We start from the raw sequence: 54,286 nt of genomic DNA, 5'->3' as shown, positions 1-54,286 counted from the left end.
GTTAGACACAAAAAAGGTAAAAACACTGAAATACACACTGGAACTGGCGAATTCTCTTACCCATTTGCTTACTATGTGGGTCAAATAAAAATAATGTGTTTGTTACTGCCTGGCTGTCACTCTGGGGAAATACGCGCACGCACAAAGATTTACGCGTGCATGTGAAGGGGGGCCCTTCAAGCTTCAGTGCCCAGGGGCCCTCAGATGTGTTAATCCGGCCCTGGGTCGGGTAGTAGTAAATTGGGACCTTATATTGTATGTATCCACAACACCTCTCCCTCTCTAGCCACCCTCCCATGCACCGTTCAATCCACTGCCTCCCCATCGTTTTTTTATTTTATTTTCCAACTGTTCAAAAGCGATATAATGCGAGTTCAATGCTTTCTAATTAAAAACCTTTTCCGCAAGTGTTTCCATACACTATTTGCGCATTTCCCTTTTTTCGAAAAAACCTAAATCCGCAACCTCCAAGCGAAAAAGTGTTTTTGCGAAAAATGGAGACTTATTCGCATTTTGATGTGTTTCCATCCAGGAGATTTTGCGCAAGAGCCTTAATGCGCAAAAAAACGGCTTTATGGAAACGCACCTACAGTCAGGGTATTTCCAAAGTGTTTAATTGGAGTGGTACCTCGCTGCACCTAGGGTGGGCCTGGTGCCAGAAATTGACTGTTCACTCTGCCAATATCTGGCCAACGACAGCGTGTAGTGGAGCCTACAATCGTTCAGACCTTAAAACGGTTGAACTCAACAAAGTGATATAAACTGTAACAGGATTATGGTTTACGGACTGCAGATTCCGCTCACGTTGTTGCCCACTTGCCCTTTCTGTGTGTTGCCATTTTCAGTAGTATACAGACCTTTAGAATATTCACGTTGCAGCCACTGTCTGTACACTGTGCTGTTTGTATACTGTACATAGCAATTAGTCTATTAAGTAGAAAGTTAAACTGTAAAGGAAGTTGGATATATACAGTATAGTTTATGCAATACTATATAGATTGTTTATTTTGCCTAATTTGTATTGATATTTATTGTTCCCTTTAGTATAATTTAATTGTTATTTGATATTTTACCATCCATACTAATACACTTCAAGTACAAGAAATGAATTGACTAGAAGATACAAGCTGTATGTGAAGATGAATGCATGTCAGCTCACATTTTCCCACGAAAAATGTAGGTAACGTGCAAAAGAACGGATACTACAAATATCTGAATATTAGCCCATATATCCCATTATTACAAAAATACTGGAAGGATGCGGATGCGTTCAACTTTTATTTCCGCAGCAATCCACAAGATGGCGTGAGAGGATTGTATACAAGCTTCTTGGCCTGCCAGGATCAAGAAGAGTTTGTCATTGGCCATGAGATCTTGAGGGAATTTAAAAAGGACATACAGTATAATCAGTAGTAGACAAAGTACTCAACACCAGTACTTGAGTCAAAGTATAGAAACTAAGTAAAATGTGTACTTGCTTTTAAAGATAATTACGTATTCAAATGTGCAAAAAAGAAACAATAGTTCAAATAGCAGCTCTACAAGATCGGCTATTTTCACTAATTGAAGTCAAAAGTACAACTTTGGCTTCGATATGCAGTGGAGTGAATCCAAAGATACAAATTGGCTACTCAAGTAAAGTACAGATACTAATGCCAATACTATAGTGGTATTCATATTCAAATAAATGTACTGTCCCCCACTGGAAGAGGCTACAATTCTGTCTAAGAACGACACACACACAATGTGTTTAGGATGAAAATATAAAACTCACATGTTCTCTTTATTTACTGTATATAGATAGATGTACACCACTGGAGATTTGGATAAAAGCACACAGAAAAAGCTAAACGTATGTCGAATCTCAACACATATGTCCGCCCGGAGCTGCAAAAAAAATTAATGAAAATGTCAGGTTACAAATCGATTAAAAATTTAAAAATAAAAACTATCCAAATTCTATGCGGTTTCTAAATGCAAAAAGTCACATGTGTTGAAATCTTTATCATACCATCTATCTGCAGAAATCTGTACACGGGGGTATTTTTGTAGAAAATATGGAAATCTACCATTTAATAATAGATATAACATAAAATAATAGTACATAATATGTACAATATTAGATGAAGCCATTTAGTACAAGACAGTATACTAAAGGACACTTGCAATACAGTCATTCTTACAAAAGAAAAAAGTAAAGAAAAAAAGCTTATGTAAAATGAAAGAGCTCCAAAGAAGCTACAGTATTATTAAAGCCATTAAATGAAGAACAGACTTTAATGAGACTCTCTGATGACAGCCTTGTAAATGTGACAACAGCAGCACATCACCAGTCCCAGAGGATGGAGAAAACACTGAGGATCGAAGGGAATTATCGTTTTGCTTTCATCAAATCAGTGAATGAGTCGCTGTTATGGGCTGTGGGTTTTGGTATGTATATATATTTCTTTTTTAAAAACTTAAATTAACGGTTAAATGTTATTCTTAAGACAAATGACAATAGAGTAAAATTTTAAAATAAAAAACAAAGGAAGAAGGAAACCAATGAGATTTGCATGGGATTATTTACAATTTGCACATTCAGTGGAGAGACACTGACTTGAGAAGCTTCTTGCAGGCAACAACAAAAATAATTAACACAACAGAGGGGGAAAACCTTGCAAGCATCCAGTAGGACTTTCAGACGTCCAAAGAACAACCACTCTGTAACTGGCGGGGTTTTGCTGGGATGACTTGGGGAGGGGGGCTTGGGGGGCATACGGCCACAGCGTGCAGGTCTGATGGGAGGGAGGGTGTTAAGCTTAGCATACTCCATGACACGACGGTGTCACGTGCCAAAAAGGTGCCGATCTACAAGCTAAGAAATCGGCACTATTTTGGGTGAGCAACAGTCATCCTATGGCGTATATACATTGGGCTTCCTGACATTGCGGGACATGAATGTAAAGAACAGATAGAGGGTCGAGGATGTACAAGGGGATGCGTTGAGAGATCGATTGCCTCTCTTATAGAGACTAGGGCTGCGTCCGAAGATTCCATACCAACATACCATTTAGTGTCAAATTATGGGAGACTCAATAAAATGCAGTCCAAATGTGGGTAATATTACAGTGCGTTGGACACTGGACAACACTGGTGTTAATGTCCCACAATGCAATGCGGTAGCCGTGACATACATGCCATGCAGCGACCAAATCTCTGGCATAAAACCAATGGCATGTCCACCAGACCTTTAACTAGTCATGAAATGGGAACATGTGTGTAGTGCTTCTGCATTGACACAAGATGGGGCACTTTCCTAACATTCTGTATGCTCTTATCAGTATGTCTGAAATTAAAAGTATTAAAAATGGCATACCGATTAGTATGTAGCATGTGATTTTGGACGCAGTGTAGCTCTTTAAACGTATCATAGGCACACAGCAGGGGGGGCGGAGCTGTCCTCCCCGCTTTCACACCACAACTGACAGCATCGAGAATTTCCAAATCTTTTACTCGTTTAGTTGCGTTCTCTTCAAGTTTCACCAGGAAGTGCTTCTTTGCTGAAGTGGTCAGAGGGCGTGGGTTAAAGTCCTCTCATTCTCTTACAAATCTTGCTTTGTTGGGTTCCAACAAGGCCATGAGCTGCGGTCAAAGCAGCTCGGATGCACTTTGCTAGTTTAACGAGGTGAGCATACCCACTAACGAGGAGCTCCATTGGATGGGGTGTCTCCATTTGGAAACCAATGTTGGATTTTAAACAGGAGCTGCTCTTCTCTTTAACCCTCTGCTGAGCCAATCCACCCCCCCCCCCCCCCCCCCTCCATTGTACAGTTAAAAAGGCACTGTGAACTGAAAGGCTTGTGTACAACTTCTTCAAAAGCAAAACATAACTCACCACTTAAGCCATCTAATATCTTAACTAGCTAGTAGGAAAGGAGTTCTATGCTTGAGAAGAGGAGATGGTAGTCACCGGAACCTGCCTCCTCCTTGCTGGGCTCAATGTGCCACTGAGCCAGGCAGTCAGTGAGGAGGTTAACACTGAACCTAGGTACGGCGACTCTCTCGTAGGTATGACACACTGAGCTTGAGTGTGTATTAGCATGACTTGAATGGCAGCATGTACACCGAGTGACCAGATTTATGACTCAAACGGAGTGAAAATGTGAATGTCTTATTTGACAAATACCCTCTGATATTTAACCACTCAACACCAGTGAAGCAGGGGAGATTCACAAGGAACTATTTAAGCCCCCCCCCCTCTTCCCCCGACAGAGACACACACGCACACACACACACCAACTTATTGCCCAGAGTAGGCTATTGAACAGATCAAAACATTAAACGTTAAATATGAAATCATACAAGCGCCATTTAAAAACTAAAGGTGATTGACAGAAAAAGTAAAAGTTGGTACCAAGCCACGGTTCTCCGTTTGAATCTAGAACACCTGGACCTCCATCAGACCATCAATACTGGATGTCAGACACCTCGGTCCTGATCAAAACTTCCAGTGGTTCTCAAAGTGAGGTCCAAGGGAACCTCGGGGGGATCCTTCGAGGGGGTTCCAAATGGACCCTTACGGGTCTGTAACTCTTAAGTGTGTACAAATGGAACCAAATTAACCCGTTACGGGTCCATTTGGTTCCCTTTGTACACAGTTATGGGAGCGTGAAATGAAAACATTTGAGACCCACTGTTAGATCTACGACTCTTCAGCAGATAAGGGAGATGACAAAGAAACAGATCGCTTGTCAATAACAGCAACCAAGATGCAAGTAGTGTGCTGCTCTCCCAGCTGAGCCAACATGACAGTTCGTAATATTCATATCTAGACTTTACAAACAGGAACTTCATATTCAACCGGTTGCCCTGTGTCACTTTGACCCATATTCAATCAAGATAAATCTCTCAAGTACAATCAGGGAATATTCTTTGGCTATAGTCTACGTACAGAGTTTAGTTACCCGTGTTTCAAACCTGTGTTTCAAAGAAAGCGGTCAGCTATGTTGACCCTTCACACAAGGTTTTGTTTTGTTTTTTAACACCCCAATTAACTTTAATAAAAATAAAAAGTTTTACATTTTTAAATTCGCTTGAATGGCTACTGCCGGCTTTATCCCCGACTAATAAAGCGGTTAGTTAAACAATTAAAACTATAATTATACTTCAGTTAGTTGCAACTTAGCAATTTTATTGGCTGAACGGTAATAAGTGCCAATGTTTCATGATACATCACTCGGAACACTGAGTGAACTGTACCAACAAAAAAAGTGTCTAAAATCACTAATGGTGAATTGGTGGTGTATATAATATATTTTTGAAATAGTTTAAAAATATATAATTGTCTATAATTACATATTATAGGTAATATACATATATCAGATTGAAAGTAAATAAATCTGTGGTTTTTATAAAAAATTAACCAATTCATTTTTTTAACAAGAGCTCGTGACTAAATAATTACATTTGATTGATGGCATTGGAACCCTTTTTTTCCTATTTCCTGAAAAGTAACAGTTTCCACCTGACTGACGAAATAAAATTGTAATGCTGTGCAAAACAAGCATTTCAAAAGAGCTTGCGTGTTCAGAATAAATAAGGTTTACTTTCCATTCCGTTTTCAATTAGAACCAAATGTCATCTGCATTTCAACAGGCTAACTTTCTGCAGGGGAATGTAACCTGTGGTGCTTTGGTCAGTAGCTTGCTGCACTTTTACGAAACGGTAGTCGGTTAAATATCTAGTCACATTTTGTACAGCCCGGGGTCTTGTCATTGTAGTGAATGATACAACATAGCTGAATTTAAACCACTTTTTTAAATGTCACGAATGTGACGTTTGTTTTTTAAAACCACTTAAACTCTAATTGGTCGAAAAGGATTCCCAAAGGTTATAAACTAGGCCTTCTCCCGTTTTCATTGTACACAAAATATCTTAGCTGAAAAAGGTAATCTACAACAGTGGTTCTCAAAGCGGGGTCCAGGGACTCTCTCTGGGTTCCGTGAGGGGGTTCTAAATGGACCCTTTCAAATCTGTAACTCTGACAGCATACACCGTCAAAATGTAATAGTTTGAGAAACACTGATCTACAAGTTCGCCATGAGCTGGTAAGACCAGCTATTATGTCAAATGTTAGAGCCAGAAGAGGGATGCTATAGGGTTCAAGTGGTTCTAGCTAAACGTAAGGTTTAATTTGGGCGACATCTGTGAAAGAGGAGGCAGGAGAGAGACGACTCACATCGGGGACAGTAAACAGAAGACCTGAGAGATGACTACACCCCAACAACATGAATGACAAGAGAGATAGAGAGAGAGAGACTGAGACAGACAAAACAGAAGAATACTACTCTTTGAGGGGTTTTAAGGGTAAAGGGCGTAGTTCTGGTCATGCAACAGTCCAGAACTACTGACATCATTACTGGACTATGACTACTGTGTGTGTGTGTGTGTGTGTGTGTGTGTGTGTGTGTGTGTGTGTGTGTGTGTGTGTGTGTGTGTGTGCGTGCGTGCGTGCGTGCGTTTCAACAGTGTTACATCTAAACCAGGCTTCTCTGATCTCCAGTAGAGAAATGTGGTTCTGTATTGTAGTCGGGTCGGTTCGGTTCGGTTCAGTCGAGTTCGGTTTGGTTGCCGTTGTGTGTGCAAGCGAGGTGCTGTAGTTGTATTGTTGTGCTGGCCCCTGTTTGTGTTGCGTGTGGATACTTGCTGGTGTGTTAGTGAGTGTGCATGTGTGTGTGTGTGTTAGTGTGCGTCTGTGGTGATCATGTCCTCGGCTCTCCGGTGAGTCTCCAGCGCTTTGACCGTGGTCATGTCGGCGGGAAGCTCCGACTTCCTCCTCATTAACGGAGGACATTTGCGCGGGTCCCTCTGGAGCTGAGGGAGAGAGAAACGGCGTTGATTTAGTTTTAGTCATGGTCTTTTGAATAAAATTCTGTTATACATGTTTTACTTTTAGTCTAGTTTTAGTTGACTAAATATAAATGATTATAGGATTATAGTCAGGCTGATTTTCACTTAGCAGCATGCAGAAGGAAAAAAACACTATCCTACAGTAACATGTGTTGCTTCTTCCTCTACGGTTTTCTTCAGCATGCCGACATCGTCCAGCAGCAGTCCGTCTGTCTCTATGTCCATGGGACTGCCCAGGCCCGTCGAGTCCACGTACACCACAAACTGGACAGACAAGGGGACAGCATGAGACAGGGGTCACATGAGGAACACAACCAGTCTAGACCAGAGTCAAGAGATGTACTGGCAAAAACACACTATTCAGGTTTGAAGATGCAGATGTGAGCGCTCTCTCTCTCTCTCTCTCACCTGTGGGTTTGTCTTGGCCAGATGCTCAATCTTCAGCCAAGCGTCTTCCCTCTCCTTCCACTTGGCTTTCTCCCTAGAACACAACACGCAAACCAAATCATATAAAATGCCCCCCATTACTTTCTGCTGATTTTATTTAACACTTTCAAATTCAGATGAAAAAAACGAATAAATAAATAAAATAATTAAAAACAAATGTTCCCATGCCGTTTAAAAAAATAATAATTTAAGATTTGATCTCGTGTTTACTCACTTGCTCTTCTCTGCTCTGAACTGCTGTGTGCAGTCATCAAACAACTTCTGGTTCATCTCCATGAACAGCTTCAGAGCGTTGTAGATCAACCCGTGGATAGTCCTGCAAAGAATCACACACACACACACACACACACACACACACACACACACACACACACACACACACACACACACACACACACAGGGTTTGAAAACAGTCATTTTTTAAACCACTTAACCCTAATAAAATTATTTAAACCAGGAACACTAAACTCAACATTTGTCAAACCATTGCTAAACCCTGAGTATATTTGGCCCAATGTTATGGGAAGAAACTGCCACCTCTCCCCCTCTCATGACTTGCATGAGGGGAAGAAACTGCCACCTCTCCCCCTCTCATGACTTGCATGAGAGGGGAAGAAACTGCCACCTCTCCCCCTCTCATGACTTGCATGAGAGGGGAAGAAACTGCCACCTCTCCCCCTCTCATGACTTGCATGAGAGGGGAAGAAACTGCCACCTCTCCCCCTCTCATGACTTGCATGAGAGGGGAAGAAACTGCCACGTCTCCCCCTCTCATGACTTGCATGAGAGGGGAAGAAACTGCCACCTCTCCCCCTCTCATGACTTGCATGAGAGGGGGAGAGTTGATGGGGTTAGCAGACAATTTGAGGGTCCAATGTCGTTAAGGTTTTGTCTGAAGCGCCTTTTAACACTTCTGGTGCCGCCAAATCTTTCAGAATAAAGGCAATAAAGGCCATGGAGATGAGGGAGATTTTATTCTTTCCCCCAAAAAACAGGGGTGTGGGCAAGGAAACAAACCTACCTCCTATGATCTAACTGAGGATCATGAAGCTACCAAAGGACCCACCCACCTCAGACATCAGCAACATTATGAAAATCTCAAATGTAATTGTTCGTTAGTGTTCTAGGGTTATAAAAATAGCTAATGTTGTAAATTTGTAGATTTAGAAAACTAGACCTGTGACCACCTGGCACCGGCCTACTCTACTCTACTCTGCAACAATGAAAATAGGGAATGCATACCCCACCCTGTTATGCAATAACCGTTATACCTGTTGCCATAGCACCCGTTTTAACCATCTGTCTGTGTCCCTTTTGTGTCCATTGATTGATTGATTGATTGAATACTTTATTAGCAGTGTCCAGAAAAAAAGCACAGGGAAGGACAGTTCAATACAAGGTCTGCTAAGAGTGTTTAAACCCACGAATGCACTATGGCTTGTTTCCATTTCGGTCCTTATGTACTCAATTCATCAAAACAATTAATGACAGACAAAACTAGAAATGCACTCTGTCGAGGTGCCAGCAGAGCACACAAGTACTGCTACTAACTAATGTCTATTAAAACTGCTGTACTGCTATAAATCATATAAACATTTGAAGTCTAGGGGGGGAGGGGGCTAGGTTTTATAAAAAATATATTGAGATCTCTGTATGTCTGTCTGCCTGTATGCCATGCCGATAATACCATGCCCAAAGTAGGGAAGCCAGGTTTAACGTGATCAACATTCTCCTTGCTAGCACCTAAAACTGAACGGCAGAACAAGTAGCACTTCTACCACCGTCAATATATAGAGAATTGTAGAGTATAAAAGAGACTGACTTGTTCCAGTGTGTCTTGGAGTTGCGGTACAGAGCAGGAAACATGATGGGGAGGATCCTGGCAGCGTTGTCACTGATCAGACTCATGATGTATTCGTTGTTCCAATAGTACAGAGCCCGCTCTGCAACCTGAAAGCACACCACAGGCTTGTATAGACTCTTTAGACCCGTGTTCCCCCTATATGCATTATTGTGGTGGGCCACACAAACATAACATGAATTGCAGCAATAAATGAATTGCCAATGAATTATATTATCTTTTTTTTTTTTAAACTAATCACTAAGCAGTGGCTAAGCTAGCTTAGTGTGTGTGAACCCTTTCACTTCCCTTACAATCTGCGGTTGTGCGTTCACATAGGTTAGTGCGTTCACGTGACGTAAACAAAGATGGCGTGCCCTGTGGCGAAATCAGTACTCGCGGCTGTTAACGATAGCTTTTCACTTGCAATGTCGTTAAGAAATGATTACCTGCAATATCTGTATAATGGACTTCGCTAGGCTTTGGATAAATTCCACAATGTAATGCGGGAGCATTTGAAGAGCAGGGCCGTTGCATTATCCAGTAAACCTTGTTAACTATAAATTAAAACGGACGTGGAAAGACTCGTGCCCGATACAGTAGGCGGGCAGTACACCGGATCCCAGCACTAAGGAGTAAGGTAGATCCTCACCAGCGGCGGTAAGTAGCCACTCATTAAATTACAGTATCTATAACCGCAAAAATCTGCACGCGTGAAACCTCCCTCCACAATCAGGTTCTGGCTAAGGGAAGGACTGAGACCGCAGGCAAATCTGATTCGTTTATTTGATCTTTAGGACCGACTGTTCACACTGCTATTTGCAAGCGATCAGAATTGCGTGTTCATGTCCGTCCATCTGCATTGGTTGCTGTGGTAACGACATGCGATGCATTGCAAACTTGTTGGGCCGGCTATATCCGGTGAGCGACACTTGTTGCACGTCAAAGTATAAACAACAAATAAGGCTCAGGGGTCAGTGCCACAGCAGCTTGTGGTGGACATTTTTGTAAAAAGAAATTGCCACAGAGATACAAAATGAGTTGACATTACATGAAACATATATAGAGAGATAGCCCTGAATGACCATAACAGGTTCTGTAACTCTGATGGAACTGAATGGACTTGTACAGATCCATTTGGTTACATTTGTACACTCTCAGAGTTAAGGGTGTCATTGCAAATAAAATGTGCAAGTACTTGGCTTTCAGTAATCGGAATCTTATGATCAAAACAACATTACAATGGTGTGAAAAACAGAAAATCAAACATTAAACAAGACCAAGGCCTCTTTTAGACGGCGACCATCTCCAGATAAAACGGCAAAGTCCTGTTGCGTTCTCAAGTTTTATTGACCCTTTACACGAGAACGCACACTTCATGAAAACGCTATAATGTCGCTAGGTGGCGGTAACGGGCTGCCAAATAGACCAGTCACCCATGTACAAGAAGAAGAAGAACCCCTTCACGCAACCCTATTGGGGTTTTGAATGATTCCAGAACACAACGTGGTTGTGGCCGTCGCTCGCTGGTGACAGACAGGCTGAAAGGCAGCCCAGAGCATGCAGGCAGAGCGCGCCACGGGATGGTTATATATTTTATAATATAATAAGGCTACATAAACGCTGGCTTTTTATTTACATCATGGTTTTTTACATTCACCATCGCTGATGAGCAGCGCTTTGTAGGCGAGGATGGAGGCTTGTTCAGGAACTCCATTATATCATATATGGCTCTGCATCAATCAATGTAATAAACATATTAGAGCCAACGTGAGCCATGATGTCATAAGTTTTGCGGATTCACCGTTTTGCCTGTTTACACGGATAAGGGATAAAACGCCGTTCTCAAAGATTTCCACTCTGGAAGGTGTTTTCACTTTGTTGCGTTTTCACCTCCTGAAGACACCGTTCTCGTCTAAAGGGACACCAGAAAACGATACTTTATTTTGCCGTTTTCTATGAACACCGTTCTCGTGTAAAGACCACCCAAGTCTCTGCCACGGACACATTTGTCATCATATTGATGACTCCTGATAAGGATTCAGTGTCCGAGTGTCCAAACGGAGACACATCTTTAGTCATCAGATCGGAATCACGTTTAAAATCACCTGGCAATATATTTTCCCATCTGGATTTATGTTTGGACTTTATCAAACCAATCTGACACACACGCTCAGGTTTACCTGGAAGTGTGGACTGGACACACACTTGGCCAGCTGTCTGAATAGGGGCTCCATGACCTTGACAAACTCGGATGGCTCGATGACGTCCAGGATCTCCTCCAACTCGTTGAGGAACATGACCTCCTTTGGACTGTGGGTCTTTGGCCAGTACTTCAACAGAGCCATCACCGTCTGCACGCACGCACACACACACACAGACAGACACGAAACACACAAACAGGCAGGCAAACAGACACACACATGCAAACTGTGAAGCATTCCACTTGAAGCAGATATCTTTTCTCTCTTTCCTAATAGCGTAAAAGGCGAGAGCCCTGGACCGCAGAGCGCTAGAGAGGGTGGTGCGGATGGCCCAAGGGTGCCCAGAGGGTGGTGCGGATGGCCCAAGGGTGCCCAGAGGGTGGTGGGATGGCCCAAGGGTGCCCAGAGGGTGGTGGGATGGCCCAAGGGTGCCCAGAGGGTGGTGCGGAGCCTCCCTCCCTCCTGGACTAAGCGGATCAATAAAACCCATTAAGACCTGAGGCAGAGTCTAAAATGTCCCAACAAGTTTTTAGAAAAACGTATGTTTCTATATCAGCAATCTGGGAACCCATCGGCAAAAAAAATTAAAACAGCACCCTCTGCTGTTTTTCATGTCAAGGACTCCCAAAATTATATCTAAAAATGTTTTGTTCCAGGGACCCCCATGAAGCAAAACATTTGATAAAAATATTATTTCCACAAAGCATTCAAGTATAAAATATAGTAAAATATAGTGGTTCAAATCTAAAATGACACAGATGCTTTCCCGGTGTTAATGGGTTAAGAGGCTCACTAGCCCAGCTACCATCAGGCAGGCCAGACGAGGGACATTTTCCACAGTCAGGCCATCAGGCTGCTGAACACGTGCTGAGAAGTGAGAACTACAATATATAATTGTGGTAGGTCAATATGGTACAGACACATTTTATGTCTGTATATTTCAACCCAGATGCATAACTACTGCTGCATCTTCCCTCAATTTAGTCGTGCGAATTCAATCGAATCCTCCCCACGCACATTTCTGTGTCCCGTCACTGCTGTATCCTACTGGCTCGCCTGCCAACGAGCGTGGAGCCCCCACCGGGAGTACATACTGTAGACTCCTCCCACCCAACACTCCCTGCTAACAGGTGGCACCTGCACAAGAGACTGCGCAACACCTTCACACACACTTTATATATTAGTTTAGATATTTTCACATTCACTCTTATTCATTAAATTAAAGTACAGTTCGTAGGCAGCTTGCACAAAATAATTTCAAACAATCTTATTCCAATGTGTATAGAAAAAAAATCACACCCGTGTGAACTGAGTGGTGTAATGTCTTATATAGCCTGTCTGACGTAATGAAATCATGTCTGACGTAATGAAATCACACCCGGGTGAACAGGGTGAACATAGCAACCATGCTCATTTCTTCTGCACAGAAAAAAAAACCCTGTTCACCCGGGTGAACAGGGTGAACATAGCAACCATGCTCATTTTTTCTGCACTAACAAAGCCAGTTGTAGGAGTGGTTTACACCACTCAAAAAGCCAGTTGTAGGAGTGGTTTACACCACTCAAAATAATCTGATTTGGGGTGAACATAGGGGTCTGAACATAGCCTTTTATGCAGTCTTACCGGTTCTGTAAGTGTGCTGTCCTTCTCTAGAAACTGAACCACACAGTACGCCAGCTGGAAGAGAGAAGGGGGCACACACAACAGATAAGTCAATGACAGCCTTAACCCATTCTGGGGGCGGGAACCCCTTTTGGTGTTTCAAGCATTCTGTTATACTTTAGCTATTGAAAAATAGCAGATCTACAAGCTCATAGCGCGCCACTGAGTGGCGCGCTATGAACTTGTAGGTCTGCTAAAATCGTTAAAATGTGCCTCAAATCTTTCAGAAAATTGTCATGATTTAGAAAAGTTGTAAATGCTAATTTAAAACATGTTGAACATGAGACATCATGAGGAAGCTGGCAGTCACCTGCGGGTGGTAGACACTAAGAGACTTCACTTTGTGTAAAGGCAGTAGGACTTTCAATAGGAAGATCTTGTGCTCCTCTTTCAACGGCAACGCAAAGCCATTGATTATGCTGAGAAGAGAAGAGAAACGTCACACAGTGAGCAACAGTTAATCGAACTGAACTATTTAATCGATTAAAGAAATGTTGGATTTAAAAAAAGAATGATCTACTACAAGATCCAGTGTCGCGATGCAACACTGAGCTTGTAGATAATCCATTTCCTCTATTTGGAACAGCACCACTGCACATCAAAACTAATACATGAAGAAATATTTGTGTATGTCCTAGCCACCCCAGAGTTAGTGTCCTTGAGCAAGACTGTGAACCCCCAATTGCTCCCGATGTGCAGGTTGGTGCCTTGCATGGTTTCCTCTGCCATTGGTGTGTGGATGGGTGAATGTAATGCACAATCTATGTAAAGCGCCATGGATAAAGGCGCTATATAAATTTACCATGATGGCAAAAAGGATCAGCCCTGCCTGATTAAAAAAGTATTGATTTTCAAATAACTAGTTGATTATCAGAGGTAACACAATCTCCCGTCAGCGCTGAGATTCACCGATTCAGAAGTTGTGAACCGATCAATTGTGCAAAGGATAAACATCAACACTACAGTAACAGCCCTCAAACTAAAGTTCTTCTGAATGGGTATTAAGAGTTGGTTAATGAGGATATTAGCTTACCTTCCTAATATTTCCAGTAATTCTGCTATTCCATTATGATGCTCCGTCTCATAAATGAACCTGAAGAGAAGCACACAGAATGTTACAACGAGTCCATCAAATCAGAACATCCAGTAGTCTTTGATGAAGTGACTATGCAGGTGTCTGTAGGGCATGCGACTCTCAGTCTCACCTATAAAATATGTTATTAATGTGTTTCCTGATGTAGGCTCTCAGACCCAGGAATTTGCCGTAGATTCGGTGAAGAGTGGTTTTCAGGAAGTCTCTCTCCCTGGGGTCTTCACTGTCAAACAAATCTAACAGCTGACGGGGTGGAAACAGAGAAAACCCTAACATATTAAACTTGAAGGAGTAGTTCACACCAAAAATTAAATTGAATTCATGGAAATGTTTTTGTCAGATTCCTATGATAAATAAATTATCCCTAATTTGGCCATGCTCATTATAGGAGAAAGCATTTTGAAGGTGTAGATCTAATTTAGCTACTCTGTCGGGCAGAACCCATATCTCCATATTCTGTGTCACACATACTGTAAGTATCTTTGCACTGCATTTTGAGCTTGTAGATCTGCTACATTTACTATTTTTTAATTTGATTCCTGAACAGTTTTGGATATAATGGGGTTTCCACCCAACAGAGACCCAAGTATAAAATAGACCATTAATTTATGAACAAATAAATACAGATAAGGTTTCTGCCCGACAGCAATGTGTTCCTGTATGCCAACCACAAATGTTGTTCTGCGTGCGTCATCATGCATCTGCTTTATTCCCTCTCCTCGTTTCATGCAGGCTTTTGGTATCATGTGTGAAAGATGAAACTAACTATAAAAAAAAAGAAAAAAAAAGAAAGAATTTTGATATGAATCTCTCACCTGCATTACATATTTCTGGTCAATATATTTCTTGGCTATATTTGGTTGAAAATCTGGCGACTCCAAGAACCGGAGGAAGAACTCATAGACAAGCTGTAATAAAGAAAGAAAGATGGTCATATCACAGTAAAGATTTAAACATTTACAATAGACAGTGTTGCATACAAATTAGGCTTAATTGTCCAGAGAATATTATAAGGTTAGTTCATGTATGTGTGTTTTGGAAGAAAATAGAGGCCACCTGATTCACCTGCTAGCTAATTTGTGCGCGCGTGTGCATGCGTACCTGTAGGTGGGGCCATGCAGCCTCTAACGTTGGCTCGTCCTCCTCCGGGTCGAACTCCGCTCCAGTGGGATTGGACGACGGTGGCAACGTCCTGAACATGTTCACAGCAAACTGGACACGGACAGACAGACAGACAGACAGGTCACTACCACAGTCTGAGTCTACTGATGGGCACTAGAACACCACAAGTCGTATTTTGGGGTGAGAATTTGGCCAAAATAACTGATCTACAAATTCTCAACGCGGTGCGAAGCGTCATGTTGTGAGCTTGTAGAGTAACTATTTGCACAAAATGACACCATCCGTACGACAAAGTATAAAATAGGTGTTAAAATAAAGGGCATGAAAACTACTGTAGGCAGATTTGGAGTTTGTTTTCCAGTTCAGGTTAAAAAACAGTCTATGCTAGTAAGCAAAACAGCTGCAGCTAATCAAATTAATAATGGGCACGCCACGTCGTTAGATTCAGGCCAGTGTGAGACCAGTGTGCAAGGAAGCACACCGGTATCGCGCCACTCGGTGGCGCGCTATGAGCTTGTAGATCTGCTATTTTTAAATAGCTAAATTATAACAATGCTTAAAACACCAAAAGGGGTTCCCGCCCAAAATGGTTTAAGGTTATTGTAGCAGTCAATTTATATTGGGGGTCGGGAGGGGGCGGGGCGGGGGTCCCGAGACGTTGCCAAAGCATTTTCGGGGGTCCCCGGCCAAAAACGTTGAGAACCCCTGCATTAAGAAACCTACATCTAACTAACACACCCACTATTCATTAAGAAACCTACATCTAACTAACACACCCACTATTCATTAAGAAACAGGATCGCTGGATTCACATGAAGAAAGGAGAAGATCATCATGGCCTGAAGTTCAATTGTCTTGTAGCAGCATGACAACATGCAGCAGAGAGCTCTTTTTAATAATCACACACACTCACACTTTCTTCAGCAAACAGGTTAACCACATAAGCCCTGCTTTATGTCTACAATGGTATTTGTCTGTCTTTTTGCGCCCTCCCCCTGTAAAACGACCAAACGTTGCCAGCTACATGGCACATTGTATACGTGAAAAGTTGAAATATCACAGTGGCCGATAGCGAGAATTAGTTATTCTTCCATTTACAGAATAGAGTAGGACAAACAATTACATGTGATTGTCAATGGAGCGCTGAAAAGTTAGCTTTTTGTGTGTGTGTGTATGTGTGTGTGTGTGTGTGTGTGTGTGTGTGTGTGTGTGTGTGTGTGTGTGTCAGGCTTCTGTATAACTTTCTTTTCTGGCTTCCATAGAAAATTACTTGTAGCCTGATACTTAGTCAACGCAGCATGCAAACACATGCAGGTGAATGTTGGTTGCTCTTCCCAGTATGAGACTAAAAGACTAAAAAGAGGAGGACAGGAGACCCGCCGCGCCACCACGCCGGATCTCCGATTACAGCTCCGACAGCAGGATCGTGCTAGCATACACACAGTCATTATGTCCAAAGAGGAGTTGGTCGTGTCAGTCGGACACACTTTGATGATGAAAGCCAACAGCTGACTTCAAAGTGTCCCCATTGTTTAAGCAGTCAGCCCTCTGAGTATATTTTCATGCTGATTTGGCATCCCTCTTGCATTTTCCCCCGCGCTGATCAAATGAGAGGCGGGACGAGGGTGAACAGGGGTGAATCTGCAGTTTACCGTGAGGTATTGAGGCAGGGCTTTGATAAACATCAAACATCAAAAGGGGTTTTAATTTAGCTCCGAGAAAGCTGACCTGGAAAGCCAGAGGAGCACCCAGCCAACCAGCCTCACTGGAAACTGTTCAAACTAATGGAGACAACAGGCATCCTCGCTGTGTGGATGTTGTATCACGTCCAGTACTGGTACTAAGGAACCTCTAGTACTGCTGGTTATACTGTATCTCTCCTAATACTGTTGGGTTTTCTATCCTACTAGGCCGTAGGACCCCTAGTAGTGCTAGATTTCTGACTGTACTACCAGGAGCTCAAATATTGCTGGTTTACTATCCTAGTACTGCTGCCGTTATCCTACCAGGACCTCTAGTACTGCTGGGACTCTAATTTACCAGAAAGCTTATTGCTTCCACCTAGCTGAATTAAAATAAAATTAACAATGGATGCCATCTCCACATTGCTAACCATCATTTCTCAACATTGTCTTGTCCTGTCTATAATCCCCATGCAGTCGTCCTCTAAATAGAGCCTACGGTACATTTTGACGTGTAAAATCAAGTTAGATTTTTGCAGCCGCACCAGCCCTAAACCTCTTTTTTAGGGGTGTGTTCGTCTACTCTACATGGTCAAGTCTAAATACAGTAAACATCTTTAAAATAACACACGCCAGGGTTGCTTGTTATTTCTGATAAAAGCACCACATCTTCAGCAAACAAACAAGCTTAACACCTCCAGTAAGACTCAGACTATAGTAGTAATCAATGTACCGTAGGTTTGTGTTAACCAGATACCTTCTGACTCAAACTGGGTTCATTGACACCGACATGTGAGTTTCCTGTGACTCCGTCGTCAGGGGGAAAGCTAAGTAGTATGAAAATAAACCACCGGCTTTAACTGCCAGGGGCGACCACAGGAACGCATCTCCTCTTATACACTGCAGTGATCAACGATGCATTTATTTACAGTACATGACAGCGGCACAGCGGTGTCAAAATGGACCCTTATAGATCCAGTTCTATACTCTCAAGAGTTTAATTAACACGCAGCGTTTTAAAAAATCTCAACCTGGCAAAACTTAATTATGTTATAAATTATTTAACATTTACTAGCTCAGGGAAACACCTTTTCATTATCACACTTTTTAGTGAAGGTGAGAGGACTTCAAAGCAGTAAACAACGTACATTTTCACAACTTGGCACCATCATCACCCTCCCTGTGTTCAACGCACGTATATGTGACAGAGACATGTATATATCACAAGTAATAAGTACAGTAGTACACAGTACAATACTCACTGTCCATTTACCCTTTTATAACCCTGTGTACAAATGTTACCAAATGGACCTGTAAGACACACTTGCTGGGTTATTGCGCAATCCATAACATTTTAGTGCATCAAACATTAGTTAATAATATTTAACATTTAGTATATTACAGTGGTTGGAGGTGCTCACTACTCTTCTATTGAGTAATTGTGACCCGACCGCAGGACGCAGTTTACTATGAAAACCTGCATCTCCCGTCAGCCAGTCAGTAGCGCCTTGTGACACGCTCCATATATGGCCAATACAGAATTCATTCCATATGTTGATCTGACCTCATAAAACCCTTCGATCTCCATATATGGAGCTGACCTGTTCTGACATTCTGTGTTGATCTGACCTCATCAAACCCTGTAAACTCAAGACACGCCCCATATATGGAACGTGTATATGACCTCATCAAAGCCTGGATAGCCATACATGGAGAAGATGGTCATCACCTAGATCTGCATATATGGAGCCGGCCAGCAACTCTACATCTGTTGTCACTGACACCAGGTTAATAGTTTAACTCCTGCTTCTTAACTGTGCCGTATTAAGAAGTTCTGTTTCATCTCTCCTCGCCTCAGGGCGTCTTACTCGTGTATATCCTGTGGGTGGGGTTCAAATCCACCGCTGAAATTTGGTGGAGCGTCTTTGCTACGTTCAGGGGAGGAAACCCAGGTGGGGCGGCGCCCATCAGCAGGGGGAGTTGACTGGGAGCATTTTTAGGACGGAGGTGCTATGTTCTTCTGTTGGGGGCTGCTCACTAGCAGGTGTCCTCCCCACACATTTATTAATTGGCTAAATTGGGAGACAAAGCAGGCAATTTTTCTTTTTAATGGAAATTAATTTGGGTATGACGAGTATCGCATGAAGCTCAAAGCATAATATGTACTTCCCGTCTCAGCGGTAGACATTTGAGATAAATTGTACATATTGCAGCTTTGAATTAACAAGTGAGGATTTTACAGTGTATCCCATTGCATCACCCCATCCTCCCAAACCCCCTCCCAGGGGACATAACTTGCCCCTGCTGCCTGCACTACTGACCATGTGCACCACCTCTGGGTAGATGGGCTCTGTGATGACGTTGCGGTTGTGGGTGATGTACTCCACCATCTCGCTGAGCGCCGCCCGCTTCACCTCCTTCCATTTCAGGTCGCTCAGCGGGTCTGAGACGAAGTCGAACAGGACGCAACATTGACGCAGCTTCTGGATGAAGAGCTTCTCCTGCTCCGCCGGTGGCACGTCTACAACGAGAGGAGAGGAGAGGACACGGGTCAGTGTTTGCATGGCAGGAGGAGGCGGGAGGGAGGGAGATTGTTTGAGGTTCTTCCAAGCAGAACAGACCAAAGAAAGTTGTTCCCCTGATGCTCTGTGCAAGACAAGTGATAACCCCATCCAACACCAGAGGTGTGAACCTGCACTGGCCTCATCATGATTTGATTACAATTCACTAAGCCTGTCACACGATTTATTACATAATTGCCTGATTATTCATTCCGCGTAATCGTTTCCATTCCATCTGTACTATAAAAACAGCCAGATGAAATGAACAGAAATGTCGTAATTCCAATTTTCCATCATTATTTCAACGCTTGTTTAAACACTTCCAACCTCGCGTCCCTATTTTGAGCACTAAGGGCAACATTTTTATTTTCTTTTAAATTCCTTAAATGGCAAAAATGCATCGTCAAATAAAATGTCATGATTGTGACAGCCCTAACGATTCAATTCTACTTGTTCCATCTGTTAATACAATAAACAGTCTGATAAATATGATGAATTGAATTCCTTTTTGATTCAGAAACTGCTTTTACACGACGTATATACAATAAATTACTCTCCTTCAAACATACATTCTTTTGTCTACTGAAAATGTTCAACCGTCAAAATCAAATCCTTCTGCAGTGCATTATAATTTTAAGTGTGCTGGTCTTGTAATAAAAAATAAGTTTTCCCATAACAGCTCTAAGACAGATTATTCACAAACATGTCTGACTATAAGCTAATACAACCAGGGGTGTGCTGAAGGCGGAGTCCGCTCGTTCTGAAGCTGCACGCACGTGCCTACCATGTGCACGTGTGTGCACGAGCATGCCTGCGAGAGTCGTCAACGCAAGTTGACGGCGTCACACTCGCAACACAGAACAAAAGCTCTCTACCTCGCTGCTTTGCATAACATTACTACTAGAGCTTCAGCCAGATGAACTACATCGTCACACCAATCGGTACAAAGTTACTTATTAAACGGGTATCAGCCTTGATGTTCATCATGTCACATAGACCACCTGTAGAGGACTGGGACCCTAAATATTATGAAATCTCTTACAACCAATGTTAACCATTACAACCATGAAGCCTGATTATACTTATGGCATGCCACGTTGTTAGATTTAGAAGTGTGAGACAAGTGTGCAAGGTAGCACACAGGTAGATGGTACTGACAAACCTAGTACATCTTACATCTTACGTACATCACACCCACTATTCATTAAGAAACAGGATTGCTGGATTCACGTGATTCATGGCCTGAAATTCAATATAGCGACCTCTCTCACCGAAATAGCATGTACAAGCTCTCAATAGATAGATAGATAGATAACAGCATATCGATGCGTTGTGAACTTGCAGATTTGCTATTTTCAGTTGTGGGCATGTAGATTGGCAACTGTGTGTTGTGTTTGTACAGTGTTAAATTAACACTGAAGATTTTACTACAGTATGTAGTAAAACTCAGAATGTGCCCAGATGTCTGCCATCAACCACCCAGTATGGGTTGTGCCTAGCTTGTAATGACTTATTTCTGATCTCAGTCAACCCTCAGTCATCTCTTGGGTTGCATTAGCTTAGCATGTATGTAGCCTAGTTATGTTAGTGCATGGGTAATCATGGTAATCATGGCTCTTGGTAGGGGAACAGAGTGCCATTCCGACGCACCGCCATGATCGACGTGGCTTCCGCATGCGGTTAGGCTTAGTGGTTAGTATTGAGTGCTTCGGAATGGCAGTGAGTCGGGATAAGGGGCTTCGGAATGCCGGTGTGGAACCATAAATCGATAGATTTCCACTCTAACACTAGAGATCATGCGAAAGGTGTTTGGAATAAAACATGGAAAAACATCTCACAGTTACTCCATCACTGTGACTGTGAGCACTACTCATCATCACCTCATGTGAGCTTGAACAAGAGTGAACACTTAATGTTCATGTGCGGTGAGCCGGTGACACGGCACAACACAGGTGAGCTGCAGGCTGCGACATGCAGCAGGTTCCATGCAACAGGCTGCAACATGTAACAGGCTGCCGCTTCATTCTTCACATGGCTGCCGGACAACCCAGTCCAATTGAGAACAAACATCCAGCTAAAATTAATTCAAGAGCTCAAAAACAAACAGAAAATCAGGGTTACAGCGGCTATAAGATTGATGATGGGAATTTGACAAGCAACCCCAGCCATTTATGCTACAGTATATGCAGCAGGAAAACCCAGTTTGCAGCGCGTTAGCCACTGTTGACAACAATTCTCTGTTGCAGTTCATCTGTCAATGTATACCTATCAAAGCCTCCATGAATCACTTACTCAGTCAACACTGTGTCTCTGCTGTACAAACACTGATGATGTGTGATGATTTCATGAATATGGATATAGAGTTGGAGAGTGGAGCCACACCTGTTGGTCTGCGATCACTAACTTCTTAAGCGTGATCACGAGTCCCTGGAGATGAAACTCAATCACGACTGTCAGTGAGTGAGCCAGTCAGGAATGATGCATGCATGCATTAACACGGAGCCCGCCAGAAGCATAGATTAACTTTAGTCTGGGAGCCGGCCAAACAGCGTAGCCTACGTTTTATAGGCTTTATATTCTTTAATCCATGTTTTGATCGGATCACATCGATAGCTGTCTCTCGTTAGCATCCCAGTGTAAAGTGTGACAGTGGACGTGGCCATTTTGAAGATGCACGCGCATCCACTTGTACTCTATGTGCTGCTTTCAATGGCCTGCATCTCCAAATCCAAATGAATGGCGTTTCTGGTGAAGACAAGGTTTTTCAATGGCCGACAGCAGGCACCGATACTCGCAGTCGGGGTTTTTCTGCACCGAGCGAGAGAACAACCGGTTAAGACACCACACACAGCATTACGTCATTGTAACATCCGGTTACGGATATTTGGCTCTTCAAAATAAGGGTTGAATGCATGCATAACACTGTCAGTGAGCCAGCCAAGCCTGGCGGTGTGCATGCGTGAGCAGCATGCGGCGGACAAATCGATGTTCATCATCTGCCGAGCATGACCTGGACCAACTACATGTCAAATGACGGCACCATCTGTGAGCGGCAATTGGAAAGCAATTGGAAAGCTGGCTGCAGAGAGAAAGCAATTATCCTCCCCAAAAATGGAGTGAATACCATGAAAGTAAAGTACAGCAGTTCGCTTAGACTGAAAAGAATACATTCAACCACTGGCCCCCTGGTGACGTGTCCCCATTTTGGGCATGCATCATGACACGAAAAAAACATTCAACACACAAATTGACGATCTAAAAGCTCACAATGCGTTGTGTGAGCTTGTAGATCTGACATTTTTGCTATTTCTGACATATGGCATAAATAGATAAACAACTATCAAGGCAGTGGATATCAAGTAATTCAGTCATTTACTAAGTTAACCCATTTAGACCTGAGACCAGATTCCACAAAATGTCTTCAGTTTTCAGAAAAACCTCTGCTTCTATGTCAGTGGTTCTCAAACTACGAATTGGCCCCGGACCCCAATCTCAATATATGTTGTTCCTGGGATCCTCCCAGAAGCAAAGATTTGAGTTAAAAACATTCGCTTTGAAAGAATATATTCAATGATTTGCACGACATTTTCATGATTTTTCAAAAATAGGAGATCTATAAGCTTGTATGAGCTTGTAGATCTGCTATTTTTCAATAGCTAAAGTATAACATAATGCTTAAAACCCCAAAAGAGGTTCCCGTCCTGAATGGGTTAAAGTACCAAGAGTTTAACAACCGAATCTGACGCAAGACAGTCAAGACTATGGTGAAAGATAACTACATAGACGTCTTGATTAGCGACTTCAATTAATCGATATGGCAATATATCGATAGAACATCCGGACGATAGGTGAATCGATCGAGAGGCTGCTGTATCGATACGGCAGTAGACGGCATGAATTATATGGGTGATCAGTGTTGACAAACGTAGCTCTGTTTAACGTTATCGAAGATAAGAGATCTTTTTTTTTATTTAAAGATCTCCGTGGGCCTGAAAGTGTTTTATTGTATTTGTGCAACATAGACATTTTGAATAAACATATAATCGATATATATTGATAGACATATTGATATATCTTATCGTGGCCTCTGTATACAGTTGGAGGCCATCGATTTTGTCCTTTTCTTTTTGCTGAGGTTTGCGTGATCTGTGCAAAAGGACAGTTAACCCATTTTGGGCGGGAACCCCTTTTGGTGTTTTAAACATTGTTATAATTTAGCTATTGAAAAATAGCAGATCTACAAGCTCATAGCGCGCTACCGAGTGGCGCGCTACGAGCTTGTAGGTCTGCTATTTTTGAAAAATCGTGAAAATATTTATTTCACAAAACAGAGGATTTAGAAGGATTTTGTAAAATTTTTAGGTCAGGCCTAAATGGGTCAAATGATAAGGGACAATATCGGTGGCACCCAACTGTATACATATCTATCATGAGATTGCAAGCGATATCCACCACTAGTCTTGATGTTGGCCCGTCTCTGTACCAGATGCTACAGTAAATTCCTTGTATGAACCTCATACAAGGCAATAATGTGTTTCTGATTTTGAAACGTGAACCTGTAAGAACAGCTGGCTACATAAAACAGCTGCATTATTACAAACAGATAACTTGGCGAGAACAAACTGTATAGCACAAATCTGGGTGTGATCATGGATAGTGATTTTAAATTGGACACACAGATCAAGTCAGTGATCTAATCCAGCTTTTCCCAGCTGAGGATCTTATCTAAGGTCAAGTCCTTTTAATAATTCTGCTGATTTTGAACGGGTAATACATGTCTTCATGTCGATCCGGCTTGGCTACTGTAATGTTGGTGTTAGCCAGCCTCCCTCTCATTCTTGCAGTTAGTCCAGACTCCAGAATGTAACAGCACATCTTTTAACCGAAACACAGCAAGAGCAAGAACATTTCACACCCATATACTGTATGTCTCCCCTCACCGTCTCCCAGTACATTTTGGGATAGATTTTGGGCACGTCACTATAGGCACAGATTTTCCAAAAATAGCCAATCTACGTGCTCAAGCTGAAGCACACAAGAGATCGTGTAGCGTCTAAACTCTAGAAAGAGTTGCTCCTGTGTGTTGACTTGCCTGGCCCGACACAACTTGTTTTTAAATCCTGTCTTAAGTTAAAAGACATCTGTATTACTTGGCTTTCAACTCGGTATGAGTTAGCTTTGTTTAGTTTTCTTATTATCTTAATGCTTTGATAGTTTGATTGTACGTTTGTCTTTTAAACTGTTCTTTGTGTCGACTAGTACTTTGGTCAACAGTGTTTTTTTTTTTTTTTAAATTGTGTTTTGTGATTACAATTTGGATGGATTTAACCTTTCCTGCAAAGTACTGCTATTCATCTCTGCAGGGGGTATGACCTATGCAGGGTGTATGTGTGTTCATGCCGGGGGTAAGAATAGATTTGTTTATCGTTTTGAATAGTTAATTAGTTACGTTGTTTTCCTTCTCAGTGCAGCTGTGGTTTTTGAGTCAACCTATTCTCACTCTAAACAATAGGCATGTTTAAGTTACCGTAGTGACAGGACTTTGGACCAGTGTGACCGCGGCTAATCGGAGATGCCTGCAGGCGTCTGGTGTTGCATTGGATACATGACGTGGTGTTGCATTGGATACATGACGGGGTCAGCTCAAATCATCACCCTGCTGATGCTACCAACTGATCTACGGTGGCCATGAGTTGAGTCAGCCGCCCCAACAGACAGAGATGTGATAGCTATTTGAACCATGACAAACATGACTAATGACAAGTGTGTGTACAGCGCCAAAACATGTTGGATTTACTGGACAATCCTTTTAAACAAGCTCATAAAGCTTGTAGATCAGCCATTTTTTCCATTTACTTACATCTTTGCTTCTGGGGTTCCCTGGACAAGTATTTTGAGATCTGGGTCACAGGCCAAATACATATAATTGTGGGGGTCATTGACATGAGAACCACCAATTCTAAAACTAATTCTGAAAAAAGTTGAGTTGTGATAACTTGACTTTTTCAGAAAATTCTTTTTTAGAATCGCCCTCAGGTTTTAATGGGTTAAATCACATCCTAAAAGTCCAAATAGCAACATCTATGTGATGGTGAACAACAGCTGGACATCTTGGTGTGAAATGACAAAAGAGACCAAAGAATGAACACATCACGGTGGGAAGCAGTTCAGATAAGCAACGATGGCTTATCACTGCAACAACAGCAAACACAGAGATGTTCCCACTTCCCACACAACAAACCTCAAACTGACAGACAGCAGAACTTAGTAGGCAGCACACTATACAGGCCATAACTAGGCCCGTCCCAATTATCATCTAATTGCAATTTATTGAAAACTAAATATTATTTCAAAAGATTTAAAAAAAGTTTAAACTAAAGAATATGGATATGATAAAGATTGAAAACCACTGCCTCAGAGATGAGTGGCGCCGCCTCTTCCTGAGGCTGTCCTCAGGTCTGCTCCGGTTACACAACAGCAGCACTTGGGTTTCTGAACGGGCCTAAAATATTAAGGGACATGCTGTGTGTACTCGACACAGTCTGCGTGGCTTGGATCATGACCTTTCCCATGCTACAGGCTGCAGTGGGGAGATACAAGCTTAACCATGTATACGAAAATAAACCACTAACCGTTTAAGGACTGATTGACTGAACTTTTTCATCATATACATAGATTAAAATATAATATACAATTGTTCATCATACAATAAGGGATGGGAGGATAATCATTATTATCGTTTATAGTGATAAAAAAACATTCACAATAATCGACTGCTCACCAGTGCTCCGCATTGAAAATGAACTATAGGTGCATTATATCGCTTCACGTTTGAAAGGCCCTTTATTCACTTTTACAGGACCTGTAATGGACCTGTAATGAGCACATTTGGTATACTTTTCACAAATCGATCGCCAAAAATAACAGATCTACAAACTCACAACGTGTTGGTACGTTCCGCAGAGAATTGGGATGCTGGGGTGCCATTTTAAGTTTTAAGATATTTTATTATCGTGATAATCAGTAATCATGACATGACATTTTCAAATCATCCCATCCCTACTGTATGTATAGGGATGGGATGATGATTTGTCATGATTACTGATTACTGATCACGTCAGTGTTAAGGGCTTTTTAGACGGGAAGAGCGAGCGACGCAGGCGTTCGACTATCGGCAACACGTCCGCTCATGAGGGACGCGTTGTGTGAACAAAAGCTCACCACAATCCAGCACATGTGCGCCAATTTCACAGGACCACGCTCGCTTGCGGCAATGCCCTCAACTTCTCTGGGGTCCGAAATAGTCGCCCACCTCTCATGAATTACCAAGGCGCTTCCCATCGGAAACGAACTTTACACTCCTCATGTTGTTCAAAGCAACAGACTTTGCCACTACTTGTGACAGTTGAACAACGCCTGCTTGGTCCAGAGCGATATTATTGTTGGGATATATGCACAAAATAAATCTATAAGTATTAACCTCTCCCAACTTCAAAACAAGCCATACCAGTTGGGTTTCAATTTAGTTATTAATTGCTTGGCTTCTAAAATTATTTTGTAGGTCCAAAATCGTAGCCGATTGAACTTGGAAAACATTTCCAGAAAGATAGATTGAGACATTTTAAGTTCACCTTGTCCATACACTAGTAATAATAATGAAATTAATTTATACACATTACATAAACATTTAAAAACATAAAATGTGTGAATAATGGGCAGTGTGAAATACAAACACTAAGAGAATCAACAATAATGAATGAATAATGAGACTGGCATCTCCGTCGTTGCATTCAACAAGTCAGTCGCGCTACATATGTTAATTTGTATACACGTTACAGTTAACCACAGATGAGAGCAAACACATTTACAAAAATCTCTAAGGTGCAACTTGCAGACATGCCCTCAAACATACATTTACAGCAGGGGTAGACAACCTTAGACACAGGTGGCAACACGGGTGGCCCAGGGGAGGATAATCACTGCCAGTGAGAGGGGAGGGGATTTATTTTTTTCTTCTTTTAAAATGTCAATTAAATTAAGTACCCTCACATTCTGTATGCAAATGACCCCTGCCTATCCTGCACACACATACAAACTCTGACTCCAGAGGGAGATAGGTGGGGTTATATCGATCATTACCATGTCCTGGTGTGAAAGAAGTTCAGAACATAAGATTTTCTCCTATAGACAGCTTTTGTCCATTGACAATGAAAAGGGAATTCAGGTCAAATGTCTGCTAAATATTGTCCCCACACGTCCCAATATTTGCCATTGACAATGAAAGGAGATAGCAGGGGGTGAACTCGTAACCAATCACACCAATCAATCCAAGATTTGGCTTTTGGTGACTAGTTTTTGAATTTTGGCAGGTATGGGTGTGCAAACGCATTTGGCGCGCCCCTAGTAACTACTTATACAAAGAGTCAAAGACCTTATACCCATACCATACATAAGTGTGCCCCCTGCTAAGAAATTAGGTCAAAATTCTGCCAAATATGACGTAAATTAAATATCAAAACATTAAACGCCATTGACATTGAAGGGAAAATGTATGTGTAATTTACGTCTTTCTTTCGGAGTAGGGGGCTATGTTTGCCCTATTTGTCATTTATTTATGTTGTTGCTGTTGGTAGTCAAGGATGCCAGTTCCCACCTGATGTGTGGGTGTCCAGACTGCTCCTGACCGTACTGAACCATACAGCACAGTTTGTTGCTGAAGGATGTTTTTGTCTTACGATTCATTTTAAAGGATAATTGCATGGTTGTGATGTAATTTGCACCTGGTACCATGACAACACACTCCATACTTGGGCGTAGCTGCATTGGAATTCCTTACTTTTCCGTCCCTTTGATGACCATATATGAAGATCCCTGATGTCATCCGTATATCAGGCATTTGAGCGTTTTTCATCAGTACCAAACCCACTTTGGGGGGGATCGTGGGGGACAGTAGGGTTATACTACACTTAAGAGTCATCAGTACAAACCTATTACTCTCAGTATGTAGAAAGTTGTTCAAATTAATTCCCTGATCAGATCATAGAATAAAATGACAGATTATTTACTAAATGAGTACAAATCTATAGTCAGTATTGAGCAAGATGTTAACATTAATTTCCTGATAGTCATAGAAAAACAATTCATTTACTCCAACAGTTTTTTGAGGTGCGCTAGCCCCTCCTATATTCAGCTAGTGTAGATTTTTGTCCTAAATGCCATTGACAATGAATGGAGAATTAATGTCATATATCGGCTATTTTTGACAAAGATTACATTTCCATGAATGGGATGAATGGAATGACAATGAATGGATGCGCGCGCGCACACGCACGCACGCACGCACACACACACACACACACACACACACACACAGCGAGAGAAACAGCGAGAGAAACAGACGCCGTGTCCAGTCCACAGACAGTAACGTGAGATGCTAATGTTGCTAACTAGTAGCACACAACTCTTTGGGGTTGACTGGCAAGTCCCAGTGTGACGAAATTGGACCGTCTGTCCCGACTCCCGCGTAAACAGAAGGTTTTTTCCGCAGAGCGGCCGACGGCATGGTCGCATGCAGATGCCTCTATGGCAGATGCAAGCAGCATATCGTTCATTACGGTTCGTGAGTCTGTCAGGAAAAATGCTTAGAAAACACCCAACCTATTTTCTGTTGACTGATAATGTCCTTCTAATACGTGAGGGGGCCGTGGTTTGTCATTTACTGTTAATAATTATTTTTGATTTTGTGAGGAGAAGCAGCTCCAGCTGCTGGCAGCTGGAGCTGCGATTCCTTTCCAAAATAATTATTACAAATAAATTAACAGACAATGAAAAACCACCGCCCCTCACGTATTAGGACAATATCAGTCAACAGAAAAAAGTTTAGGTGTTTTTGATGAATCTATCATGGCTAAAATTGAGTTTTAAGTTACAATGGGTTTGTATAGGAAGGGAGCGGGCAGCTAAAATTAATATCAAATATTATATCGAATTACTGAATCAAGCAACTTCATAACTGGTAATTTTAACGTCTACCCAGGCATATTATGCCTGAGTAGACGTTAAAATTACCAAAAGTTTTTTGAAACCCTAGATAGACAGATATGTGAAAAATCACACCCATGTGAAGTGAGGGGCGCTCATCATCGTACATCATCAAGAATGGTGGTCCCTTATTGGCCAAGCGCTCCCACCGAGTGACTGGTTAGCCGATTTGCTCGTCAATGACGTACATTTTCCCTTCATTGTCAATGGCAAATATTGAGGCGTGTGGGGACAAGATGTAGCAGATATTTGACCTGAATTCCCTTTGACCCTTTCATTGTCAAATATTGAGACCTGTGAGGACAAAAGTTGTATATAGGAGGGGCTAGTGCCCCTCAAAAAAAACATGGCACTTCATGTCGGAAAGGGTGCCGACTCCAAAATGTTACGGTTACGGACCTGCATAGGCATACTGTACTGTAGATCTACTAGTCTGACAACTGGGGAGGAAAGTGAACCTTGATCTGGGTCAACTCTATCCTCCTCACCTGGTGAAGGCCAACACAGGCCTGTCTAGTGCCCATACAGGCCTGTCTAGTGTCTAGTGCCCATACAGGCCTGTCTAGTGCGCATACTGTTCTGGCCCTGGGGCATTTAGGCCTGTCTAGTGCCCATACTGTTCTGGCCCTGCTGGGGCATTGGAGTGCACCTAGTTTGGACTGTGGCACACAGCACAGCATCTAGCTACATACAAATGGTCTGCTTTGTGTTGGTTGTGGTCACTAACAGGCCAAAACAAAGACCTTCACGCCTATTAGAGGATTTCAAGCCCAGGCCAGGCTACATCATTACCAGTACATTGACACAGGGCCCTGCAGGCAAATGCTGAATCAAAATGATGACATTGACAATATCCAAACAGCATGAAAGCACAAAAGTGTGCATGCGTGCGTTACAGGGTCGTTCAACGTAATGTACCCGAACACAGCATGACATCAACATCAACAGCTATTCTTACATTCTCCTATTATAAAGAAAAAAGTGTTGCCTAAATAGTACACAGATAAAATAAGAAACAAATTATTGAAGGAAAATAAAGAGTGCATGAAGGTTTGTTTTCTTTCACCACCAACGCTGCCGGCATACTGGTATACTTGATCTGCTTAGAGAAATTAGCAAATAAAAGTTATATTGAAAGACCAGAAAAAGCACAAAAAAATACAAAAATACAAAAACAAAGAAATACCAAAAATTCATACAAAATACAAAAACCCATAAAGGTTTGCCTACCCCTGCCCTAGGCCAACAGGAATGCTATTGGCTTACACATGGTTGCTTCATAATCCATTTTCTAGCCAAGATGGATCATTGACACTGAGCCATCAATGGTGAGCCAAAACATAACACCGGGGTGTCATTTAACCAGTTAAAAACGCTGAGACAAAATAGCAGATCTACTACAGTAGCTCACAACACGTTGCTGTTGACGCCCTGCATAGCGGATTTCCGCCATACGACAAAGTATATAGGCTTAAGTGGTTAAGGGTTCCAAGACAAGTATGGAATGGAACACTGGGGTCAACTGAAGGACTTAGGATTTAAAGTGGTTAACAAGGGTTTTCCTCAGAGCTGAGATGTACAGTAGGCTTCAACCCTATCCACCCAGCATTCACTAGGCCTCAACCCCATCCACCCTGTATTCACTAGGCTTCAACCCCATCCACTAGGCTTCAACCCCAACCACCCTGCATTCACTAGGCTTCAACCCCATCCACCCTGTATTCACTAGGCTTCAACCCCATCCACTAGGCTTCAACCCCAACCACTAGGCTTCAACCCCATCCACCCTGTATTCACTAGGCTTCAACCCCATCCACCCTGTATTCACTAGGCTTCAACCCCATCCACCCTGTATTCACTAGGGCAGAGGTTCCCAACCACCGCTACGCGGACCGGGACATGTGTCACTGGTACACGAGAGGGGGACATGTGTCACTGGTACACGAGGGGAATTCCAAGTTTTCCCGTCGTATAAAAATCAATTTGAAAACACGACTGAGAAAAGAGAGGACAAACACCAGACCTGATGGCCGTTGTGCGTAGAGCGCGACGCTCAATCACCCATTGGAATGCAAATGCTTGCCTTTCAGGCTGCCTAAAGTTGCATCTGATTGCTTCCGATTGTATGGGGGGACCCGGGGGGGGGGGGGGGGGTGACACGACACATCAAACTGTGGTGAAAAGTTGACTCGTCCGTTCGAATGGAAATACAGCGGACGCGTCACTGACTGTGATTTATAAACGGCTTTGAGTCCGTGTTACTTCCATGTTGAATAGCATAACTGTCCAAGCAACAACAAGCTGTAGGCTATTTTGTCACGATCGCGCTAATGAAACCAAACGCTACACGGTGACTGTACAAGATTATTATTTCATGTAAAAAACGAAAAGATGATGTTACCTAGGTAAAGGAATGCCTGTCATTAATGTGTCACTCGTTTACGTTTTCCACATGTCCAAAGCAATTTATGAAAGACATAAGCCTAACCCTTTTTTAAAATCATATACTATCATTGTTGATAATGATATAACGCCATTTAGGTCAATGCTGTATAACAATAATAGGCCTATAGCAGCGGGTAGGCTTCAAGTTCAACCCCATCCACCCTGCATTCACTAGGCTTCAAGTTCAACCCCATCCACCCTGCATTCACTAGGCTTCAACCCCATCCACCCTGCATTCACTAGGCTTCAACCCCATCCACCCTGCATTCACTAGGCTTCAACCCCATCCACCCTGCATTCACTAGGCTTCAACTCATTCATTCATTCAGCACACACAATGAACCCTTTTTACAGACCACTGCAGCTAATAAAATTGATAAACGAGTCCGCCTGATTAAGGTAAGCCAAAGAGCAAGAACTGACCAGTCAATAGTATGGTTGTCATTGTTTGCGAACTGGTACACCTCGGCTGAACCAAACATACCCTCTATAAATCTTTATCATTAGCTGTGTTTATTGTTATGACACATCTGTTCAAAGGGGGCTATATATGCTACAAATTTCCATTGAAGTTCAGGTGTCGTAACTGTGTGTCTGTGTGTGTGTGTGTGTGTGTGTGTGACAGAAGGAGCAAACGGTTCCCACAGCTCTGTCGCACAACACCACACATGCATACACAACAGATTAGACATTTCACACAAACACACACACACTGACCTCACTTCCTTTGCCATCAGGTGGGGGGATGGGAGAGGCAAGAGGCAGTAAAGCAACCCGCGTCCCCACACCCCTGGGCTGAATCTGAGCTATGCACTGCCCTAGGAAAAGCCTTCCTCGTTGACATATAAACACTGTGCTTCCTCCTGAGACAGACAGACACACAGGCCGGGCAGAGAGACAAAGAGCAGAGGCGCGCTAGCACGCTACCTCACGCAGGGAAAAGTCACTACGTCCAACAACAATCTGCTTTTACCGGCCAGTTGGTGAACGTTAAACATTAACATTCGTACAGACATCAACTAAAACACGCGCGTGCGCGCACACACATTCACTCACACACACACAAGCAGGCAGCAAAACAAGCAGCACTCTGGTGGTTCTCTCACCTCTAAAATGCATGAGGGCCACGGGCGGAAAAGGCCCGTTGGAGCTGGGAGCGTCCAGAACCATGCCGCCAGCAGCTCCAGTACCTGCCAACATCCGTGAGCAGAGGCAGGGTGGGAGCAGAGCGCGGGGGCAAGCCCAGGCTAACGCAGCAACCAAGCCTCCATTTTAGCACAAACACTCGGAGCAGAAAATGAAGCTTCCCCCAGTGCTGGAGGGAACCAGCTAGTTAGTGATGTCACCCCGCACAGGGGCCGCCTGGTTGGCTGGCCACGGTCACATGGGCTGGCTGTCAGAATGCATAATCATGAGGGAAGGGATTGGCTGGGCAGGCAGAAGAGGGAGGGGGTGCTCCTGCTGTGATTGGAGGTCTAGATCAAGCAACTGCCAACCTGTGGGCCATGGGAATATTGCCAAATAATTCTGATTTGAATGATAATACAATTAACATCGATATATAAAAAATATGTAATAAATAAATAAAAAAAATCTTTTTTCTTTAATACATTGAATTGCGATACCAATAAATGGAAACTTAAACTACATTGTTAGTTGTGCAGGAACAAATTTTTTATTTGTTTGATTAAAATAATCATTCTCTGAAAATGCACGGAGCCCACACCCATCTGACACAGCCAGGCCTGGACTGGCCACTTGACGTACAGCCCCGCCCCCCACCCCTTATTTTATTTTAATATTTGTTATTATAAAAGTGGTGGTTTTAGGGCTTGTCTGTGTGAGCCTCGACAGAGCACAGCCACTTTATACTTCGAACTTCAACGTACAGCGAGTCGTACACGAAAATAGCTGATCTACAAGCTCACAACACTTGTATCGGCTATTATACATTGGGCGTCAAGTGGTCAGATGGGCGGGCCGCGAAGGTTTTCAGGATTTTCATGTGGGGCCTGCTCTAGATCAAGCTGGGTCCATTTTGGGCAGTTGAGAGTCCACGCTAAGCTTTACCACAGACAGATCGCAACATCAGTTTCGGCCTCCATTACGAAAGCTAAATGTAGTAAAGCTCTGTGGAGCTGGAGAGTTATGCACGTTTCAATATTACTGATGCAATATATGGTCCTGCTTGACAAAACCTTGTTTAGCCAAGATAGCCTTAAATGTTAAACAAATGTTTACACTGTATAGGATGCATGATTGATCACGACTACACCAGTTACGCTGGGTGACAGGTACACAGTATGCCTCCTACGAGGTTATTCATCACAACAACAAATGTTTTAGAATACTTCCTCAATATTACGTGGTATAAAGCTTCGTCTGTTGTCTACTGTAATATACTGTCTGAATTGATGCTGTACAACAGCGGTTCTCAATCTGTGGGTCGGGACCCCCAGGCAGTCCCCACATGATTGTGGGGGGTCCCACCCCTAATGACAGTTGAAGACTACAAGCTCAAAGACTCGCCTGAGCTTGTAGTCAAACTAAATGGAATGCCTCAACTCCTACAATTCCCAGTGCTCGTCAGGGTGGAGGGTCCTCGTTCAAATAAGATCATCGCGGTCGCGGCCTGAAAAGGTTGAGAACCACCACTCTACAACATTTAGTCATGATGACTCATGGCCCACAAAAATGGGTCCTGACTGATCCATGATTTGGAAACCGCTTCTCCACAATGTACATGCTTATACGTCCTCGGGCCTTGTTGTTCTTTCTTGTGTGGGTTGTTCAATGTTATCTCTGCACCAGCGGCCTTGAATGAACCTCATGCTTGAGGTTTAGTTGATTACAAGTAGGAAATCGGGATTCCCCACTTCCTACCAGTCAGAAAAAGATTGAATCACTTAAGCCTGACACTGTCCGTCACATGACAAAAATAGTCAACGTACAAGCTCGCATCGCGTTGTGAGCTTGTATAGCGGCTATTTCCGCTGCTCAACGCTGACATACTTGTATAAATTAACCACTTGAAACCTAGCATCCCTCCCTAGTCTAGGGAACATTCACTGAAAATAGCTGAGCTTGTAGAGAAGCCATTTTCAGCGAAAAGATTTGGTGTAGAGTTAAATAAAGCGTGGAACAAGTACAGAGCCGACTCGGGCAACTCAACTAAGCATTAGTTTACCAAGTACAGAGGTTTAAGTGGTTTTAATAAAACATTCCTTTAGATGAGAGTTCCTAGCCAGGAGGTTGGGCTCGTTTACTGAGACCCCAGTTCATCACTCTGATTTAATTGATTTGATATGAATACAAATAGGGAAGCCAGGTTGTACTAGAAAACACTTGCCAAGGGGCAACCATGTTGGTCCCACCGTTTTTCTGCCAGAGCGCAGCAGACTCGGTGGCTAGGCTAGCTAGTTTCTTGGGACATTTGTGGTCGTAGTGACTACATCCGTCATTTTGGCGATTCTTAGTTTTAAGGGTAACTAACTATATATGATGATTTCGGGTGTGCCAGTACAGTAGAGGGACCCCCACACGGTAACTCATTTCTCAACCGTTTTGGACTAGTTTACTAGTCAACTAGTTTTTAACTACCTACCTTTTTTTTTAAATAATATTTGTACATTTAAAAACTGTGTACATTGGTGACTATAATCTAGCATTTTAGCTGATCTTGAGGCCTACAAAACCCAGGGAAAAAAAACGTTCTCTTATCAACTAGTACCAGCAAGGTCAACTAGTGGATTGACTAGTCGACTAGCCCTATCAACCTCACCTGCCTCCTGTGAGTCAATGGGTGTGTGGTGAGCAAGTATTTGTGTTTTACGTTCTTTCAGTGAACCTGTGTGCAAATGTGTGTGGGGGGCACTAGGTGCACATATGTTGCATAATGCAATAGTTGTACTTGTTGTGTGTGCATGCGTGAGTATATTTGCCTGACAGATGGCTCACCAGGAGAGCAGACCTAGCCCAGGTGTGTGTGTGTGTGTGTGTGTGTGTGTGTGTGTGTGTGCGTGTGTGTGTGTGCGTGTGCGTGTGAGTGAGAGAGTGAGAGAGAGAAAGAAACGGAGAGAGAAAGAAACAGACAGGAAGTCTGTGTGTGAATGCACAGGAATCAGGATGTTTGCAGGATTTATCTCTGTTACAGCAGAGTGGCATCATGTTGAGAAACACCACGATATAAGTCTCACAGTTATATACAATATTGCTCACCAAGTCAAACACATACATATTTGCCCTCATGATATTATTGTCATGATTTATGACTTTATCTGCTTGACCCAGTGGTGAATGACTCCTCTATGTCAGCATATTGATATGCGTGATACGAGGACAATCAATGCCTTTATCAGAGACTGATGTCTGTGCACAATGATACGAGATGCATGTTCTGTTCCTGTTCATTCCGTTCTTGTCCTCGTTTCATATCTTCTGGTCACGTCATGATGTGTCCAATACTGTACATTCTCCATGTGTGTATTAAACTTCAGAATGTGTGGTGCGATACTGCCTGGTGTCGTCATGTTCTCCGTGCACGCGACTCAACTGAACCATCCACTCACCACGTTAGACGGAGACTCACAACACCTATCAAACAGAGCTCGGCGCTATGAACATACAAAGAGGACTTCCGTTTGCTACCTCCGCAACTAAAGTTTCAATTTCACAATCTGTGAAGTTACATTGACCTACATTAGTGTACGCGAAATGTTAAGACCCTATAAACTTCCAATATAACATGGTAGTAGGTACTATATTGGAAATATATAGGCTATAAACTTCCAATATAACATGGTAGTAGGTACTATATTGGAAATATATAGGCTATAAACATTGTTCTAACCATTTAGGGTTAAAGAAAATGGTAGTGGATACAAGCACGTCAATGTGCCGTGCGTATAGTTCCACACTGATTTCTCTGCTACACCATGATTCGTCGTAACATCCGAGGAGATCCGTGCGTACGAACAGTGTGCAAGTGCATACACATCCATTTACAAGGAGATCCGTGCGTACGAACAGTGTGCATACACATCCATTTACAAGGAGATCCGTGCGTACGAACAGTGTGCATACACATCCATTTACAAGGAGATCCGTGCGTACGAACAGTGTGCATACACATCCATTTACAAGGAGATCCGTGCGTAAGAACAGTGTGCATACACATCCATGAGATCCATGCGTACGAACAGTGTGCATACACATCCATGAGATCCATGCGTACGAACAGTGTGCATACACATCCATGAGATCCATGCCTACGAACAGTGTGCATACACATCCATTTACAAGGAGATCCATGCGTACGAACAGTGTGCATACACATCCATTTACAAGGAGGAGATCCGTGCGTACGAACAGTGTGCATACACATCCATTTACAAGGAGGAGATCCGTGCGTACGAACAGTGTGCATACACATCCATTTACAAGGAGATCCGTGCGTAAGAACAGTGTGCATACACATCCATGAGATCCATGCGTACGAACAGTGTGCATACACATCCATTTACAAGGAGGAGATCCGTGCGTACGAACAGTGTGCATACACATCCATGAGATCCATGCGTACGAACAGTGTGCATACACATCCATTTACAAGGAGATCCGTGCGTAAGAACAGTGTGCATACACATCCATGAGATCCATGCGTACGAACAGTGTGCATACACATCCATGAGATCCATGCCTACGAACAGTGTGCATACACATCCATTTACAAGGAGATCCATGCGTACGAACAGTGTGCATACACATCCATTTACAAGGAGGAGATCCGTGCGTACGAACAGTGTGCATACACATCCATTTACAAGGAGGAGATCCATGCGTACGAACAGTGTGCATACACATCCATTTACAAGGAGGAGATCCATGCGTACGAACAGTGTGCATACACATCCATTTACAAGTGTGGATGAGGCGGCTAAGCGGGCCTTCCTTCCCACAGTGCATATGGCCCCTGGGCTCTCATGTGAGTAAAAGCCGACTGTCCCCCTGGTCATGGGGCACTCCCCCGTCAGAAGAGCTGTTGTTCTGGTGTAGGGCGCGCTCGCACCGAACGCAGCCCACGCACTGTCATTTGCCCTGCGGCATCTCCGTTAGGAACATGCTGCGGCCGAGGAGCGGCTTTCAATAAAGTCCTCTCTCAAGCCTGAATCATCCCATTAAGGCCGCGACAGCATCCATGTCATTTTAGATGTTACTGTTGGCTATTCAAAAATAGCAGATATACAAGCACAGCGTGTCACGTAGTGCTGCAAAGAATTCAAGAAAGCTTGTAGATCTGTTATTTTTGACCCTGGAAGGTTTTTTTTTTAAGATGGGGGTCAGCGGCCAAATACATATCAATTTTGTGGATCCTTGAAAAAGTTTGAGAACCACCGTATATATATATATATATATATATATATATATATATATATATATATATATTAACTTTTTCAAGGATCCACAAAATTGATATGTATTTGGCCGCTGACCCCATCTTAAAAAAAAAAATATATATATATATAAGATGTTTTTCAGAAAACTGTTTAGATTTGTAGAATTAGCGTCAGGTCTTAATGGGTTATACACAGCCGATTTACAAGATCGAGCTTGTAGATTAGGGTGCACAGGCCATGAACCGGGCATCACAGTTCGCAGCTATGGAGAGAGAGCGGAGACCTTGTGAGGCGTCATGGGTGCTGTCCTGGTGTGTTTTAGTGCGACTTTCAGAGAATTCACGGCATCGGACGGCGGCGACCTGCACTATAAATTAACAGTGGAACATTTCATGGGTCTGCTGATCCTTCCATGCTGGTCCGCTATAAGAAGAAGTGCTTAAGGCTTAAGTCTATTTAGAGAGAAGCGCCTATATCGACACAGCATCACCTTAAAAAAAGAAAGAGATCCAGAGAGACAACTTTTAACAGTAGTAGCTGTCAGACGTCAGTTTTCATCCGGGTCACACAGCGTCGGACATTCACAGAAGGAGGTCCATGTTGTTTTAGCAGGAGCAGATATGGCTTAGCTTTCGCCAGAAACGGTAATATGTCGAGCGCAATGCGATCAAAAAACACTATTTACATCAGACGGATTGGACAAAAACAACAACTTGAGTATTTTTCTGAGAAAACAACCAGCAAAGAAACTTTAATGAGTGGATTCCTATCGGGTGGGCGCAAACTTCATCCCCATGCTGGAAAGGACGCAGGCGCTGCCTAGCAACCTGGAGCAGGCTAGAGGTTTGTTTTCAGTGTTGGCTGGTTGGTTTTGATATAAAGCTTTATCACCGCGATATCCCTGCTTTGGCACACAGCGGCTACAAATCTATCACCGTGATAACTGTTAACCACTCAATAAATCCTATTTTATACTTTTCATTTTACTTTTTTTATTTTGCCAATAATAGCAGAAATTGACGATCTACAAGCACCATGTCACTTTTCCATCAGCGTTTTCACCTAATTGTACGCGTATCCAATCCACCCACTGTACATCTGGACTATGCGACTGCAACTACATCCCGTGGTGGCAAATCAAATAAACGGTATAAATTTGGGTATACCGACAAATTGACTTCTTCACTCCCTTGCATGTGGCAAAGGCCAATGGCCATTTGCAATTACAGATGGATTGGTCAACAAACTAAAGAGAAAATGTACGTGGAATATGGACTTCATATGTTTAATTTATAGTAGGAAAATATAATGCCGTGTCCAAAGGGCACAAGGGGATTAACCCATTTTGACCTGAGATCAGATTCTAAAAATGTCTTCTACATCCTGACAGTTTTCTGACAAAAGTCAGTTGTTCTTCAAGCTCGTAGCGCGCCACTCGGTGGCGCGCTACGAGCTTGTAGATCTGCTATTTTTCAATAGCTAAAGCATAACATAATGCTAACACCAAAAGGGGTTCCCGCCCAAAATGGATTAAGTGGCTAACCATTCACTGATTTCTATGTAATACAGCATAATATGCCAATTGTTTTCCTGTAATAGATAAAACCCACTACACTAGTATATCCAAGCCATTCCAAGGTAATACAACCTTTATGTAATACTAAACTGCCTGCAACACAACCCTTCTGAAATGCTCCTCAAAGTGTCACTTGACGTTTCAATGCGTTGAGCTGCACGCTGCCACGCACACACATCAATACAGGTTTGATTAAAAGCACGGTCGATAGTTATGGGGGCAGAAGTTACAATTAAGGTCTTGTTTAAATGGACCATATGTATATATGGAGTGCATTTACAGAGCTTTTCTTTTCTGATTGACTTTTATACCACATAAATCGTATAAAGAATTAGATCGGTTTCTCCAGATCGGGTAAATTGACGATCACCGATCGAGTCATTTGGAGTGAAAATCACAGATTGGTGGCCGATCCATCGGAGAACCTCTAGTTTCCAACAGTGTCCTGCTCCAATGAAGCAGAAATGCTCTACCTGTGTCCTGCTCCAATGAAACTCAAATGCTCTACCAACAGTTTAACCTGTTCAGCTACTCACCACCAGGTGGAGACAAACACAGTAAAACAAACACACAGACACACACACACACACACACACACACACACACACACACACACACACACACATATACACACACACAACTGTTGCACTGCCACTTCAGATGATGAGATGCAGTGACGCAAACACAGTCAGTTGTTTATACGGATTGATTGGGTGGATCCAGTGTGGTGTTTACCAGGAGACCTAAGCCCTGGACGCACGCTGTTCGACACCATCTGGTTTTATGACATTACCCTCCAGAGGCTTTCTGTTCCAGGCAGACAGTGGGAACAGGAGTTGGGGGGCATTGTGGGGTCAGGGTGACAATACGATATACGTCATTCCATCCATATTAACCCTGGACAGTAATTATTTTGGGCATGTCATTATAGGCAAAGGTTTCTTAACTTTTTCTTATTATACGATTTTTCAGAATTTGACAAAAGGCCTATCTGTCAAGCTTGAGGAAAGTGCTTGTATAAAACCAAACCAGCAGTCACTCTTCCCCCATCAACCTGCTGTTCTGCAGCGCTGCCGGGGATATCAGCCTAAATGTCAGCTACTGATTATATAGCTGCTCCCGTCAGCCAGGGGAGGGAGGGGGAGAGAGAGAGAAAGACATTAAACAATATTAGTTAATGTCTGCCAGACACTGCTTATCGGAGTACAAGCATCCTGAAGCACAAGGACCAGTGGCATTAGGGCCTTATCTGTGGATTACACCCTAAATATAGACCCTTGGGTTAAATCCAGCACAAAGTCCATTCCATCTATGTCCTCTGCTTGTTTCGGTGTCTTGCGTAACACTGCTGTGAGACCGGCTGTTGACATACAGAGGGCGAAAGTGGCTGATCTGAATGCAATCTCACAACACCGCGCCGATGCGACGTGTCATGAGCTATGAGCTTGTAGACCGGCTATTTTCGGTGCGTGACCGTCTCGTGGCGGAGTATAAATTAGCCGTGAGAGGGGGAGCCATCGGTGGATGTGTTTAGACACATCTGACCGCGGAATGGGTGAGTGGGTGAGCCAGTACAGTTTGTTAAAACTGTGTATGTCTCATGTGCGTGGGCAAATATGTCTGTGGCATCAATATGATTTACATAAACAATGCAAGGTGTTACTTTGGGCTCATCACGACCGAACCACATTATTTGAGATAAATGACAATCACAATTATTTTTGCAGAAGTCAGAATAATGTATTTTTATGTTGTGAATGAATCTGTTTCAATTACAAAATAGAGGAAATAGCTAATCTACAAGTTCTAAGGTGTTGTGAGTTTGTAGATCTTTCAAAATTAGTGGAAATAGCAACGTTTTTGAAAGTATAAAATGCACGGCAGTGATTTCTTATCGCTGCGGTCAGGAAAGTAGTAAAAAGTGCTTCAGACAAAACGTCTTAACTCCATTGGACCCTCAAACTCCACCACCTCTCCCCCTCTCATGCAAGTAATTAACAATACATAAAGTCCCAACACCAACTTTGATGAGGCAGTATTGGTTTGTTTTCAAAATATAAGGCTTTCTTAATTTCCTGAAAAATGTTTTTTTCTTTTTTTTTCTTCTTTTTTTTCCATTTCCTGAAAAATGAACATTTTAGAGTTAGGTGGTTTCTTCCCAACAGCAAAAATTTTCAGATTACAAAGCCTACAAGGCAAACAGAAATGTAATTTGCATTAAATGTTAAAATGTTCAATACCAAGAAAAAACAATGAAATCGTGAATTGCGAATTACTTGTACAACAATTAATCGTCAACTACAATGTCATATCGTGACAGGCCCAACCACAAGCCCCAGGCCACCACTGGCACGGTACCAGGCCGGGGCTGTAAACATACAGCTTCACATGCCTGTAAAACATTCACATTTACAACTCTCTGCAGACCATCAGAGGCTGCGTGACGTCTTTGAGGTCATTATGTGATTAGCTTCACTAACGGCAGTTAGTCGCGAGATCTCATTGCAGTTCACACTACACAACTTCCTTGCCGTGTATACCGGCCATCTTTCCTGAGTCATTGTGGTTTACAGCCAAGACTACATGACTGATCGGCAACACATTACAAGATGGAACCCATCTCTGACAAAAGAACTTGAAACTACATTTTGTCACGAAAACACAGAAAGGTGTGACAATACTGACAAAAGGAAGTTAAGTGACAGGACTTTTTTTTCTTCCAGAAATGGATGTCTGCCAGAAACGTCCAAGTAGTTTGTGTGCAAAACAAAAATAAGATTGAGAAAAGAATGTGCAGGTATTACGGTGCCCCATGGTTTCCCCCCACCTGTCCTGTGTTCTGATTGGCTTGAGCTCGGTGTAGTTCTTGTTGGTCACAACACTTTTCATACTACATTAATGTTGGACTCAGTCCCAATCTTAGGCGCTCTATATTACTAGTTACTATACTTTATAAAAAAATATAAAGGTTTAAAAAAGAATACACACTGTAGGCTGCAAGATATCATGGGACTGACGCATCTGTGAGTCAGTGTCTCCAGCATGCTCAGACTGTCTCTTTGTCAGTCCACACACAGAGATCAATGTTCACGGGAGCGAGCAACGATTTGCTCCTGATGTGGGGCTTTTGCCAGCTTTGTCAAAAACCTGTTGGGAGTGAAAAATCAGGGCTACAACCGTGTAGTCTGAACTCAGCTTAAGGTGGCTTGTTTTGTTAAATACCTTTGAAGGCAGGCAGCTTCTGCAGCTCTCTGTTGTTACTGAGGCTGAAACGAGAGGAGCTCTGCCTCTTGTTGTCCTTCTTGACAGCTGGGGAAGCCGACAGCTTCCCCTTCAGCAGCTGAGTGGTCGGTGGGACACTGTTACTACTCTTCCGGTTGGACCCCTGCTGGGAGGAGACACAAAGACAGTCTGCGTTAATGACTTGGACATCAAGACAAGACAGGCTGAGAAGGTCTGTCAGAGTCAACACACTTGAGGGGCAGGACAACGTATTGATTAGGGCTAGGCACTATGGATTAGGGATGGGAATTATCGATTCATTAATCGATACATTTTGATAACCTTAACCTATCGATTGATTAACGGGTTAGTTAATAATCTGCGTTTGTTTTGTTTTTTAAATCTGGGAATCTTAATTTCCCTCAATGTCATAAAAATATACATTTTGCTGATATACAGAAAGAATTCAAATGGCATATTATATTCCTTAATCAAATATTTGACCATTTGAGATACAGGGCCAGGCAATGGCATCTTTGTATGAGGAATAAAATGAAAAGTGCACTGTCTAGTCTGTCACATCATCAAAACATACCTTAGTTACGTCATCAGCCAATCCTTGATTGGCCGAGCGACGCCACAGACATACGCAGCCAATTACAGTACTTGAGTGCTCTGCTCCTGCAAATAATTGTGACTAGATTTGATCGAAGGACTGCCATTGGATGTTTTTGAATTTTCGTTTTTTCATGTCATATGAAAGCAGGGAATCATAGCTTCAAATTGACATATTGGTTGTTCAGTTTGACCCACCAGTTTTGGAGATATGGCTTATAGAAAAATGTCTTGCAGGAGTAGTGGAAAAAAGACCAAGCAGAGAAAATGGACTTCTAAGCTTTAGTTCAGTGATCTGTGACTTTAGGGGGCGCTGTTTTCCCTTCATTCCTCCATTAGTCAACCAGCAGTGTTGCCATGTCTGCTTATTATAATTAGTTGGCCTTGTTTCTAAAGAAAAATAATGCATAGGCCTACTGTACCAATTTTATAATAATTTATAACCTGTTAATAAAAATGTATTTGACAAAAATAAAGTGTAGTTGATTATTTGGGCTTGTTTTTAAAGTGTAGTTGATTATGGACACATAATTAAAAAAACAGTAACCAACAGACAACAGGACAGTTTGCTCTCAAACCCTCCCAGCACAAATTGTGCCCTCTTGGCTCTTCTCTTAATCTGTTTCATTAGCCTGTTATTATTATTATTTGTCTGCAGACCCCCATCTGTAAATAATTTATGCCAGACACAAGATTTGTGTTGTTTGTATGCATGTAGATCGGCTATTTTAGCTTATTTTGGGCTTGTTTTCATATACCGGGTTGCTTATTTCTCTCGCAGAAACTGGCAACCCCGCAATGATAGCCGTTAGCTACATTTAGCTAATATATTGATATCAATCGTGTAGCTAAAACAAGTACATTATCGCGCTATATTACATATCGATGCGATCTGCGTTATTATGACCTTCATTTTCATGGAAGGTACATTCCAAAGCAACTAATAATAACCACGTTATGGTGACATAATGTTACAATGTTTACAATACATTCATTCAAGTCTTCTTCTTCTACTATTGGAAATAGGAAGCCATTTCCGCATTTTCCATTGTTGTGGTCAGCAGTGCCCCCAGCTGGAACATTAGCATGAATTAGCTTTAGGCGGACCAAAATAAACACACTTTTTACAAAATATCGTTGTTAATACTTCTTTCTGTGCTATTTCTGTTAGCCAGTTAGTAAAAGACTAGTATTATCTTCCAAAACGATTGTGTACAAAAAGGCGGATTTTAGCGGAATTTGCATACTTTAGCAGGGAAGCTATGTCTAGTTAGCATTGGTTAATCCAATGGTTAACATTAGACATAGTGACATGTTTTTTTTTTTTTAAAGATATTTTTTTTGCGGCTTACGCCTTTTTATTGGTTTTTTTGAAGGGACAGACAGTAGGCTGACAGGAAACGGGAGAGAGATGGGGGAAGACATGCAGTAAAGGCCGTGTCGGGCTCGGGAGTCGAACCCGCGGCACACTGCGACTGGATTACCAGTCGGGTGCCCAGACGGTTACGCCACCGCCTGGGCATAGTGACATGTTTAAGCATTTATTTCATATTTATATGTCGATATCAGCTCTGACATTTATTTCAGACCTGCTCTAACATGACATGAATAATAATATAGCTTCAGATTATTTTAGACAGAAAAATAAAAAAGGACAAAAAAAATAGTTTTTCAGCTGTCCTCGACAGTTGCCACCCCTGCGATGGCAGTCTCTATATCGCGTGTGGTCACAATTATTGCCCATCCCAAATATTCTGATTGTCTTTGTGTCTTTAAACTGTGTGTATGTTAAATGTTTAACCAAAATCAACTCATGTGTTGTGTGGGGGGTGGTATCTTAGCAACACTGAGTGCGCTGTCCCATTGGTCGCGTGCTTGACTGTCATGAGCCAATGCAGCTGAGTGCTTCCCAGACCCCGGGTTCACAGCTCACTTGGTCACACTCACAGGCAGTGTTGCCATGTCGGCTTATTATAAGTGACTTTGGGCTTCTTTTTCTGTAAAATTGCATGTAAATATTGGTAGTTAAGGGTTGCTGTTTTTTGGGCTCATTCCTAAAGTGTAGTTGTTAATTTGGGCTTGTTTCCTAATGTTGTTTAAACCAGTGTTTCCTAATGTTGTTTAAACCAGTGATTCTCACACATTTTCAAGTCAAGAACTCTTTATTTTTATAAATGCATACCTTTTAATCCTTGGTATAAATAAACTAATATGCATTGTGATCAAATCTGTACGGTTATGTAAGCTAACCCATCTTAAAAAAAAGTATTTAGCAGACACTCTAATCTAATGCAATTTACTAAGTGGAGGATCAGAGTAAAGGGTCAAGTAAATAGAGTATAGTGAAAAGAAAACAATTAAGTGCTACAAATAAAGTACCTAGGATAACCAGCACAGGTAAAACTCAAACCCAACATTTGTCTAAACAACATGCTATCTAAATAACGTGTGGACATTAATCAAACAGTATAATAACATTAACACATGATATGACCAAACGTCAGTGCACGACGGTTCAGGAGTTATAAGGCAAAATGTAAAGTGGGCTGTTATGTTATAGCGCGACCATGAGGCCGACTGATGTCATTATTTATTACATTAATTTTAATAATTATTATGAACGTCCCTTCCAAGTGTTGTGACTGTAGCTCTGACGGTTTCTGAGAGAAAAATTATGTGAGTTTTCGCATTTTTCCATGTAAGTAGATGGGTAATTTTAATGCACTAATAAATTAATTATTAATCAATAATTTGTTAAAGTGAAAAAAGGGCTTTGTTAAGACCTCCGTAATATTATGGTCAATGCCTGTGTAAAAGTCGGAGCGATTGGTGCAGACATTCATTCACTCACTCAGACACTCACTCAGACATTGAGTGAATTATAGTATGATGATGATGTTTGTGGCAACAGTTTACGGAAGGCCGTTTCCCGTTTCAGAATAATAATCCCTCCGTACTCACACTTTCAAACTCAAAAAACTAATATACACAAAATTAAATAAAAGGTCAAAAATAAAAGCACAATTCACACACAATAGACAAATATGTTCCATTTGGCATTGAAATGCATTAGACCCTAGCATTCATATTAACAACATAACAAAAAAGGTTAGGTTTAGTTAAACACATATATATATATCATGAGTGAAAATGTTTCACAAATCTTAGTGAAAATAGCAGAAAATAGCAGATCTAGTAGACCAAAGTGGTTAAAAGACCTAAGACTTGTCTGGAGTCAGTGTTGTCTACAAGAGACATCTCATCCCACTCTACCAAACCGCTCAGCCATGGAGAAGACTTGACTAAAGGAAAGTTTAACCCTGCCTGGGGCCAAAGAAATCCCATCAACGTTTGTTGTTGTGTGGATGTGGAATCTAGTGAATGTGGGCCGTTTCTCATGGCTGGTGCCACCTGCCTGCCAGCTAGGATCCATTCATCAACACACACCTGACAGCTCAAAGGGTCACTGCAGCTGTGGACCTGCCTCAGCCACGGTCTCTAGCCTCGGCCTCACCACTTTCCACACGGCAGAAAGAAAGCCTGGTCTGTGTTCCGAATTGACCAGCGTGATCTGGTCTAGATCCCGTCTACTAATATCATTTGATTTGTTTGTGACAAGTTTACAAAAGGGGTTGATCCAAGCCAAACGGGGGGAGTCTAGTTATGTGCTAGATCAGTCGTTCTCAACCTTTTCAGGCTGTGACCCCCCCCCCACCACCCTGATAAGCACTTGGAATGTAGGAATTCAATTTAGTTTGACTGTTCCACAGAAAAGTATTGTGAAAATAGCTGATCTACAAGCTCACAATGCCTGAAATAGCTTTATACATCAGCTATTTTAATTATTTATTTTTTATTGCCACTTCACTGTCATCTGGGGACCCCCCCAAAATCATGTGGGGTCCCCAATGGGGGTCCCAACCCACATGTTGAGAACCACTGGGCTAGATTACACTCTCATGGCCCTCTGAGATGTGGGGTGGTGTTTATAGCCCACCATGCCAAGCAGGGTTGACGGTGACAAAGAGAGAGACCATAAGTGGAACATGCATGGTTACAAGAAGGGAACACAATATGCCTCTTGTGACAGAAAAAGATCCAAAACCCGCTGGCAGACAACGGGCACACCTGCTGTCATACACACAAACACAAGGCCATGTTGTGCAGTTGACCTTACGTCAATCAATAACCAAACTAGAAAAAGTGCCCTTCTGGGCACAGGTCTCCACCAGGAGGATAGGAGTGTGTGTGATGTTTGGCAAAATGTTTAGGAGCAGTGTGTGTGTGTGTGTGTGTGTGTGTGTGTGTGTGTGTGTGTGTGTGTGACACAGCTTGGCCTGTTGTAGCGCCAGCATGAGGCTGATTTGAAAACTGTCAAGTGGCATTTCTTCCAAAGCCTAGTGGGAATATGCATGCACAGTTTCACCACAATCGGACGCTGCGTTGAGTAGTTGTGGCGATTTGTCCAAAACGGGTACAAAGCAGGCTACTCCTGAAAAGTTTAGAAGCCAATCGTAGCCAATGAGGGTGGATTATGAGAAATCAAACAAACCCGTCTTGATCACACATGACTATGGAGAGCATGTGTACCGATTTGCGTGAAATTTGGATAAAATCTGAAGGAGTAATATTAGAAAATGTGTTTTACATATGTCGGCCTCCTGGTGGCGCTATAAAGAGCAGATGTGAAAAATTCCAGGAAAGGTTTTTCCTTGGCCTCTAGGGAGTTGGCATACAAAGTTATCCACAGATCCGTGCAGTTAGAGGTAAAAACACTTTTCGGCCAATTATAGCGCCACCATGAGGCTGAGTTGAAAATGTTCATGTGGCATTTCTTCCTCGGCCTAGTGGGAATGTGCGTGCACAATTTCACGGAAATCACACGATGTGTTCATGATTTGCAGCATTTTGTTTGAAACTGAGTACTCCTGCGAACTTTGGAAGCCAATCTTAGCCAATCAGGATGGAGTCTGAGAAATCTGAAAGAGCAGTTTCGTTGAATGGCTCTAGAAAGACTGTGTACCAATTTGCGTGATGTTTGGACAAAATCTGTAGGTGTACGGTCCAAAAACTTGTTTTGCACAAAGCGGCCTCCTGGTGGCGCTATAACAGGCCGTTCTGGAAATTTTGGGGCAGAGGTTCATCGTTGGCATCCAGGGAGTGTGTGTGCAAAATTTGGCATTGACCGGGTTAACGGTGCCGGAGATTAGCTGTACACGGACGGACACACGGACGGACGGAGTGCAAAACATACTCTCTCCCCATGCCTTCGGCCTGGTGGAGACAAATTAACTGAAAAGAAAATATCTGCATGAATAGTGTTAATGCAGTGGATAGATCGACCTGTCTGAGCTGCATGACAAATATTATAATATATTATTTTTTGTGGAAAGAAATTAATGACTTAATGTAATATCTAAAAGCCAACAGGTCTGGTGGTTCCAACAATCAGAGGGGCTTAGAGGGTGGGGGGTAATACAGCAACAGCTTGCCTCCCGGCTATTTCAATTTGACACGGGGTTGGCGCATTAGCAGATCGAGGAGTGAGGGCAGATAACCATGGGGATTACTACCCAGAGAGAGAGAGAGGGGGGGGGGGGGAGGGGGCAGGGGGTTCAGTTCAGACTGCACAGACTTAAGAATATCAACACAGGTTTGTGAATGGGAAGGAGGGACTCAACTCTTCGAATGCTGCTTGCATGGCTGATTTATTTTCATTTCAGCGTGACTACACCAGCGGTGTGCAGACGTGTTGCGTTCCTGCGTCAGTGACATAGAGCCAAGCAGTACGTTGACGCCACCCGTTACACATGCCCGACCCATTTGAGGCAGAGAGAAATAAGCTGTCAGAGATGACGTCATCAGCGCAATCATACACGACTGGCCACACCTTTAGAAGGGCTTCTCAGAAAAGCAGTCCTTGTTCTAAGAGTGGCTGAAAACGTTTTTTCCCCTCTTCCCAGCTGTGCTATTATGGAATAAATCATCAAGTGAATTTTGAGCACACTTCTTTTTATATATTCTGTAATCTGTACTAGTCTGTCTGTACCATAGTTCTGTGCGCAGTGGACTCAATAATCAGACGCAGTTGTAAAGAGAATTGTATGCTCGTTAGTGTAAAGTGATACATGTATGTGTCAGTATACGCAACTTTGAAGAGAACTGCTTCCCCATCTGAAAAACAGTACTACTTCATAACAAGCAATGACGGCCAGCTCTCGTTTTCTGTTTTAACGTTTTGGACAGGAAAGTGATTCATACATCTATGCAATCTCATATCTAAATGACCACGATTCCTTTGACGTCACATTCTTGTACGTTGCATTATTGTGTTGACTTAAACAATTCTAGTTGCAAATTGTCAATCAAATATGCTATTAATTCAATATTAACGTCATACAACTCTCCATTTCTGTTTCTCATCATCTAGTATTCCTCATTGACTGCTAAAGATACTACAGTAACCAGAGGCTACCCTGGCACCGCATTGTCGAAGGAAATGTATGTTGAAGCTGAAGAAATTAGCAACTGACTAAGAACCATCCACAGGGTGAGAGAGTGAAGTTGTGCTTATACACTTTAAAAGGAGGAATCCAGTCCAGTGTGGATTTGGAAGGACTCAAATTTTGCAACAAGTGCTTTTGAAGCATCACATTTTATCAAAATAAAATAATTTAGCAACAAAAATCTAAATCTGAGCTGCCAGACCACACAACCCTCAATAACGTGTGAGGTTCTTAAAAGGCACAACATTACACAAGTCATCACCTATCACTGCGATATGACTGCAATCAACACCATTCAAAATGGGATATTTAAAGAATAAAGATGCTAGACAGTAAACGCATGATAATCTATGGCTTCTCGCAACTAGTGTTGCATTACCTGCTCTATGTCGAACAATAGGAGACAGACAGACCTGAATATGATACGCTCGATCGCTGAAAGATCTACAAATCCACAGCGTATCACATCACAATGCCTTGTGAGCTGGTAGATCTACCATTTATCAAGCAACATGACAAAATGTAAATCAGCTGCCTCAGAGTGTAGGCTAGCGTAGTTACTTTTATACGGTATTGTACACAGTACTAAACCAACCACTGTACTACTCGTCCAAAATGACTGGGTAATGTGTATTTGTTTATTGCGACTGCAGGTCGCATTTACTATGACGCATTTCCCGTCAGTGTGTCACACCAGGCCCCAGGTGATCCCTGATTTTGTCACGTGATGTCACGATGACCTGGGCACCATATATGGGGGCTGATGTCACAATGACCCGAGGGCTTGCCTGGGGTGACCAACCAACCAACAAATAATAATAGTGCAGTCCTATTGGCTGTTAAATTTTGGACAATCAGATACTGTGACAGGTGAACTAAAAGAAGAATTAATTTGCCACCCTGACAGGCAACTAACTTGTGGGGATCCTTTAATAAACATATACATAATGTATAACTATATTATACTTTAACCAATCTACGCGGGATGTAGATATGTTATTTTTAAATTTCACTTTCAGACATGCTCAAAATAGGGATGCCAGGGTGAAAGTGGTGAAATCAAATTACCAACCTAGTTACTCCTTACATAATGCATCATAGACCACAAATCAATCCCAAAACACTAACAGACTTAAAACGTAAAATACCGTACTACAGAAGACAAAACTAAATCCTGTGGAGTAGTACTCTGAACCTGGCAAATTAAATACATACATCCCATTCCTGACTGATGTATTGATTTCAATGTATTATTCATCCAATAAAAGGATCACAGGGAACCACACTGCAAATGTTAACACACTCCTCCTCCACGTCTCAATGTGTGGCATTCAAAGTGTTATTATCAAGGGTAGGGATGTTAATGATTAACCATTTTACCTAATAGATATGGATTAAAACAATACATGCATTATTATTCCTTTAATAATTAAGTTCATTAGGTTCTGTTGGTATTTGCTAAGCATTATGCGATACATACACTGCTCTATTTATTTTTATTCCGTTTGTTTAAAGCATTGCAGGTTACCATGAATAAGCCTATACATACAATGTGTTAATCATCTTGTGTTAAATTGCAGATGTAAAAAAGAAACCTCCCTTCTAATGAAAAACTAAATTCATTGTAGGCTATTTATTAAATGGCTCACAGCAGACATCCAGCCACTGTAAATAGTGCATTCCCTTAACGATGGATTAACCTATAATGAATGCTGATTGACTTCCATGAAACATAATAATAATAGCATACTTAATCAGGGATTAGCCTACCTCGTGCTCCGGGCTGTCCTGTCCTGCATTCTTGACCACTTTTCCACTTTTAGGGGGCTCCTGAAAAGAAATGGTTAAACGTCAGTGGAGTTGATGGAGGTATTATTAGCTTGTATAATAACGGTGAGAAACAATGAGTCATGAGATGCAGCCATGCACAGACCAACACTGCAAGGCATAGGCGCAGCACATGAACATGTATGCATGTACATATACTGACATATTTCAACAGATACAATAAGTGGCTTGGAGATCTGGGCACCTCGATGTAAAATTGGCTATTTTGTCCAAAATGTAAAAAAAATATATAATATTTGAAGAAAGTACATACAAAGTAAATGTAAAGTATGTATGATGTGAACATGCATGGTACATCATTATCAGACTTAGTTTTGTCTTTCAACTTCTTGTTTATGCCCCAAAACGACTGGATATATACACCTTAATTGTCAAATGTATAAGCACGTTACAATCATGTAGTAGTATACTTTACTTTAGTTGGACCAAACATTTAATGTTTTAACATTTTAGTTTTTTACATCTAGATGGTCAGATGTCCAAGGTGCAAAATAAAATAAATAGAAAACATTGTTTATATTGCAATTGCATTATAGTTCAATTAAACTACTAGTCTACTACACATTTAGATAGGGACCCCTTTGGAACCAACCCAAGAACCCCTGTGGGTCCCTGGACACCACTTTGAAAACCACTACTTAATCACAGCCAGTCTGAGTCAACCTCAACACTTTTTAAAATAAGCAAACGAGGACTTCAATACCATAAACAAACACTTGGCGCGTGCTAAAACACAGCGCGCATCAACATAAACTAGTTTGTTTGGACTTGGTGGCAGCCAGGCGGCAGCACCGTTAGCGAGGCGCTAACACGTTAGCATGCTAGCCACTAGCTGCTGGTGACTGCTGCTTGGTTGGTGGGACTTATCTGTGCACACGCAACATAACACACCTCGGTTTATCCCGAAATAGAAGCAGGTAAAGCTATCTTAAACTTGAATTAACGTGGTCATATGGAGACTTCTAAGTGCTCCTGTGTTACTCACCTTGTCTTTTTTGGTTTTATTTGGCATTGTGGTGTGTGTACACTCTCTCTCTCTCTCTCTCTCTCTCTCTCGCTCACTCCCCTTCAGAGACTATACACAACTCTCTGGCTGCTCCTCCTCACTGTCTGTCAAGTCCAAGTCACACACATTCTGACACACACAGCACTTCCGGCCGCCGGCTAATGTATTTCTTCTCTTGGCGGGTTGGTTGCGTTGGTTGCAACCGTGGCTTATTATCAGGTGCATACCCCCATCTAGTGTACAGGAGTATTAGTGTATGGGGTTTTGTCTGGGTTTTGTCTCTCTTACTGTATTTTGATTGATTCACTGACTGACTGAATTTTTAATGAGGCCAGTTTCGAATGGGCTATATGCACGGTAACAAGACAACTCACCCTTTTTCCACCTCCGACGAAAAAGTGCGGACATCTCACCCCGAAAGTCCTGATGTCTTCACTTTCGGGGGTGAGCTTTTAGATTGGATGGTTGTGTGTATGGGTGGGGCAGGGGGTGGATGGAATACATATAGGACCACAATGGAAACAGCGTAGGGCCTTCTGTGTTATCCTTTAATTTAGCACCATTGTATAATCATACCACTGTACTATTTGCAAACTGTGTAGTATTAAATCAATCAATCAAGTATTGAAATTGTCAATATCAAATATCTATTAATAGTACAAAACATATTACACATACAGAATGAAGCATTCTTTTTTGTAAATAATTTATTTACAAATATCATTCTAGGGTAAATGGATAAACGCCTTTATCCAAGGCGCTTTACATAGATTGTGCATTACATTCACCCATTCACACACACATTCATACACTGATGGCGGCAGAAGCCATGTAATGTACCAACCAGCACATCGGGAGCAATTTGGGGTTCAGTGTCTTGCCCAAGGACACTTCGACATGTAGACAGGAGGAGCCAGGATTCGAACCGCCGACCCATGGATCATTGGACGACCTGCTCTACCTCCTGAGCCACAGCCGCCCCATGTGATGTGTGGGGCGCTCTTATCGTACATCATCATGACGTAACATGTCGATTTGCTCAGACACATGACGTAAATGTTCCTTTCATTGTCAATGGCATTTAATTTTTGTGTTAGCACAAAAAGCTGATTTGTTCAGACACATATGAC

The 54,286-nt window shown here is 42.3% G+C and overlaps 1 protein-coding gene across 4 annotated transcripts; it reads right to left on the bottom strand.

Annotated features, from left to right (window-relative positions):
• Positions 1 to 1,749: 1,749 nt before the first annotated feature.
• Positions 1,750 to 53,273, bottom strand: LOC306941508 (serine/threonine-protein phosphatase 2A 56 kDa regulatory subunit gamma isoform-like; the record flags this gene model as incomplete). 4 transcript variants are annotated; one of them, XM_079527021.1, is made up of 16 exons in its annotated part: positions 53,136 to 53,273; positions 52,073 to 52,132; positions 43,182 to 43,347; positions 19,263 to 19,462; positions 15,239 to 15,349; positions 14,953 to 15,045; positions 14,250 to 14,380; positions 14,078 to 14,137; positions 13,355 to 13,463; positions 13,006 to 13,059; positions 11,362 to 11,532; positions 9,161 to 9,288; positions 7,553 to 7,654; positions 7,300 to 7,372; positions 7,033 to 7,155; positions 1,750 to 6,855 (listed from the first exon to the last, which is right to left on the bottom strand). In XM_079527021.1, exons 1-16 carry the CDS (start codon positions 53,160 to 53,162, stop codon positions 6,724 to 6,726), a joined length of 1,740 nt encoding a protein of 579 aa, XP_079383147.1. In that variant the 5' UTR covers positions 53,163 to 53,273. The 4 variants fall into 4 exon arrangements, with proteins under 4 accessions (XP_079383147.1, XP_079383148.1, XP_079383149.1 ...); XM_079527022.1 differs by having other exon boundaries at positions 43,182 to 43,344; XM_079527023.1 differs by lacking the exons at positions 43,182 to 43,347; positions 52,073 to 52,132; positions 53,136 to 53,273 and adding an exon at positions 33,095 to 33,270.
• Positions 53,274 to 54,286: the final 1,013 nt, after the last annotated feature.

Source organism: Electrona antarctica, assembly GCF_951216825.1.
Source record: "Electrona antarctica genome assembly, chromosome: 17".
Classification (NCBI taxonomy): domain Eukaryota; kingdom Metazoa; phylum Chordata; class Actinopteri; order Myctophiformes; family Myctophidae; genus Electrona; species Electrona antarctica.
The sequence above is the reverse complement of the archived record's forward strand: the minus strand, read 5'-3'. Positions and strand labels throughout refer to the sequence as shown.